Genomic DNA, 62,301 nt, shown 5'->3' with positions numbered 1-62,301 from the left:
AGGCACAGGTGGAAGACGTGACTGAACAGCAATCAACACGAGGAAGGAACCAAGGAGCCTCAGAATCTAACAAACCCACAAGACAAACATGACACAGATGAGGTTGCCATTAAAGAAAATTCTTGACAGTGTGGGAAAGAGGGAGTGACATGGAGCATATGGCGGCTCGAAAAGGCAGAACTTCTTAAGAAGGGTTGAGACAGAATGGGGTTACTTTAACTATCCACATCACTGTGACACAGTGAGGTTTGCTGTCAGCACTGAGGGTCAGTCTAACCACAGACTCACTCATTACGTCCAACTGAAGGAACATCATTTAGTCTGTCTGATTTATTCAGACAATATTAAACCTGGGAATTGTCAGCCGCACTCAATCCACTGCAGGTGCTTCTGGGAGGGCGGTGTAACGCTCACAGTCAAGTCTTTATCAGGACATTGACGGCTGATCGTTTCTGCTGCTGGAAGAAAACAAATCGTACAGCCACTTTTGAATAAAATTCAGTCGTCTTCTTTTTTTTTAGCCTTTTTTTCTGTTCCTTTCTAGTCACTGGGGCCTGAATGCTGGTTGATTATCATTAACGTAGGGTCTCTGGTAGATGACAGGCCTCTTCTCTCACCTCACTTCTTGGTTTGGGCATCCTTCACTTCCCTGTACAGAAGCCTCTCTGTAGCTAAAAAATATAGCCTTGCCACAGGAGCAACATTGCTCAGACGATAAGAAGGACAGCAACATAACCAGCAATCCATTTAAAACTAGAAGAGCGAAGAAGAGCCACGACTGATTTCGAGAAAAACAAATTGAAGCTTTTAAAGAGCCACTGCCACTCAAATAATTGAGCTTTTCAAAAAAAATAAATTGAGCTGATATTACACACACTGAGCACGTAAGACTCCCTAGAAATATGTCAGAACATCAAAGTGAAAAGTCTCCAGTCAAGAACAGAAAGACTCTTATTTGGCTGCAAAGTGTTTTCACGCAGCCAAGAAGAAACATCACCAAGAGCTAATTTAGGAGTGTGCCTGAAAGCCTGCTACAATTATTTAAGAAACAGCGCATAAAAGTTTATAACATAAGGTGATTTTTTTTGTCTCATGTCTCTTTGCTGTTGAGATATATTTATCCCATTTTTACCTCATTAATGTTCAAGCCTCCCCTGCATACTGCTGTATTTCACCCAAAAGCATGACATTCAACCTGATGGTGGTGTCAACATGCAGTGGCAGAGGACATCCATGCTTTGGGCTCTATGAAAATTCTCCCATATGTCACGAAAATTAATCTATTGGTTGTTGGGAAAAAAAATATCCTTGATTCTTCAAAGAAGTTGAGGGGATTACAAAAAAAATTCTTAAAATGTCTTTGATATTTATTCATGAAAGATTGTACAGTGGTGTAGAGTTTGGCGCTGTCGCCACACGGCAAGCAAAACCCTAGTTTGAGTTTCAGGAAAGTCCCATCATGCCCTGAGGTTAATTGGTGACTTGAACATTATTTGCAGGCGTGAATGTTGAGTGTGAGTGAGTTGAGTTCAAGTCGTTTTCATCTGAAACCGGCAAACTGAAATTTATGCAAATGCACAACAGTCGCAAGATATAAACACAATACGATGCAACCAGTACAGCCGGACTGGGAGTGCCAGGCCACCGAACGGCACACAGAGCAGAGAAACACAATCATCTGGCGAGACAAGTGCACCGGCAGGCTTGTTTCCTTACCCCGGCAGCCCAAGGGGATTGTGGGAGCGCTGGATTGATTGGGACTGGATTGTGACATAGTTGGAGGAAGAGAAGCAATAATGTCTTTGGGAGATTCCCAGCATTTCTGCCTTGAAGTTGATGCGTTGAGGAGGCAATAAGATGCTGCTGCCAAATCCCGCCCACTGGCCATAAACTCAATTCCACCCACCCAGACGCAATCCCACCTGCCACACGCAAACATGCAGCGAGAGCTTCATTTTTCTTATAAACAATAATGCTGGGCCAGCAGTGCGGCAGGCGGAGGTCATTGCCATACTGGATGGTAATAAGGCTGAGCCTCGTCCTATAACTCTTTTATGGATTTCATCACTTTCTTGCTCTTATCTCTGTTTTTCCTGCGACTCTCTCGCCTGATGGTGGATTGCTTTTCGAGACAAAATGATTGCAGAAAAATCACTGACTGTTGTTTCATTATTCACCTTTAAGTGTTTTAATTTGTATTCAAAGACATAAAACTAAGAATATATATATTTTACCTCAAAAGTCCTTTACTCCCCGTGATGCAGACGTCAGTTGGAAGCTGAGCTCAGCAGTTTGACCCTCTACAATCATCCAGTCTGCTCTCAGAAGATCCCGACAGGCACAGCTTGTGTTCATGTGTTCATGCTGATGGTGTGCAGGCATGTTTGTGTTTATGTGAAAGTGGACATCCAAAAATGAATGCCATGAAACAACAATAACGAGACTCATTCACATGTTTTCATGCCAGAGTCTTCTTCACGTGAAGGACTGCCTGACTTTCTCTCACACTTCAGTGTTGGCAGCAGATGATCTGATCATGCTCGCTGGGGGTTTGCTGAGAAAACCAGCCGGTGTTGATTAGATTGGGGTACAAGCATCTGCTCTAATAGGATGATCAAATGACTAAACATGGTTTTCCAACAGGATTTTACTCTTTGTCACCACATCTGCCTTTTCTAATAAATCAATTGCAATTAGAACCACAAAAAAAAAAAAAAAATAGACACAGTCTGTTACCTTTATGTGATTGTTGTTCTTTAGTTACTGAGCCACAATCTTCCCTCTGCTGCTGTGCTGAGGTCCCGGCTGAAATTCTTACCTCTCAGTGGACGATATGAACAAACGGATTTCTAATTAAAATGCAAGACGTGGCGAGGGACTTCTGCGCAACCCCCAAATCCCTGAATAATTACGAGGGTTACACTGATTTGGAAGATCACTGTTTTCTAAAAACACAATTACCACTGTGTTCCGTTTTCTACAGTCACACAGAAATCAGAGTTTTGATTGGAATTGTCAGAATCTGTCAGACAGGTTGGGCTCAGAAACATGGCAGCAGAGAGGCAGTACATGCGGTCAGAACACCAACTGTGGCAAACACAGCGGAAGACACAGTAGAGCTCGACAGAATGGGATGACAACATTTGGTCAAACACAGAAGAACAAGAAACTCGAATGTCTGACACGTGCACAAGATGATCAGTTCATAATGCACAATGGATGCTTTAAATGCAGATGGCAGAAACCACAATTTCTTTCACTCTTTTTTTCTACAATCATGCATAACGTGATAATATATTAAAACATGAATTGTTCTTAAAAATTGCCTCACATGTTTGTTATTCCCTTAAAACTTAATTGAAATTCATCCATCATCTACAGCTTATCCAGATACTGGGTGGCGAGAGCAGCAGTCACACCCACACACACACACACACACACACACACACACACACACACACACACATACACACTATATACCTCTGGGGCGTGGTGAAGGTTAACAGAACCAAACACTGGAGAACTTGTCTCGAAGATTAACTTTATGTGTAATATCTTGAGAGCCTTCAGGAAAAACGCATAAAGCACATTCACAGATCATCAACATATGGTATCTTAGAGCTTCTGAACGTATGGCATATTACAGCTTCTGCTTTATCATGACCCATAATAACCTATACCATTTCCAGGAGTAACTGATACTTAAAGCAGGAATCCCCTCTTTATCCTCAGTTACGTAATATTATTTGTGTGGCCCACTGACTGGCCGGCACTCTGAAGTGTAATCTGTCCCTGAATTTCTTCCCTTTTAAGCACACCATTTCAATCCCAAAGAAGAAATATCCAAAGTAGAAATATTTTATTTGCAGTCATTCAAATTAAATGGAAGTGAATCGTGAAATTGCATTCGGTGCTGGGTAACTCCTTTGGTCCTCCGACTTGCCATTTTTAAATGTTTTCTATGTTCAGTCTTTTTATTAGTCACATATCCTCTTTTTCACTGCACTTTTTAAGATCGCACACAGATGCATAATTTGACATGTCTTCATTGAAATTTGGTATTATGTAACCTGGTGAGCTTTACAAGTAGGGCAGACACTGTCGAGCAGATACCTCAGTGAGCACAGATCAAAGAAACGGCGCTCATGGGTCATGAAATCACAGAAGGTTTAATACTTTCTCGTTATTGCACTTCTAAATTCAGTGCACCATCCCAGCTTAACCGTGCAATTGTATTAGGCTACAGTTGCACACCTACTGCAGCCGCTTTACAGCGTGATAACTAATGTCTGATGATAAAGAGTAAAGAGTGGTTGGATTCAAAACTTTCATTTGGCTCATGCATTTTTTTTTAAGCCTGTTCAAAGTGCCGTGCAGGGGACTGCAGTGCTTTCATCTGCTTCTGTCATGGACCTTTTCACTTGTTTTTATTCCCATGCCCCCTTAATAAATGATTAGAATACCGCCATGGTTCAGGAGGCATAGCTCAGTACTCCAGTGTCACACAGGCGCTGTAGTGTGTGTGTGCACTGAGTCGAGTTTTTCAAACTCCAGAGAGCAAGCGTAGCGCTGTAACTGAACACAGTCACATTACTGCAAGATCCTAAAACATAACAGGGTGAGGACTCCCTGGAGTTTCGATATGATGACGAAAACCTCATGAATAAAACTCAGCAACAGCTGTTAACAACTACACCTTACAGTATAAATCACTGTGTTTCCCAGAAACATTTCAAATTTATCAAGTCCCATCAGCTTTTGCCACTGTTTTTTTGGTGTATTTGCTTTTAAGATATTTTCTTTTCTCTTATAATGCTGAGGTTTTACAGTCAAAATACATCGGAGATGTGAAGAGTTCAGGAAAAAGAACATCAGTGATGTTGAAAGACAGAATGCTGTTTTTGGCTTAAAAACTTGAATATTTTTTAACAGCCCAAAAGCCGGCATACTTTACTCTACCAGAACTTTATCTTTTAAGGAAAAACAATAGTGGCAGCCATTGTGTCTGAAATCTGGGACCAGTTTTACTGATTGGAATTCATCCACAAAACATCAAAGAACTGCAGTGGAGAAGACGTCTTTGTTGGCCTCACAAGAAAAGAAATCAGAGCATATTTTCTAAATCACTGAAGAAAAACATGACCCACATTCCTGCAATCTTGGTGAGGTTTTTTTTTTTTGTTTTTTTAGCTATGACTTTTGTTTTATTTCCTCTTCAGTTTCTTTTCTTTGTTTTCTCCTCTTCAACTGTAAACTGAAGACTTTTTTTTTCACACTAACCCCAGAGCTCGGAAAAAGGAAGAGACACATTTTCGTACAAACTGGAGGATGTTTGTACTTGTCTGGTCCAAACGAGATTCTCCCATTGCTCCCATCGTTAGCTTACCACCCTATATTCAGTTTTATTCAAATGTGGATCACTGAGCGTTGCGGCAGAAGACACATCACGCTCAGTCCATCTCGATCTCCCACAGACACACACACACATTCATTAAAGGGCCATTTAAAGTCACCAATTAACCTCATAAACATGTCTTTGGATTTGGGGGAAATCTGAAGGACCTTCAGAAAAGCAATCCCTCCACACAGTATTTATCACATATAATATGATTGTATGTAAGAGTAAGTAAAAGTTATGTCAAAAGCAAAATGCAATTTCTAGACCAATGCTGCTGATGATGAGCAGGGACGGACGGAGACACTGTGTCTTGATGCACTGAAATGCCATTGTTCTGCCCACATTAATGAGGCAAAGGCATTTAAATGTCTTATTTCTTATTATCCGTTGTTAATAGAATGGTTGCATTTTGCGCAGAAGGCATCTGGCTGGTCTGTTTGGCAGCTTTCAGTAAAGCTGAATGCACGCTGATCCAATTGGTAAATTGATTTTAATCAACTTAAAAGTATTAATGGGTGTTTAGTGAGCTACATAAAGATCTGGCACATTGCTCAAATGTTGCTATTGCACTGAAAGGTGTTTTGAGCTATTGTTCAGTTAGAATAATACAAAAAAAAAACTGGACACCATAACCTTCCCAGTACTACAAGTAATCTTCCACCCACATAAGTATTGTCTTTGTGCTCTCACTTTATCTCCAGTGGTTTAGTGTGGGTCTGGAGCCAGCATAGCTGAAACAGGGCAAAAGGCAACTGAAACCTTGAACAGCTTTCGCTTTAACTTGTTCTCCATGTTAGACACGCTGCTCTCCTCCTTTATGATTACTTTATAATATCACATTTTCCAGATGACCTGGGTTTGAACTGAACTAAAGCAAACCTCTTTGTCCTTCCACATTTTATCACCACAGATTTATGCAGAGCCTGTCATACAGAGAATAAATAGGCTTTTATTAACACAGAGAGGCAACAACTCACACTTAGACTGATGGCGATAAAGAGACCAATGACTCCAGCTACAACAAAAATGTGAGTGCAGGGAGGTGGAAGTGAAGTAAACATATTTACAAGTTTCAGTGAGTTGACTGACTCCACAAAACCTAGACTGACAGTAGAAGGGCTTTTTGTGGAGCACAGCATATCGTCACAGTGATATTATGGAAAAAGGGGGTTTACAAAGAAGTTTTCTCTCATCAGATCCAATAAAGCTCCTTTGTCCTTTGCTTTATCCTTAAATCTATAGTGCATGTCAGTTGGTTTAAAGAGTTACAGCACACTTCAATGCACATTTTCTGCATTAAAAGCTGCCATGCAACTTAGGTTGCTTGGCAGCCTAATGAAAATAAAATGAAATGGAAAAATGTGCCTAAAATGAAAATAAAAAAGATCCAGAAAAGGAATCTGAAGGACCCTTAAAGTGTTATATGAACAAATGTATGCCCCACAGGTGTATCAAAGCAATGCTTTCTCGATCCGAGTGAAGGCAAAAAGAAGTAGATTCACAGTGAAACATCTCATTTTAGTAACTATTCTAACATCACTAGGATGACACATCATCTGAGACAGTTTGTGATTTCCATTTTAAGAGTTCAAAAGGTAAACAGTTTGGTGTGTGATCTCAGACATTGTGTTTGTACAGATGTGGACTTGAACATACAGGACTGTTTTCAAATGAACAGATAAAACTATGATATATATATACATGTTTTCTGGGTGGAGACATTTAGCTGTACTGACATCTTCCCCATTACTGATGCCTTATTGTAAAAAATATTTATAGTGTTCTTTGCTACTTTCCAGCTGCTTCCAGTGTCTTTGTTATCTTGAAAACGTCAAACGTCCTGAAAACGAAGTGCTAAATTAAATTCGGGGGCCTCTCTATCATTTGGAAGGTGCTGATGTTACATCGTTGTCATAATTGTCAACTGTCTTGTTCAATATTTTCTTCTTTTAAACTATCACAGGAGGTTTCTTTTTTTCCTTAACAATTGATTTTTCTTGTGAAGCAGTGTCAGCTCCATGTTGTATGGGAATAGTCGCCCAGTTCGCTGGTTGAGAACGATACAGTGTTTCTTCCACCACTCCACTTTCTCTCATGGTCTCTCCGCACTTCGCCACCTCCGCTTTGTCTCGCTGTAGCCAGTTATGTGAAGTCCTTGGAAACAGCCTCTATGAAGTTGGGTGCCGACATGAGGATGGTGAAGGTGCAAATGATGGAGAAGAGCGAGAAGGCCACCAGGCACAGCCGATCCACCACCGCCGCTGCGAACTTCCACTCGCTGCAGATGGCTTCAGCTTCGTCCTGGTCCCGAAACCTCTGGGCGATATACGACACCTCCTCCAGGATTCGCTGGATCTCCGGTGGAGGGATGCTCACAATCCCAGGTCCTACTCCCATCCCCAGACCTCCGGCTCCGCTGCTCACCCCTCCTGGCGGCTCGGCTTCGTCGCTGGGGGAGCCGTGCGCACGTCCGCCCAGGGCTACCCCCGAGTCGCTGGACGGCGGGCAGTGCGGGCTTTCGATGGGATGGTAGTTTCCAAAGTAGAGACTCATGGAGCCGTTGGAGGTGCCTGTGGGGCACGGCGGGCAGGACGCCTGTGACAGGGGGGCCGTGAGGCTCGGGACCGTTCCCATCTCGATGGAGCTGGTGCTGGAGTGATGCTGGGTGGCGTGACGATACTTGTAGCCACGCCGCTTGCGCTCATCGCCAGGCTGTTTCATACGGAGAAACCAGGCGCACCAGTTCAACAGAACCACCCGAACCTGGAGTGATGTGAAGAGAAAGAAACACACATGGGTTATTCATGGTTTGAAAATCCTAGTGTTTCACTTTATTAGAACTTCTTCTCTGAGGAAATAGGGAGTCTGGACATCTTTAATCTTATATTTGTGCGCGTCTTTGCTGGTTTTGGTTATACAGACTTTGGTTTTTGATTAAATCTTGTAATTATGGTCTATATCTTAGCTGTGCCTCCTGCGACTGTGACATACAAACAAAAAATTTGTACCAATGACGATGACCCTAAAATAAGCTTTTTCGTCACTCACCCATTTGGGCATCTTGCCTCCGTGAGGGTCATGATGATGGAACTGCAGCACGATCACTGTCACCACCACAGACATCCCCACAATCATCATGGTGCTGGCGAAGTACTGAGCTGTTAACGGAACAAAAACAAGAACGTGATCAGAGTTACAACTAAGGTCAGACATTTCATTGCTTGACTTGCTTTTTGGCTTTTTTTTTTTTTTTTGGGCTTTTAACAACCTCAAGGTCACGTATTACGAGTATGTACTTCCAGGTGAAGTTCAGATTTTGAGCTATTACTGAAAAGTGGGTTGATTTCACACTTTTAGCATGAAAGGAAAAGCCAGCCTGCTCAAATTGCAATAAGTTACATCGCCACAGGCAAAAGATGCACACTTGAGCTCAAAGATGGTGAATAAAAGCAGTAAAATTTGAAAGAAAAAGAGAAACGGAGAGGGTGCAAGACATACATATGACCTGGTTGAGAAGGGATGTTTTCATTATTGAAGGAACTTTAATAGTATTGTAGGAAACGAGCAGAGAGACCAGACATGAGGAGAAGAACAAAAATAAACCTTTAGGTCAATTAAAGCAAAACTAAGAAATGAAAAGAGAAGAATGAAACATTTCAGAATTTTATCTCATCGTTGATATTTTCTTTATGGAAGCAAGTCAGGAAGAGATCATGGAAATACATGATACATCACCTTTTAATTTAAAAATCATAATAACCAGACCTTCAGTCTGCAGCTGTGTTAAAGTGCAGGCCCCTTCAATTACAACCACACACTCATACACATGCACACACACACACGCACCCACTCACACAAGTTTTTTGTGTCCTGAGGAACACTGAGGGATGACAGCTGAGTGAGGAGCGTTAACTCTCAAAAACATGATCAGATGCACAAATATGTGGACATTTTTTTTTAATCAATTTTTAACCGTATTTTATATTGCTCGTGAGGAATCTTTGTCTCCATTTGCCATCTGTTCAAATGCATTTTAGGCTCAAAAAGTAATAAACGAAAATCAGTGAAAATGCTATTAAACCATTTTATGGCTGTTCCTGTTGGGCATAGATACAGGCTGACATGGCCGGTCAAACAAACCCAGCTACAAGTTTCCAAGAATATGAATAAAAAGACCCAGAATGACCCCGAGACCCCCTTCATATCTTTACACTGAAGATAATTACTGGAGATGAAAGCCAAGCTTGTTTGTCATTTTCATGCTTGGACTGTCTTTTTTCGCCTTAAGACTTCACTGAACTGTCAGTAGCAAATATTAGCATCACATTCTGGGTCAACATTTCATCATATTTTTTAGGTTTGATGCCATGAAACATATCTATATTCACAAACTCAGCATGAAGTGTTGAGGTGCGTGACAATCGTCAAGATCAAATTTCCAGGGATGCAAGAGCGGCAGGAGCACTGGGAGATGTGTATCACTGCAAAAACTAACTTGTTCAAAGGAGGTGGAGGTAAAATTAACATTGCTTATTCACTAGTCATAACTTAATGCCTATATGAATTCCATTACTGTGCTTATTAGTTGTCACAGTGCACTCAGCAGGTGAGATTTTGCCAGTTTTGACTGCAGAAGTGGAGTACAAATCTGCTATCTCTGCCATATGTTTGAAAAAAAAAATTCATAAGCTGTAAAAACTTATTCTTGGCTCCCTCTGACATTGACTTTACACTACTACAAGCACACAGACACAGAAATATAACCCACCAATGAGAGGAACAGAGTCGGATGTGGCAGGCATGATCTCTGCCACCAGGAGCATGAAGACAGTTAGCGACAGCAGCACGGTGATGCCTTGAGACAGAGATTGAGAGAGACACAGGGAGAGATCATGAGCATATAAATAATGACGTGATCAAGGTCACTGATGTATAAAATTATTCCTGTAATTACTTATGTATGTAATCAGTTACGTTCTCATGACTACTGCTATTTGTCAGCGAGCGGCTCTTCTGACATCACCAAGGCAGGTTTAAGCGCCACGGTCTGGAAACACACTCTGACTTTGTTTCTCGTGGCTGCTCGTAGACAGACGGCTATCCATCAAGCGACAGAAAGGCTTCAGCGGCAGCTCTCTTATTTCCAAATTCGTTTTACTCGCTGTGATTCATGATGCATGTTTTCATGGCTAGGTGTGTGATTTTTATGCATGTTTTTAAAGAAACACATGCATGCTCAAACATGGAAGCACACATTGTGTATGTGTTCATGCATATTTATGAGATAATTTACATAAACCTTGACATCTTCAACCTTTTAAAAGTTTAAGGCTTATAAATGCTTCCAATAAAAGTACTTTGGAATGACACAAATATAAACAATGCATACATTTTTGTAAAAAAAAAAAAACACAAAACACGATATGTATGTTCAGCACGTCTCTCTCACCTAAAGAGATTTTCTCTCCAGAGTCTGCTGGTAAAAGGAAGACCAGCAGAGCCAAGCCTGAGATCAGCACACAGGGAATGAGGAGATTTAATCCATAATAGAGAGTCCTGCGGCGCATAGTGACCGTAAACGTCACATCAGGGTAGGGCTCCTTACAGCACTCGTAATACAGCTCATTACGCTTGGCTGGCACGCCTAAGGAAGAAGCACACACAGACACAACACAGCATTTATCACCTGATCAATGCCAAGATTTAGATTCCTATAAGTGCTGCATATCTATATAAATGGATGAGTAGAATGAAGAATCATTTTTGCTTTCTTTTTTTTTCATTTTGAATGTTGAAAATGTCTTTAAAAGTTGTCCATTTGTTTAATTCCTGGCAGAAACTTTCTCACCTTCAGCTCCTGCTCTGGGGATGTGGTTTGCTGTACTCACATATGGCCTGGCTACACGCCTGCTAGAGTGTCTAACATTCCTATTGCATGCCATCTGGCCCTGTCTGACACCCACTTCCAGCTAACCGTCACCCCGGGGCCTCCGGCACTGCCTTCCTTTTCTCCTCCGTCCCAGCTGGAAACACCCTGCTTGGTAGGTCTTCCAGAAAATCTCCCCTGTTCCAGTTCATCCAGCTATACCTATCCAAATATGGTGGTACAATAACAATAACTACAAAAACCCAAAACGTTTATAAATAACAGCATTTAATTTTACCGCACTTGATGCTCAGGGCAGTGACAAAGCTTTGTCACCCAGAAGGGCAGTTTATGTGATCATGAATATTTCACACTGCCACCTGTAAGGCATCTTCTTGATCAGTATATTGTTACCTATTTACATTAATTTGAACTCATTGAAATTAGTGCAATACCTCCCTCTTCAGGAGTAAAGTAAACCAAGCAGTGACATTCTAATTCTTTATAGCCCAATGACAGAAAAACGTCTCCCTGAGAGACAGTTATCGAGGTATTCCTTCTGTATGATTTATTAAAGTCACATTAGTGATGGGTTAAGATTATTATCATAAAATCTGTAGAGAAAACTGTATAACTGAAAGAAAGAAAGAAAGAAAGAAAGAAAGAAAGAAAGAAAGAAAGAAAGAAAGAAAATACTGCAATGTGTCACACAGCTACACATGGCTTCCAAGGCTTATATGGACAAATTGCAAAGACATTATGGCTTTGACATGAATGACAAAGTGACACCTATGGAATAATATGTCCTGATAATTATGCCTGTAATAAAAATCACACACACACACACACACACACACACACACACACACACAGATGCTCTCTTACCCACAAGGTCCCACTCCCCATTAGGTATGTAAGTGGAGGTGTCCACATCAAGCATCTGCAGGTCCAGAAGCCAGCCGTTGTGGGTCCACGAGCCGAACTTCAGGTCACACTTCTGCACGTCGAAGGGGAACCAGCGCACGTCGATGTAACAGGTGCTCTTCAAGATGCCCGGGGGGATGTACTGGCAGTAACCCGACGCGTTCACCAGCACGTTAGTGTGGAAGGTGGCATCGAACCGTTCGTCCGCACTGGGGAGAGGAGAGGAGCGTGAGTGCCTCTTCAGATTTAGAATGTGAGCAGAAGCTCTTTCTTGCTGACTTCATTGTATTGACTTTTTAACTGTATTTGAAATTATGTCCAAATTCTACAGGCCGGCTATTATGAAAAAAATTGGCTTTCTGAACTAGTACAGAAACAGGCTCATAAAAAAAAAAGTAAATGGGCAAATGCCAGAATTAATTTTCAACAGTTGCTCGCTTACTTTAATTAAAGCAGTTTGGTTTTAACAATGAGATGAAAAGAAATGTTATTAATTCAATTAATAATGTGTCTATGTGCTTGTGACCATAGAATTGGACTGTTGTAAATCCCTCTAATGTAATTTTGGCATTTATCTTTGCCGTACTGTCAGAAACGACAAAAATGGAAGTGGCTCTGGCACTTTGGCATTGGCAAAAAGGGAGATAATACAAACAAATGAAACCAAGAGGCTGAGACATTATTTCAATTTAAAACAAACAGAACAAGTATCAAACAGATACGTGAACACGAAGCTGAAGACTGTAGGCTCTAATTTGACGGCGCAACTTGGCGATGATCAGCGGCGGAGGCAGCGCATTCCTATTTTCGACAGGCGCAGAAGAGGGTTTCTGACCGGTCTGCTGCACTTGCGCCGAGATGGGCGTGGCGGCGCACCAGGGGGAGGGCTCGACAGAATCAGCTGGCGCAGTGAGAGTTTATTGCGGAAGGTGTGAGCAGGCTGGGGAGGAGGATCTGATGATAATTTGTCTGAGAAAACCTCAGAGGCAGGGTTTCAGCTTGTCAGTGTCATGAAAGATACACAAAATCACTCATGAACCACATAATTGTTTTTATTATCTTCTTTAGCACTAGAACATCCAAGACGATCTGACAGACCATTTGGGTTTTTAGAATTCAAATAAATCTGTTAAAAATAATTCCCCTGTCCTCTAGTTCTTTGACTTTTCCTAAATATGTGTCTTGTATGTTTTTCTGAAGCAAATAAGGTCCTAACAATAACACAGATAATATTACAAAGCATTTATACCTCCAAAGGCCAACAGTGGTCTGTGAGACTTATTATTTATTTATTTATTTATTTATTATTGTTATTATTATTATTATTATTATTATTATTATTATTATTATTATTATTATTATTAGACTGATTAAAAAGATGCACTTCACGGGGCTTTTTTTTTTCTTCTGTGATTGATTTGTTTTGGTTCATGCGCATCTGAACAGGGGGCTAGCTCTGACAGCAGACAATCAGACAGATGGCCAAAAATATCAAGCAAATCCCAAAAGAAAGATTGTAAAAACAGGCATAAATAAGAGATATAAGGTGGAAGAAGCTTTAGCAATGATACAGGAGGTCAGTGAGGGGGAATCGGATGGCGGAGACGTGTCGGACATCAGCGATCTTGACTGGAGTGAAGAGGAGGAATGTTCTGAATCAGAGTCAGAACAGTCGCGCGCCAAACAGCGAAACAAATATAATGCTGCTGCCCCAAAAATACCCGACCGACCTCCAGCTGCTGTACAGTCCAGCGTAGAACCTGCAGTGGCGCATGAAGCGCTCACGCGTCACCTCCAGGTAGAGAATTACTGTAGGCTGCTGTCAGTTTACAACTAAATAATAATAACATAAAATGGTGTAAAATTATTATTATTATTATTATTATTATTATTATTATTATTATTATTTAAACTAATGTAATAAATCTGAGCACAACAGTGAACACGGTACTGACAGCAGGGGCACTGCAGCGTCTCCAGATGTGCCAGTTACAGATTCAGGTAAAATATTATATCCTCCATTAAAGTACAGCAAACCATGTATTTTTCGTTTCCAAAAATTAATTTTAGAACGAACATATTTTCTGAATAAATACCTTTGTCCTGTTGAGCCTGCAGTCCCAGAATAAAATGAGCAGGGTGAGGACGGGTCGGTGTGGGAAGGTGTCCGTCCTGGTGCGCAACCGGGGAGACTTATTTTACTAATTTTAATATGTTCTTGATTATTATTGACAGTTAATAATACAACTATTTTGTGTGTGTTGGCGTGTGTATCAGGGAAACGAGTGCGCGGAGTGTGAGTGAGAGGTACGCTGCGCAAATGCGCACTGTAAAAAGTTCAATACATTTTAAAACCTGATTTGAGGCATTAATAAAGCAGATATGAGGCAGAAGTTTTGCTGATCCACTTGATTTAATATTTTGTTTCTTTACCTTAATTTCTAATGCATTAGATTACAGAAAAGCAACCTGTTGGTGTGCTCCTGCGCAAAAACACTGCATATGTATGACAGTCTGGCTGACCATAGCGGCCTTTGGAGGGGGGTAAGAATGCTGGCAACACGTGAAGCAGAGCGGAGGACGGAGCAGATAGCAGATGTCGCCACCATTCTCTCATAAATGATTATCCTTCGTCTGGGATGGCCGGAATGCCATGTGTGGAATAGGAATTACAGGGAATCATTTCAGAGGACATCGATCTGATGACAACTGAACCAGCAGTCCTAAGTAGACTCACCCAGCTCCGCTGTGCAGCTGCGCTGAGTGATTGGCACCTGTAATTCTTTGTGCTTTCCCAAATGTATCTTTAAGAGTTATGATGCACACAAATAAAAACAGATTTTCCCTTTCCCTACAAAGTCTGTATGTAGCCGCTAAATGCAGGGTGTCTGCATTTTAATTTCATTTGTCTGGCTCCCCAAGCTCTACAAGAGATTATTTATTTCAAAATGCAGTCATATACATTGTTGCTTCACTATGGTTTAGTATTGAGGCCAGGAAATAAAATGTATTTCATCATGTTAATGTAGCAGTGTCCTTCTTTGAAAAAAAGGAGAGGTGTTCATTTGATTGGTCAAATTGCGCTCAGCTGGGTTAAACCCACTTTCTCTCCTCTCTCTTGCGCCACCTGCGCCGGTGGGCGGGATGGAGGCGTGACTGCGCCTGGTTCACGAAATTAGGACAATTTTCTGGACACGCCCCGTTGACTTTATCCGCCGACGGCGCACTTTGCGCTCCGCTGACAGCCGGCGGATTCGGCGTAGTCTACCAAGTTAGGGCCCTGAGTGTGCGTGCACGCTTGCGCACACACACACACACACACACACACACACACACACACACACACACACACACACACACACACACACACACACACACACACACTACTTCTTTTTGTCGAGTAGAAACGAAAAATTAATGACATGTACTGTAAATACCCTTCCAGCTACCATATTCAAACAAAGAATTTGTCATGTTTAAAAGCCCCGAAGCACCAAGTGAACGCTTGAGAACGGACGCAGTTAGGAAACATAACCTTCGAGCCACTTCAGAATGTACTGGCACTGAATTTAAACTCTGATTAAGTATTAAAGAGGAGTGGAAACTCCTTAATAATGTGCCGGAGGGGAAGAGTGAACTTTCTCTGAATTTGTAGTATCTGGGCAAAGTTACAAAGCAAACTGCTTGAAGACTGTAGTGAACACATGTAAAACAGTACATTCTATCTTCGCAAAACAAGTCCGGATTACATTTCTTTACAATTACAAAATCACTTTATCAATCAGGAGTGAATCTCCATGTATTGATTTTCTTGTGTCGCTGGCATTATTGCAAACTCTTTATCAGGCAAGTGACAGTATTTGTGATTTTGCTTCACTTCATGTTCCTTCTAATCTTACTATGACAAATTACACAAGATACACTACAAGAAAAAACTATTCTTGCAACAGATGTTATTTTGTATTTCCTATAATAGCATAACCACAGTGTTTGGACACATTATGTATTTTCTATACACACTCTATAAGCCTGATAACTCACATTTAGTTGATTTTCTCTGTAAATAATACAGCGTATAGTATGAGAGTACTGAGAGTCTGACAGTTTTCATATATTTTCATACAGTTTACATTCTATATGAGAAAAAATTAAATCAACAGCCTGTCACACACACAACAAACTCTCCGTCAACACACACACATGATGTAGCCACACAAACATTGTAACTGCCCCTTACCCCTTACACACACACGCGCACACAGACAAATCAACACCCACACAATCCTGTCCCGACCGAGCAGAGATACCATCAGTGTGTCAGAAACAACCTGGAGCCTCATTCAGCCCTGATAAAAGAACACAGGCTGCGTCTTCGCTGAGTGATTTACCTTTTACTGGAGGGCTGAGTGCTGTAATTCATTTCTCCACTGTGTGCTGCTATCAGCCGAGGCTCCAGGTACTGGGGGAGGGATGTATGGGTTGGCTGAGGAGGAGTCATGCAATGAATTATTCAAGCTTTTGCCTGACTTTATCTGAATGTGCGCCCGTTCCTGCAATTACTGTGTATGTGTGTGTGTCTCAGAAAGCACACATTGTTCCTTTACAGTGTATTGGCAATATATTATCTGAGTTCCTTAGCTGCCTCTTTGGCTGGTCCGAGGTTAAAGACGTGGTATTGATTAGATTATTTGAAGTGGGGCTGTGTTCGGGTTTTATATATATATATATATATATATATATTCAGCACACGGCCTGCAGTAGATAGGTGGTGGGTCTCAACACATTGTCGGTTATAGAAGCAGACTAACCCTGTTGTTAGGAACAACTTGTATTCCCATCACGTAAAAGAAAGGCCAATTTAAGAAAAATCAATATTAGTCTAAAGTTGCAGTATTTTGGTCCATTTTCACTGCTCTACCCGGTCATTAGTCTGCGATTTCGAATTGGGAACGGCCTTGTTATCAAAAAAACAATACTTTCACCTGGCAGGATAGAGTTGTTGGTTTACCACTGCCACAATCTGTTACTGTGTTTAACTGTTTGAGTTTCGTCGTCACCTCAACAGTGTCGCCAAGGTCACAAAACAACACAAACGAGAGTTACGTACGTAACAAACTGTGGTGGAACTAGTACTTATTATATTCTTTCAGCTGTCTCATTTAATATGAAATGTTCAGGTACATGTTGAGGAAAACATCGGAGAAGTTTTCTGCGGCGTGTGCCCGCCACAACTGGACAGGGGATATCCCTGAGAAAACGGGAACGAGTCCGAACGACACATTCTCATGCACAGAGGCAGAGAGAGCACCGCAGACGTTTCAGCGGGAGGAGAGAGAGAAGCGGAGACAATGATGGCACTCAGTGGCCGGAGCGCCAGGGGACATGAGTCACCCAGCTGTCCTCTCACTCACTCAACACCTGCTGCTTCACACACTCACACACACACACACACACACACAAATACCTGTGACAAAACTGATTTCATTAATCAGATCCAGACCAGAGGCAGAAGGTGTCATAATCCACTAAACTCTCAGTGTATTTATTGAACAAAACAAGTGGCTTTAATCACTAACTCGCAATATTTGGCAACATGCATATTTCTTTCAAGTTATTAAAGGTACACTAAATTAAAATGCTGCGTTTATTTTTCGCTGGTGTTTCTGGAATTTTCAATTCTACAACAATCCGCTGTCTCTTCTGCTTTACATTTTTTCTAATAGCAGTAAGAAGAATGTGTTTTGGCGTGTGGCCTGTGCCAAGTCAGTGCGCCTGATTGATGCGCTTAAGTTGGAAATGTTAAAACAATGCATGAAAAATTATACTTGAATCAACGCAGTGTGCACATAAAACTGGTGTACTTGACAGAATGCACCAAGTAAGTCATATTAAGGGTAGTTTCTTTTGACAGCAGTAGTCATTAGCATAGAAGCAGTCAGTTATGGAAATCTTGTGGAATATCTGCAAATATGTGGAAAATATTCTCATGTACTCATACTATTGGAGTATGAGTGATTATACCGAGTTGATTCTTAACTATTTTTCACAAGGGAAGGAAGGACAGGAAGGACAAGTGCATTGAGATGAGACAGATGAGTATCATAATAAAGCAGGCAGTTAAGAAACAAGTAAGACACATAAAGATCGCAATATGAGTCATTTACCTGCAAAATCTATCTTATTATACAAAAGTGAGGCAGGAAATTTCAGGGTGACGCCACATTTCACTGTGAATATAAGTGTTTTAATAATAACACAACAGGACGGACTGATGTTGCTCTAACTGTCACCTTCTCACAAAGTAAAGTAAAACTTCCCTACACTTTAGAAGCAGCACATCAGTCAAAATGTCTGTGAAAGCTTTCTTTTTTTTTTTTTTTGTCAAAAGGTTTCTTCCACTAAAAGATCACAGCAAAGTCATCAAAATCCCACTTCTGTCCTTTTACTCTAAACTTCAGATCTATATCCTTTTATTTAATTCTTGCTCCCTTCAGGTCAGGTTAGTCACAGTGGTCAGTGTGTGTGTTGTTCGTGCAGCTTCTCGTGCCGTTGGGATTGGGATTCAGCCTGTGCTGAGGTGGACGTCCTTTATGTGTCTCATCGATCGGCAGTCAAGTGAGACCATTGACTTTTCCTTCTAATGGGTCGAGAGGTCACCAGCTTATACAGCTGTTTCAGAGCAATGTGCCTTATATACCGGGATTGACACAAACACACACACACACACACACACACACACACACACACACACACACACACACACACACACACACACACACACACACACACACACACACACACACACAAAAACCCAGCCATGTGAACATGCAAACACACACTCAGTCAGATTAGCGATCATGAGGCTGGAGCCAAATTAAAGTTTACAGCAGACTGTCGCTGATGAGGGAAGAGCCTTCAGACTCAGTTCGGCTAAACTGTCCTCCGATGATGATCGTTCTTAATCCTTCCTCTAATTGAGGAAATGTTTTGGCTTTTCTCAGCACATTAAGCAGAGGTTTTAGTTATTAGTCGGAGTCAAGCTGATAGCCTTTAGTCACATGGTAATCAACCTGAAGATGTAATTTGTTAATCAAAGAAAATTTTTGCAAGAACGGCAAGTAACAAAATGTTTTCCCGCGGCATCGTATCACAAACTCGATTCCAGATATGATCCATGACTCACAGTATGGATTATTCATGCATGAAAGTGCACTGGGAGATAGAGTGAGTCAGTGTGCACAGTGACCTGAAAATATGAAACATTTCACACTGTGATAATAAGAGTTACAACCCTTTTTTTTAACACGCAACTTCCATTAAAAAAATTAGTTCCATATTTAAGATGCCATCTGACCTCATAAATATCATTAACCTCGTATTAATTTAACAGATTTCAGTTTGACTCTGAGCAGCATGAAAACAAGTGAAAACATCTGTTATTCAACAGAAGAAGAGCAGCGTGTTATTGGTTGCGCCCTGATGGATCCTGTGTAATGGTGCATGCGCTGTAATTACCGGCTGTAATGATGGGAAGGCTTGAATAATTCTGCTTTTATTCTTCAGTCTGCAACCTGTGTGCATGTTTATGTTGAGAGAGATATTTACAGTGAAGAGAGCTTGCAAATTTTTCTTATGATTTAGGTATGTTTCCGGAGAGAATAGATGATATTATTGAAAACTGTCAATTTTCATGGAGAAATAAACCTTTTGGCCTCAGTTGTAAGCTGGGGTTGTATTCAGCTGACTTTTAACACGACTATTCAGTTGCCTTCAAATAGTAAATGCAACACTGTTTACTTTTATGTGGAGGAAAACTGTTTCCGAAAACTGATTTAAATTCTCTAATTTTGAGTCCATCCGGTCAAATCCACGTTTAATTTCATGTTCATCAAGCCAGTGACCTATTTCCTCACTTCTCTGCTTCTTCCTGCATATTTTCCATCCTGATTGCACACTGATGATAATCATAAATTACAAGATTAAACTGTGATGCAAAGCACTGAGATAGCTGTTGCTGCTGATATATTCAACTATGATAGATCAGTTCACCTCATTTATAGATTGAAAATATCATAAACCGTGAAAAAAATGTGCATGAGTAAAGCATTATACATGTAAAACAAGTGTGTTTTCAAAGATAGGCACACTGCTTATTGCTGTATTATGCAGTGGGACAAACGCATCCAGTCTTTTATAAAATGTTTTCTAGCATCCAATGGCACATATATTTATTCAAATGGACTGAAATTTGGAAATATCCCCAGATCAGACTGGTCAATGAATGTCATTTAAAGGTTAAATATTTGTGCTTCTGAAGCCCAAAACATTTAGTTAATATTTGAACATTGCTAAAACCACCTATAATGTACTAATGTAATACATTTTTCTTTAAATGGCTTTGTACTTGAAACGTGCTGCATATGTGACCCTGTCTTTGGTGAGTCACGCCACCATGTTTGTCCATATTGAAAATGTCAACACCTACAAAATGCATTGATACTAAATTTATTGCAGTCATGCACAGTCACTAATTCTTTACTGACCAATGACTTTCTTCAGCTTATGCTCACGCTCAGTAAAACAACACCTGCTGAATATCAGCGTTTTAACATCAGCACTGGAAGCCTTTCTGCATCATCTTTCACCAGGTGCTGCTGCATCCTCCTGCGAACCTTCTAAAGCATAACTGCAGCTCTTTACCAATAACAAAACAAAGCAACAGCCTAAACTAGAGGCACAAAAATTATTTTAGTTTTTATTTCAGAATACTAAAAATAAACCAACCAAACAGGAAGTATTCAAAAGATCAGTTTTTTTGAGGTATAATAATAGAGTAATTAGTTTTTTAAGAACATTCAGAAACTGAGATGTCTTTTTCATTTCCAAAGGCCTCTCACAGTCTGGAATGGACCCTGGTGGGTCAGTTCTGACCCAAGGTCACATGCTTGGATGTGTGAGTTTGTTGATTCAGTGCGATGCACTGCACAGGGGGAAGTCAGTCTAAAAGATGGGCAGACAGTGAGAGTAACACGCTGACACTTTGACAGACAGAGACCGGCAGATTTATAAAGAGGAGTCAGTGAGAGCTGGGACTGATAAAATATGGAGGGAAGAGTGATTGAATAGAGAGAATTATAGTGAGACAGTGAGTTATGAAAGAGGTGGCAGCAGACCCAAATAGAACGAGATAAAAAGAGAGAGTAAAGCGGTGAGAGGAGAGGGAAAAGAGAGAGGGGTGAACGCGCAGATTAGAATGGGTAATCCTGGCAGGTCTGAAAGCTGAGCTTTTAAAATTTAGGTTAATACTAGCAAACCTTTGTTTTGTCCTCATGTCCCCTGCGATATGTCTGTGTTGTCCTTTCTCTGCTGTTTGTTCTCCGGCAGAAGTGAAGAGAAAAAGCCGAGGCTTCTCTCCACAAAACCAACTTTCTTTGACTTCCCAATGCTCTCCTTCCGAGTTCACATTTATATGTTTACGACTCTGGTTTTTGCACTTTTTTTGCATTCATTGATTCATTTGATAGTTTTTTTTCCCCCCCTCAGTCTCAGACATTGACTCAAGCATGCAAACGCAGTGCAATTAGTGGTTTTCCAGAAAAATATCTGGCCTACATCTTTAATTGACTTGAGACAGTCTCCCAAGAAAAACATAAAAAAAAAAGTTGATGCACAAACAGCACCAACCTGACCTAAATAAAAACGCTCACTCATGCGCACAAAAAAGGAGGATGATGGCCACGGATCTCACTGTATGTTTAGCACACTTTTATGAACAATAAATATTTAAAATGTGATGTAAAATTCATCAAATTTTAGCGACTTGTTTCCCCAAATGAACCACCACAAACACTTCAAGCAGCGTACAGGTCGTTCAGTGGTGCAGTGGTTAGTACTCTCTCCTCACAGCAAGAAAATCCCCAGTTTGAACCCAGGTTTAGGGGCTTTTCTGTGTGTAGGTTTGCGTGTTCTTACTGCGTCTGTCTACGTTTTCTACAGTTGACTCACACAGGGTGTGTGTGTGTGTGTGTGTGTGTGTGTGTGTGTGTGTGTGTGTGTGTGTGTGTGTGTGTGTGTGTGTGTGTGTGTGTGTGTGTGTGTGTGTGTGTGTGTGTGTGTGAGAGATTGTCCCGTCCAGTGAAATAAGAGTTTTGCTTGACAAAGTTTATCTTTTATGAGAAAACTCACCTGAATTCAACACCACTCAATGATTCCTTTTTCAGTCACTATGACAATTTTTAGTGATCTCTAAACTGAAGGGAATTAATCCTGCGTGTGAATATTATCGGTGTGTTTTCCACTTTGGCTCAGAGAAACCCTGATATCTCATTGGTTATGGGGATTAAAAGGAGAGTTTAGTAAAAAATAGTGGCATACATCACAGATTATCCTAATATTTCATTCTAAATCCTGCCAGGAAAGGTGTTTCTGGCGTGTGTGTTTATGTACGACTAATCAAAAAAGAAACAAAAGATTTCAGCATAAATCTGAAGGGAACATAACCATTTCATAATCTTTAACAGAAGAAAGCCGCTCTGACCTGTTGTAAAGGAGGATGTCAGGCGTCCACACCTGATCCGAAGGGAATCGGAGGTTCTGGACACCGGGGTAGTGGTCAGGATTCCAGCTCAGATAGATGTCTGTCCAATACTGAAACAGAATGAAAATAATTCCGTTTTTTGTTTACTAATACTTCAAAACTTTTAGAAATAACGTAAGTCAAAAACAACAGAAGCTTCAGCATCTGTCATTTTCACTGACTAAGCTGCATAGAAGGTAAAATAACTGCTGCGTATTCTTTGTGCTTATATCTAAAGCCAGGACAGTAAAGCCCTCAACTGGCACGTCAGCTCCACAGGTGTCTTCTTTAAAGCCTTTCTGTTTATTTAGAGATATCTTAAAATCCTAATGCTTCAAATGAGAACAAAAACTGTTAAGAGGCTACACCTGATACATAGAGTAATTAAAATCGAGACAATACATCACAATGTTTCACCTTTTAGTCAAATAGACCATGGAAAATCAAGTCAACATTTGCTTAAGTGTGTTCCACTTTTACTGCTTCTTTCCCCTCCTGTCCTCGTCTCACTCTCTGCTTGACAATCTGCCAACAGGGATGCAATCTTCAGTACGCTGATGCCAGCACAGAATCATACACTCTCTTTCTTGTTTTCTGGCATTTTGCCTTTTTGAGTAGTTGCAGTAGAGAGATGGAAAACGTGGGGAGGAGAACAGAGCTCGCGTCCAGCCAGGAATTAACCCCGTGACGTTTTTGTTGGTGGTATGCATCGTGGCGGCCAGCTGCTCATTTCTCATTTCCACACATTTTTATTCACTTACAGCTGAGTTCCAGTACTGATGACACGGCTCTAACTTTCCTGGATCGTCTGGATGTATTACATGCTTGTATTAAGCATAAAAAAATTGGGATACAATAATGGATGTAAAATAATTATATCAAATATCATTTGATCATGTTCCTCTAAATGTGCGCAGTTAAAATCCTCAATTACTACATTCATTTCATAATGAGGAACTAGCAATAAAGAAAAACATAGTTAAGTCCTTAGACGATAATTGCAAGTCTGATTAAATGGGATTAACTTGGTGATAATGTTCTTCTCAGACTCACCAGCTGCAGCCAGGCGTTGGTCATCAGCACTTGGTTCTTCTCGTCCTGAGGAGGAAAGAGTTCAGTCACGAGACGTTCAAGTCCGTTCATATATAGTAAAGTGGAAAAGGAATTAATCGTCAGCAAATCAGTGTTTTTTTGTCTAAAGTTCTAAAAGAGATCAAATCAAATGAAGCAATGAGTAAAAGGTGGCTGGAAGTACAGCTCTGTTTTATAAACCGTCACGCTGGGACCTCTTAACATAAGCAGTCCTTCTGAAGTAACACTGTGGTCCCCAGTCGGTTATATAACAGAAGTGCTTCTCCTGTGCTTCATCCGGAGTTACAGTCCCTCTCTCGAGTAAAGCCATGACCTTGAGGATGAACAGCCTGAGATCAGAAAAAACATCCTCCAAGTCCCGAGTCTACAGGACCAAGTTGAAGTCTGTCAAAAGGGAGAACAGAATAATGACAAAAAAAGGCTGACTAGATACTTGATCTGCTTTACACCTGATTTCCATTGTAGTCTGCTCCTCACGTTGACTAGAACTTCCCCTGATGGTGCCAGCTGTTTCTCTTTTCATTCTAATTATGTATGTATCCAAAAGCTTCTCCACACTGTGATTAAAGATATCACCAGGATTTGATGCCAAAGTCTCACAGCGTATAGATCCACCTTTAGTCTGAGCCTGCACATGTAGGTCTCATTGAATTTGTGTCTGTACACATGTCATAGTATAACTCTTAGCTTATTGATTTCTGGGACATACTTCACCAACATGTATGCAAACATGCTGTATTGGCGTGTTTGGATTACAAAGCACTTCTAGAAACACAGTTTATCATGTTTCTTTGACTACACAATACACTGTTTGGTACTGCAACTAGTATTTTACTGCAGTGTACTGAATGTAATCCCTGAGACTTCTGTGTTTTCCTTTTCTCCCTGATTTGCTTGATTATAGAAACACGCACTAATTTGTGAAATTTGTACAATATAAATGTATGATAATATATAAACTAATTAAACCAAATGTACCATCTGTGTCCATCACAGGCCTGCTTTGAGTGTACTCTTTGATTTTCTTTAAAAGATGCTACATTTCAGAAATGTTTGCAAAATGTTCACGGAGCTTTGGGGAAATTGTCAGAATCATTTTTTCTAGCTGCAGGGGAAAATTTGCATTTCTGCAAGAACCAGATTTTTGTTCTCCCAGCAGAAAGAAAGAAGTCAGGAGAAGTCAGTGAGAAATCATAAAATAGCAGAGGAGGGTTGAAATGGATCAAAGTAATGTCTGTAAATCAACAAAGTGCAACTGTCTCTCCATTTTCCTGTGTTTTTCAACTTTCTCTTTATCATTTTTGGGAAATAAACCATTTCATAACATCTCTCTGAAAGAAAATGACCCAGATGATCTTGCAAATATCACAGCTGAAAGTGAGGATTGCAAATGATGCATGTCTCTTCAGAGATTTCAAAGTCCCGTGTGTGTGTGTGTGTGTGTGTGTGTGTGTGTGTGTGTGTGTGTGTGTGTGTGTGTGTGTGTGTGTGTGTGTGTGTGTGTGTGTGTGTGAGAGAGAGAGAGAGAGCAATTCAATGAAAAGATAAAAATAGAGCTGTAGGCCATAATAAATGTTTATAAAGAAAGTCTGAACTTGGCTCACCGGTTCACGGTCAGAATGCCTGCAGCATTTTGTGCCACGGGGGCTTTATGCACAATGTATTAACTTCACTTTTCCAAATCCAACTCAAATACAATATTTAATAGCCAGTCACTCCTCCAATATCTTGGGACTCCTACAGTTTGGGAAATATATTTATTCAGATTTTACTATTAATTTTAGAATTCATGGAAGCATTTGCATCATTGGTGTCCTTCTGGAAAAAAGGGAGGTTGAGCTGGAGCTTAGAAACCCAGAAGAGGATGTTTATCTCTGTGGAGTAAGTCGAACCAAACTGGTTAATGAGGATTCAAGTTCACCAAGATACTGTAGGTTGCTTAGATGTTCAGCACACAGGGTGTTTGTTTTTCAAAATCGTTTAGATACTGCCAAGATGTCCAACCGTCAGCAGAGCAGCACTGGAAGGACTGAGACTCGCGCATCAAGACTGGACTTTAATGAGACTTTGGGTTAAGTGTTCAGGTCATGCAGGCAACTGCAGAGGCTGCTGCAAACATAAAGTCCAGATGACGCAGGTAGGTGAGGGAAGGCAGCACTCAAGTGTGATGACATTGTCGGGTTTATGCAGCATGAACAAGGGGTCATGGCACCAGTTCAACTCCTGAAAGAAGTTTGAGATCAGTCTGAGCAAATAGACACAGGATATGTCAGCGACTTGGATTTTAAACAGTAAATATTTTGTCTAGTCTAATTATGAACAATGTAAATGATTGTTCTTACTGATTTTCTTTGATATCAGTGCACTGTCTTTGGAGACACTGGACAGGTTTTTGCGAATAAATATTTCTTTATGCATGTAGGTTTGTTTGTTCTCTCTAATTCCAATGCACAAGTGAGCTCAAGGAACTTTGGAGTATGAATCAGCAAAGATAAACAGTAAAACCACAGTGAACAAACTTACATACAGCATTTAAAGTTCACCGACACAAAGTATTGTAACAGAAATATATTTTAATTCTTTTTTCATTTGATTTAAAATCTAATCTTTATTTTTAAAATCAAATATTTCTTTCAAGCAAGATTTCAGGCAAGATACTACAGCAATTTGTTGAGAAATGAGTGCAAAGTTATTTCACCTGACTTAAAAGATGCACTTTTGAGTGAAACTGAGTCCTTCTGGCAAGGTTAAATGAGCATCTTGCTGCGCTCCACAAACATCCCCCCCAAATCTCCATTTTACCTTATGTAAGCATCTAAACTGCTGCCTTGACTGAATCTGTAAACACGCTTGAGTGCATTTCTCAAAGTGCCAACAAAAACTGCAAAATGAATTAATTTTACTCCTCAAAGTATTTTTTAAACACTGGGAGGGTACACAAATGCCCCCTCTGCCCCGTCTCCTTGACACAGTGCAAAGAGCACATGAACGGTTTTCAAATGATGCTACTTGTCAAAATGGATCTGTTAGAAGCTCCTGATAATCTGAGCGAAACACGCACTGGCCCTCTGCTCTGAGACAGATGAGACCACAACAACTATCAGGACGCAGACAGACAGCCCAGAAATTACCCCTGAGCGAGAAGCAAAAAAGCCCCGTGGGAAGAACACACTCCCACACACACACACACACAAACACACACACTCTGCTCTATCTGTCTGTCCTGTCAAATGAGAGCAGACATCTGGCTGGTATCAGCACATTTAACACAAAAGCACCTTCGTGAAGTGACTCGTCTGGACAGATGCGCTGCTAAACATATATAAGGCTCGTCACATGTCTCCGGTTTAGATGCTTGTGTCTGGAGCTTAATGAGTCTGGGGTTAATTAGGAACCCCGCTGCTATGCGAGGAACATTTACATTTTGAAAAGACGTCAGAGATAGCTGACCTGAATTGATTTCTGGGTCATGGTGCGGAGGACACAGGAAGTTGTCCTTAGGAATCTGCTGAAGGTTAACCCTTCATCCAACAAGTGATCATACTTGTTAACATGTTGCTGGTTTGGTTAGTTCTAAACAAACTAACAATGACAAGCTAAAACGAAGGCTGGAGAAACAACAGGAGAGCTTGTGCTAAGTGCAATTTTTTTGCAGCATTGCTTGAAAAACTCTGAACACCAGGGAATTTAACCCTTTTACGTATATTATGGAATATTTCATGTACAGAATATTTCATGTCAAACTGCCTCAGCGGAGCAGCACAAAGACACGGGTCCATTATAATCTGAATTAATGTCAAAACAATGCTGCTCCAGAGAGCAGGGAATCAGGACCTTCAAGTTGTCAGTTACAGAAGGTCGCCGACAAAGGTACAAAGACGGCTCAGTGTATTAACTTAAAATCCTCAAATTAACTTAAAATCCTCAGTATGTGTGGGAGTGATAAAGCAAGTGTGACAGGATGAACTGCAGTATGTCTCCCAGTTCAGTATTACTTTATGATAATGGGCGTTTAATAGGAGGAGCGGATTACGTCTGCTATGATAACACAAAAAAAAAAAAAAACTGGCTGTCACTATTTCCTGTCCTTCCAAAGCTTCATTTAGGCTCCTCACGTCAATTATCAAACCATAGAATACTGAAGAGGCTAACTGCTGTAAAACAAGCACCCTACATTACCACATAGTGCAACATTTTTTCAGTTTTCTCCAATGAAAAACATGCAGAAATAACCTCAAACTGAAACTAAGAAATATATTCAGAGTACTCTTGTGCTTCTCGTCCAAATTATTTTCAGATTTGAGTTTTATTTCTTTTCGATGACAACGAGTGGCAGCTTCTGACAATGGCTGACATAATTTACAACCTGCGACAACTGAAGGTCATTTATTGCACTTACAACTTGCAAATGTTCTTCATGGAACAGGTTGAATATCTTTGCTGTACTTATTTGTTAAATGATTGTTCAGTGAGAAGATTATGGCGTGAGAATTTGAGCTACTTGAAGTTGAGTGACTTTACTTAGCTGTTATTTCAGATATTTCTTTTTTACTGTTCCCTTTATATTTATAGTTTACGATACATATTCATAGTAATATCAGCAGCTGTGCTGTGACAGCTGTTGTTTATTGCTACCGATTTTGGCCATAAAAAAACACTGTTAACGTCAGAGAAAGTTTCCAAGTAAAGTTAGCAAATAAATATTTTACATGGTGACTTATTTCATTTTTATTTTCTTATTTAATGTCACTTTGTCGATTTCATAGACGTTTTTACATGCTAAAAAATAAACACTGTGCCACACACAGAGAAATGAAGGCTGTTAGCTCACCACGTCTATGATCTGCAGCAGTGTGAGGCCCAACTCCACCAGGATGGCAGCGGAGTCGTTGACCACCGGTCGCTCTAATCGGTTGTAGTTTGCCAGCAGCTCCTTATACAGCCTCCGCTGGTATTCACCCTGCAAAGATCCTGGAGGACAGAAGAGGAAACACTGTGTGATAATCATCCAAAATGTTGCATTACAAAGCATCAATGTTATATAATGCAATAAACAGGTTTGTGCATCAGTTTATATCTCCACAGGTAGAGAAAACTTTAAAAGCATCAACAGTCAGCACATACGTTTTGAATAAATGTCTAGCCTTCTAGTCTAGACTTCTTCTGAAGGTCAATTCTTGATTTAAGTCTCTGTGCGCAGCGTTATGTATTTTTACTACTTCACAAGCACTGAATACAGATGAGAAAGACTTTTTTTTCCATCAGTATTTTTGGCTTCATTGATCCCTTTTCTTGTGTAGTGAGGCTGAATTTTAATCCAGAGAGTAGCTCTAATGGTCTTCCTAACCTTTCGTCCTTCCTCTGTTGGCACCAGCATGCAGTCAGATTATAATTTACCTCGTAGAGGTTTAAACACGCTGCTTCAGACAGTCTCTTCTCACTGTGTTGTTACTCTGCCAAAAGGCGTGTGGTTCCTACGACGAGCTTTGGTCTACACGAGATATAAAAATGTGTGTATGTGTTTAAATAATGTACACACACACACACACACACACACACACACACACACACGGTAGCAGTGCTGACAGGTGGTGAAGTCTTAAAATCTGAGGTGATTAGAATGATGCGCCCGTTGGCCTGACTCTCATCCCCATTATTGATCCTCTCCACCTCACTTTCCATGCACACTTAACACTGTCCCAAAATAGAGACACACACACACACACACACACACACACACACACACACACAACCCACACCTCCATGCTCAGCTAACAATGACCTCGACGTTATCTATGAATTAACTATCTATGAATTGGTTTGTGTCTGTCAGGTGAGTAATTAATACATTTTGATTTGTCAGCCCTTTAAGTTTCAAAAGAGTCGACTGATTCTCATAATCTGCTGAGACTCTACTATCATTTATTGGACTTTGCTGGAGAGCAACAGGATGCAAATACAGAGGCTTGCAAAAGTATTGATAAACCTTTACTGTGATACCCTGAAATCCAATCCAGTGCAACAAGCCACGTTGGGGCCAAAGCAAACATGTGGGGGAATGAGCTCTGAGTCTGATCAAATGAGACCAAAGCTAATCATTTTGGATGAAATAATAAGCAATATGTGTGGCAGAGAGCTAACGCTGGACATGACCCTGAGGGTGTCGTCCTGACAATACGGTGGTGGCAGCATCATGGAATGAGGATGCTTTTATTCAGGAGGGACAGGAAGGCCGGGCAGGGCTGGTGGATGGAGCCATATGCAGGGTGATAGAGTCTGCAGAAGACTGATACTGGGGTGAACGTTCAACTTTCAGCAAGCCAGCGAAATATCCAGTACAGCCTGAGCTACCATAAGGGTTTCGACTTGTGATTGTCAAACTGTGGTATGTGGACCACCAGTGGTACATGAGTTCACCCTAGTGGTACGTGGAAGCAAGTCATGAATATAGTTTTAATACAATTTTAATAGATTTGGGTTTTTCAGAATACAAAATCATAAAAATGTTGAATTAATTGTGAATAGTCCAAAGCTAATGTGGCAACCTCATGTTCGGGTCAGTTGTTCACACTGTGAAAAGTTTAAGAACCACTGGTTTCAATCTAAACATATTCATGTTAGAATAACCACATCAAAGGCCAGACTTTAAAGACTTTAATTGAGTTGAAAATTTCTGACATGACCTGGAAACTGGCTGTTCACAGATGCTCTCCATCCAGTATGACTGACCTGGGACTTCATCTAAAGATGGCTCTACAAAGGATTGGCTCAGAGGGGCCGAATACTTTTCAACAGCACATTTCTCAGTTATTCATGTGGAAAAAAAAAAAGAAAAACATTTATCATTTTCCTTCCACTTCGCAATCATGCAGCACACTGTGTTGGTGTTGGTCTATCCCATCAGATACAGACTATGCAGTTTGTAACATTGCAACCTCAGACGCATTTTCCTAGGATTTTGAGTACACATCCTAATCGCACATATGTCATTAGTTCTTTGCATAACATTTATACAACACTGTAATGCATTAATGTATGTAAACATTATCATTAAGATGCATTTATTAGGAAAACTAGGATGCGCACACTGCCAATGATGAGCAGATACAACGTGTTCAACAGGTACCCTCCTGCACGGTAAGTAAGAAAGTAAGAAACTATTTGCAGGTATCATCGCATGAGATGGGTTTAAAATAGGGCAAAACAAAAAATCAGACATCCACACAACGTGCATGTGAAATACGACAAGAGCCCGTTGATTACATGCAAGGGAGAGGAGCACAGCTTTTGCTGACATGGTGTTGATTGGCCCATTAGAGCTGTAATGAGGAGAGTTGTGGTAGGATTCAGCCTGAGGTCAGACACAAAGAAGCAACAAGAAGCCGCTCCGCACAGAGAAATCCTTTTCATGGCCTCAACGGAGACGTGCAAACTTGGCTTAATGCATCAGATATTTTTCCCCTCCATGTATCCCAGCCACCCTCATCAACAAACTTCTGTGTAAGTTGGATTGATCCACAGCAGAGGCAAAGTCACAGTCACAGCAAAAAAGCCGTCGACACGGTTTTGAGCCATGCTATTATCTTTTGTTCTCTCCGTAAACATGTTTTGACAGGACCACAAGGCAAACGCTCTAAAGGTTGTTTTTCCCACAAAAATACAGCCTCAATAAATCAACAAGCAGAACTACAAAGTGTCTTCTCATATACACACAATGCAATTTGCATAGACGTGTGCACACAAATTCGAATGCAGCTGCATCCAGACACACACAGGCCCACAGCCGCGATCCCTCCTGAGCATTCCTGTTTTATTACAGTGAAATGTGAAGTGAGGGCTAAGCAAACATAACTAAACTAATAAAGTCAGGGGAGAAGAATTGAAAACACAGTCTCAGTTGCTGCGTGATTGTCTAATAAAACCCTGTTGAGACAGAATTAAATAATCAAACAAAACAAACCATTGTGCCAACTTTAATTCGTGAGGAAACATACACACAGGGGGATGATGGAATAGATCATCTCACTCCTGAAGCTGATATGAGATGCTGGAATGAAGACATCCGTTTCCAAACACAGTATCATCATCATCATCATCATCATCAAAACTCTCCAGCAGAGGGAATGAGAGATGGAGAAAACAGGAGCAGCGCCGATCGTTCAGCACTTCCTCTCTTTAACTCCAAGCTTTGTGAACCCATCCTCAACAATTGGCCAGATAATTAAATTTATGAAATGAATTCACTGTAAGTGTAGTCATAACATCGCTGAACAGCGTAACATTTATTAAAGAACCAGCAGTCTAACAATAATGCCAGCTGCAGACTACACAGTGCATAAAGGCCATCAAGATATTTGCAAATGTTCTTGATTGCCTATTATGACTCTGGATAAAACAAAAAACAGTAGGTCTAGCATTCAGACAAAAATGTCAAGTCCAAGTGTGTCTGGTTGTGTGTTCAAAGTTGTTGTTCTTTGTCGTACTAATATCTCCTTTGTTTCCACATTCAGTCTATGAAAAAGTTCATTGTTTGGGGATTTCTCCAAGTTAGTGATTTTCCTGACAGTACAACAGTCCGCGTGAATCAATCATTGTTGTGTTAAGGTCAGAACTCTTAAAAGCACTGCGTTATCTCTGGACACAGAGAAGGTCAAGAAATAATCGCTTGAGTCTGAGGAACAAGCCAGTTCAAAACTGAAAGTGCCACTGACAGTTGATGAATTAATAACAGCGACAATAAAGACGCCATACGATGGTCAAAGACACAGAACTGAAATGAGCATTCATATTGAATAAAAACAAAACCTCCACTCAGTGAGGCACAAACACATCAATGAGGATGTTAATAAGAAGCAAACTCCATCTTTCATAAATATATCTAACATAAATTGTTTGTAGTATAACATATTTTTACCCCTGGAGGGCATGGAAGTGGTAATGGCTGCTTTCAGAAATAAAGAGACGAGTCTAGTATTCATGGCTTCAAGTTGTTCACCTGCATGAACATGATCAAACATGATTTGTGAGCCTCTGAGGGAGGGAACTGGTCACTGAGGCAGAAATCAGACAGATGCCCATCATGTGATGCAATGAAAGCTTTAGAGTACTACTAAGATTAATGGTCTCTGCTGTTAATAGCTGATCATTTTTTTCAGCAATAATGGCTGCATACAAAAAATGAATACTGTTTCATATCAGTGCTGCACACAGAAAAAACATAAACAACCAGGTTAATATCCGTTTTCTTCAACGGTGTCTTTGACTTTGAATGAGAGACGAGTTGCAATTGCAGCTGATTTATTGGTGATGTGTCCATGGCAGACATCTGCTGGATGATGATTTAATCATTCTGAAGGCCATTTGAGTGCAGCGTCTTGTCGAGACTAAGAAACAAGTTTGAGAGGATTCAAGCTTAATGACAAGATCAAACAGAGTTTGAATAATAATCAAGACTATGGGATAAAAATGTGCATTAAAAAATCTTGATCTAAAACTTTTTGCCCTGCTTTACTCTTCCTGTTACACAATGACAGGAGTGACCCTTGCTGCTGGTGCAAATCTACGTATCGGTTCAGTGTGTGTTACAATCAGGCATAGTGTAATGAACCTTTTGGTTCTTGAAATAAAATGTATTTTAGTTACTTCCTCATTTTGAAGATCTGTTTGAACCTCAGCAGATCATCTTCACCATGCCTGTGACAGGAAACTGAGTCGCTGCCATGTGACTGGGTGTTAAAAACAGTGTGATTAACATGCTCCCTGAGGTCAAAATAAATTTTACACAATTCATCGCGATTTACGTTGATTCAAAACCAAACGCGGCGGCTTCCTCCACACTGTGATCAGCTGGCTGAGACAAGTGTTTATGTTGCCACACAACCACCCAATAAGACTCATTTCAACCAAATCTGCAGCTGTTCCATAAATTATGACATGACCAAGGTGATACTGTTCAACTTAGCTTGAAACTTCCAAAGACAGTTTAACTGTGCTTGTTTAATATCAAGTTTCAAGGTGGCAGCAACATTAAAATGGACTTCAGTAAAGATACAAAACTTCATTTTGAAAATTGGCCACAATGAACCAATTAGAGTTTAGAAAGACCTTTCCACATCCACGCGAGTTCAACACCATAAACCACCGATATCTCAACACTGAAAATCAAGTGTTTATCACCTTTCTAACTAAGTCAACAAGAAGTAAGCCAGTAACTGTGTTATTTATAGAAACAGAAAGTTTCACAGCAAAGCAGTTTGATATATTCAATGACGATGCGACCAGAGGGAAAGTTTTTTTTTTCCTCTTCCCCTGACAAGCCTTTAAAAATGGAGAATAAATAAAGCAACCAAGATGGATCGCGGTGTTTTGGTAAATCCAACTGTCAAGTAGGCAGCAACTCACTGAGGATGTCCGTTTTATATTTTTGCCACCAAACTTCTATTACATTCTTCCCATGAGTCCGAGCACCTGTTCAGCTGTACGTGTCCGTGCCTTTATCACCATTTAAACACTGAGGCGCCCAGCAGGGGACGGCTGCTGATTCACCGTATAAGAATAAGGATGTGGTAGATGAATGCAAGAAACTAGAAAGCCCCTAAAAAATATTAAAGCTTCTGATTTTTACCTCCATCCAGAAACACTGAGGTGCAAAGGAAGCTTGTCTCTATATTGTTTCTTCACAACTATTATAACTTAATAGCATTTATAAAAGTGCCACTTTCAACTTAATAACACATTTTTTCGAGCATTAATGTATGTGTAGTTTTTTGGAGAAAAAAAAACATTTTGTGTCAACTCGCATTGAGGGATTTTTTTCAAAACACCAAAATATTAAAAATGTTAATAATATGTCACAAAATTTCTCAACTTTGCTGTTTCTATCAAATAGCAAACATTGCTCTGCTGACAGCTGCCACAAACATCCATCAGAAGTTCCTTCAACACAGACCATTACCAATTTTACCGCCACAATGATAGTTTCCTGTTAAATTCATGGGATTGAACCTCCTCTGCTGTCAATCTCGAGTTGCAGGCAGACCGCATAATATCAGTTTGACTTTAAAGAAATGCAGAAAGAGGCTGATGTCCCGGCACCTCAGCGTCTCCAAAGTCACGACCGCACTAGGGGACAAAAATAAATACATTTCACATATTCACGATGTGTCCCTTTGTGACCAAACCAATTTAAACGCTCAATTCCTTGACAGCAACATTTATTCCAAGGAAATTGGCTGTGAATGCGATCTCACTGATTGCTGTGAACGGAAAATGAAAAATGGAAAAACTGTGTAAATATATATTTTTACCTTTTACTCTGACGTGATGAGACAAACTGTCCACCACTGTGTCACCGGGACCTTAAATCAGTCTGAACTGGGAAAGAAATCAAGCTGACAAAGCTGTTAAAATATGCAGCTGTTTGATAAAGAAACGTTGGCCTGGGTGTGGTGGGATGGGACTCACTCTGTAATGAATCTGTTAAAAACTGTTCGAGAGTGGAACAACTGTCAGAAAGTGAGCCATTAAACTGAATAAGGAGATTTAAAGGATCGTTTTTATTACAATTTGTTAAAAAAGAAGCATCAAAATTATGATCAAGGGACAAAAGCAATTAAGCTTTAAATCAGTGATTGAGCTTTGTCCTTGAGATTTGCTCAGTGAAGTAAACTTTCACTGAGTTGAGTGAGGTATAGTTAAAAAGTCCTGCAAAGTATCAAAGTTTACTTTGGTTTCCCAGAATATGAAAAAAAGCACAGCAGAAGAGGAGCTGACAATGTGCTTGGAGTGATTTCTCAACCCATGACCCTCATTGTACTCAAATGCCAACTGACAAGAGGGTTCAGAACCTAAAAATATCACATACGCAGTGAAATATTCATAAACCTTCTCTCATTGTCCAGTACATTTCTTGTTGAAAATACAGAAAAAAAGCCCTTTTTTTAATGCACAAAAAGCAGATAATGACTGTCATTAGAAGCTGTTTTTGATGTCACGTACAAATATAAGTGCATACTAGAGGTGATTACGTCAAAAAAAAAACAAGAATCATCCCTAAAAAGCACTGAGCTAATCAGTAATGTCACCATCGGGCCAGTCAGCATCTTTAATGGAGTCATTTCAGGCAGAGGGCAGACGGGGCTGAGCAGACAGGTAGAAGGTGACCAGTGTAAACTGATCTGTTCCAACCGTCGATCCACAAACATGTTTGTTGGGGATGGCATCAAAGCAGCACATTGTTGTTCTCTCTCTTTGTCACACATTATCATATACCGAGAAACCAAGCTGCGCAATATTGGCCCATTTAATATATTTTTGCTGGTTCAATGCATTCAGATGAGGCTTCCGAGCACATTCATCAGACAGTCTATCCACACACACACAGCCAGAGGGACACTCTCTCTCCCTCTCTCGCTCTCTCGCTCTCTCTCTCTCTCTCTCTCTCTCTCTCAAAAAATGTGAAGGTTATTTTAGGCAGGGCACAAAATGATCACAATTACATCAGGGTGTTTTAGTGCCTCTAAAGCACCCAAACTAAACCCATCCAGGCTCAGAAACTCCCCAAAGCACAAAAATGCACCCGATTGTGTGGCTGTTGTTCTTCAGTCTCTTTCTGCCAAGGTAATCTCCTGGATTAGGTAATCTACTGTGATATTAAACAGGATTTTAGTACTCTTAGGCTTTGGAGAGGAACGAAAAACAGTGATGACATCTGATTTCTAAAACTGACAAAGACCTTACTAACATGGCAAAAAATATGAAATAATGCAGTTTTTAATGTTCAGTACCTAAAGATATACAGAAGAGACAAAGTGGTTCCATATATTTTTTAAGCTCTTCTTTGACAAAAAGTTGTTAGCTGGATTTATGACCCACAAGGTTTCAGCTGTCTGACATATTCAAATTAAAGACTCTTAGGGGAGGAATCCCCTCGACTGCTGTCCAGACAGGAACAATCATGACTCTTTTATCCTGTGGTTGGGATTCAGGGGGATCTGCACTCTTCTGGCTGGAAGGCAGGTTTCACCCTGCTCAGGATGCTACTCGCTGCTAAGGCTGAGACAATTTGAAGTGAAATAGCTCAAATTTACATCAACAAATCACCAAGTAACGCAATAGAAAGATAGATAGACACTGGATGTAGGTACAAGAAATCCCAGACTGACTGATAACAGCCTACAACTCAGATATAGCTGCCATGTCCAGGGGATTTATTTGTGTGTTTTCACGTGGCGGACAGCTGTCATAGCCCATCACTGCTAGCACAGTTGCTCCTTGGTAAAGATTTTAAACATTTAAAAGTCTGAGAGACATAACCGCTGCTGCAGCCGTGTTTCTCTGCAGCTGAAGTGTAACTGCCATCGCCGACCGTAGTTTACATGAGTGATCTTGCTGCCAGACAGACCGGGGTTAACACAGGGCCTCCAGTGAGGCCGGGGCCCCTGAGCTTCAAAGTGATGTAACATGAGTCCTGATGAATAAACAGTAAGGACACTGCAACGTTCTGGTGGCAGATCAAGGGGACGAGAACAGATTTAGAAAGCTTTAAAAAAAAAAAAGGCACTCACTTATTTTCACATTAATTTAGTTGAATAGCAATTTAAGCCTTGCCAGGAAGTTCTTTTTTATGGAGAATTGTCCCTTAAAAAAAGGACATAAAACAAAAACATAAAATCACACAACGCTGCAGAAAGGGAGACTTATCAGTACTTTATCAGGACAAACTATTTCCCGTACATCATACTCGCTCAAGAACTTGACACAAAAGGACAAATTTAGTATTCGGTTATAAAAGAGAGGCATAAAGAGACTGTGATCCTAGAATGCTTTGAGAAAGAGGGGCCAGACTTCTGAACCTGGGAAGGAGGAGGGGGGCAGTGCCGCACAAAGAGCCTGCTGACAGACCACCACTCCCTGAGCGCTCGGAGAGGTGAAACCATGATAAATGCTACATATCTGGACCGTTTTGTGTGCATCTGTGCACACATGAGAAGGAGAGACAGACAAAACGGTATTCATGTTATCAATTAAATGGTGATCCAGACAGACACCAAGTGGCTGTTTGAAACCCAGTAAACTCTGTCTGTCTGACAGAATATCATATTTCTTTAGCAGCATAGCACCTCCATCAAAGCCATGACAGAATACACTACATAATGTATTCTAAATGAAAATAGTGTTACATTTTTTGTCAAAGTAATTGTAGTAAGCACTGTAAATCTGGTTTAAAAGACGACACACAACAAAAAGTGGGCAAGTAACAAACAGTGAGGCAGAATTTGGATCATAATGTGCTTTTTGGCACTGGCAGCCTTGAAGTTGGAGAAGTGAACAGGACATTCAAACCCCCTGTTGACAGGTGTGTGTCCCTGAATACTATAAATTACAACTCTATTTAGAGCAATACTATTACGAAAGTCCTCCTGGGATTAATTAAATATTTCTATTGAATTCTATTCCATGACATTTTGACATTGAGGAAGATCCACTCCACATATGATATATAAGTCTTTACAATACGACAACTGCCATTTGCAGACATCAAGCATGCCGCTGCAGCCTTGGCTTTAGAAAGGCGGACGCCCTCAGATCAGCATTCCAACAAGTCCCTGCCATCTTTAAATACACCACTCATCTCTCCTTTAGACTATTCGCTTATTAATTCTGATACTTTAGTAATGTGCGCCTAGCTGTGTTTGTCTAGCGTTGCTGTGCCACATTAGCTGAGCTGTCAGCTCTGTTTGGGTCACTTTAATGGCTGATTCACTTATTAAGTCCAGCTGAACTTACGTCACTTTTAGTTGGAGGTCAAATAGTGGTGGACGCATTTTATTTTGGTCTGTTTGAGCTAATCAGTCACTGGAGGGTGAAAAATGATCAACTGCATCCCTGCACCCCTCCTGCAAGATCTACAACATGTCATGATGTAGATCTTTGTATAATATTAATCAGTGAATAGATTACAGTAACACTGATCTTCAGTACGCAATAGTCTTATACTGAATTTGTATTCTTTTTGCCCACATCATGTGAGCTGACTTAATTAAGGCCATTTCTAAACAGGCAGTTGTCCGGCACCTCATTATTTCATCATCAATCTTTTGGCAGGGGAATGAACCAGCCGAGGGAGGTCAGGAGTGAAACATCCAGATGTTCACAGGCTTTAAACCTACATCTTGACCCGGGTGGCCGGCCTGTTACCCAACCTGTCTGAGAAGTGCAGACGTGAGAGAGGGTGGTAATAAGAGACAGACTGCAGACGGACGCCAGCCAGAGAAATAAGTCCATTTCAGTTGAACTTAGGTGGAGAACAAGGTACATTTAGGTAATGAACAGAAGAGAAATCGAGATCCACTTAAAAACAGTGAAAAAAAATGAATTAAAAAAATATCAAAGATGAGAGATTATTTAAAGCCAGTCAGTTTGGGGCATGTGTGTTTTCCCCATTATATCTGCAATCTGTTACTTAGCATACATTTATCCTGCGTATCACTAGAACTAAACTCTCTGGATTGGCCCACCCTAAAATAGATCAGAAAGCATGTTTGTAGCTCAACGTAAAGGATTGGGATCCGGGATCCGGGATCCCGGATTGGATACACTTGAACAAGGAGCAGCTGAGCAGCAAATGAGGCTTTGGGAATAAAAGAAACAAATGGTTTTACTCAGAAAGGTTTCAACTCTATTTTTACTGCAGCATTCTAATGTTTGTCTCTTTTTTTGTCTTTTGGTGTGTTTCTTTGAAACTAAATGGTTTTACAACATGAATACACACATTCTATTCAGAAGAGGCCCGGATTCATCCATTAACACATTACTCCCAGCATCATCTGACTGGCTACAGTGGTAAGCAGGGATCAGAATATATGGTGTTGTGAGTTGATGGAGTTTTGGATGGATGAATTCATATAGGAGAGGTTTATAATCTATGGTTGAGAGCTCAGTGTCCTAAGACCCATGGATGTTTAATCCTAATCCAGGGGGCTAAGACCTATGGTGTGGCGCAATACTGAGTGCTTGGCTAATACATCTCACTCCTGTTGACCAAAGCCTCCTGTTTTTGAGGCTAAAACAGGTCATTTTGTCAAGAAATGTCATGTAAAATGTGTGTCCATAACTTGTCTTTGTAATGCTGGCCACATAACCTGTTAACCACTATAGAAGTGAATGAGCTGCAGACGTTGCACCACAAAAACGAAAGTTGAAGTTTAATGACATACAAACTTCATGATTAAAGAGTGGCGAGTGTTGCTGACTGAGGACACACTGTTTAAGCATCTTTTTCTCACGCTGTCTTGCACAGAGTAAAAGCAGAAGCTGAGTGAGATGAGGCATAGCTGCATTGAAATCAGCCACATATTATTATAGTCTCGGTTTGGCAATGTCCCTCCCATGAGTCTGCCATTATTATACAGAGCGTGAGACAAAATACTGAAGTTTGAATGGGTACATTTAACATAGTTATAACAGTTTCCATAGTTTTTTCCTCACTGTGTTGTGATTCATTCCAATCATACCTCCACGGATAGATTCGATATGATCAGATTAGATCACTCTACTGTATGTCCATTCTGTGTGATCAACAAACACAGGTTGATGAAAACTCATCCTTCAGCTGCAAAGAAACTGACGCGCCCTTCATCTTCTGTTTGGAATACTGTCTAGTGTTTCCCTTGACAGACTAAAGCTGCTTATCAATCCACAGTGAATGTGCAGACTCTGGGCTTACAAGCGGCTAGCAGGCTCTTTAATCTCCACACTCAAAGCCACACGAGCTTCTATTCAGCCACCAATGGTCAAATGTGACACATCATGACACTCAAATATGAGACGATGCTTAGATATCATTGTGAAGGCATCTGTGATAATTCTATAATTTGAAGTCGGTGAGTCCAAAATTAAGCCCTATTGCTCATAAAACCATTATTTTTACTACTTTGATTTTATCCATCCATCTTCCATATTGCTTTATTCAACTTCTGGAGTCAATCCTATGCTCATTCTAGCTACTTCATTTTCAGGATTATTACATTTTAACATTTAGATTAAAGTTGAAAAACTAAAGTATTAAAATGATGGTTGATAAGTCTTTAACCTTTGTACATTTTGCCACTTCATCATAATTTGCAATGACTTCTGCAGTTGTATGTGTCTTTTGGACAGTCTTCAGAGAATTCACAAGATGACTGCTGAATATGAATATTCTCTTATCATTAAACAATAATAAAGCTCATGAAAAAGGAACTGGCTTCCAATCATGGCTTGTTATGTTGTTCATCCCCTTTCACTCCTTTTAAGTCACTAATGGCCTTCCTCCTCTCCACAAGGTGACAACCGACTGGATCAGCACAGATGAAGTGAGGGGCAGTGGAAGGTGGCCAATTGAAATGTACACACACACACACACACACACACTCACAGTCACACAGACGTAGACGTCGGGGGTCTGAAAGTATAGCTTCAACAAAGCCGCCCTGTCAGGAACTGTTAAGTATGCACCCCAGATGTTCCAGATGATGCTGATGTTGATGATGGGATGCGGCTTAGAAGAGAATTATAGAGTCATGCATGCATCTCAGTGCACACGAATGAGCAAACATTAAGGCACACACACTCAACATGCTTTCAAAAAGACATAAACAGTTACAGTCTTAAAAAAAAAAAAAAAACTCTTCAGGCAATATCCAGCAGAGGAAAGTACACAGGTGTGCAGATACAGACTGCGCAGAAAAAATAATATTTTAACTAATTCACAATTGCATTTTGGGTTTAATATCCTGTCCAATGGCACTGGCAAGCATATCAATAACTTTCATTTAGTATGTCTTTGTGATAAGTGTGATATAAAAATTATCATTTTCACTGCTTTTTTTTATTATTAAAATCGTGATAAAACATAAAACGTTCGCATTTATGTGATTAGTTGTCTTCACCTTCTGAAAATATCACACTGGAGCTCATTAACCTCACGTCTCATTTACATTTCTGTCAAAAACATCAGCTCTTTCACTTTCCGCACCATGAATTCTTTCCACACTCTGGAGGGGGTAAAAAGTGATAAGCAGTGTTTCCTCGAGCTTACCTTTGAAGAGAACGGCCGTCCACACATAGAACCCAACCGCACATGGTCCCCAAAACTTGTGGCACCGCATGCTGGCAGCGCTCCGCCCGGCACGGGGCTCCCTGGGTCGGCTGCACGCGGCTCTGCGCTCCGGTGAGGCGCTGGAGCGAGCAGGAGGCTGGATGGAGACGGAGATGCGGAGGAGAGAGGAGCAGCAGCGGCAGGAGGAGGAGGAGGAGGAGGAGGAGGAGGAGGGGAGGGGACGGTGTGTTGGGTTTGAAAAAAATCCTGTCAGTGCGGAGTTCAGATTGGCGCGTGGAGACGCTGCGACGCCGCCAAAGAGAAAAAAAAAATAGTTGATGCGACTTTCTCAGTGAAATGAGCCAGTGAGGGCTTTTCTTTCACATTATTTATGACATCGGTCCAAAATAAACTTATCATACGATTCGAATGTTTGGTGCCGTTTTTTAAAGTTCAGTTTTGCGCATTCGACTGGAAAGTGGTGAAGAATCCCGGGTTGGCTTCATGGCTGAAGCAGCGCTCACGACACGTGCTTCCTCCAGCTCCAGGTCGTGATTGGCTGCAGTAGATTTGAGGTGACACTGGGTTAAAGGTGAGGTACATCCTGGACAGGCCGCCAGTCCACCACAGGGCAAGTACTTCAGATCAGTTTGCAGACATCAATACACCTACTTAATGGTTGGACTGTGAGAAGAGAGAACATGCAAACTCCAGGCTATTTCATCAAACCTCGGATTTTCTTGCTGTGAGACAATCATGCTACCCACTGAAACATCACGCCACTGTTAGGACTTAAACCCCAGTCTATTTACAGACGTTACAACCATGAAACTGCCATTCCAGGCGGACAGTGTTTCCCTGAATAAGGCCAATTTCCTGAACATCAGAGTCCAGAGTAATCAGTCACTTTATGCTGAACAGAATTTCTCTGAGGTCCTGAGGTCATATATCAGGATTAAGCTGTTTTGAGCATCTGTTTTCCATCAGTTCTGTTGTCTGTTGATCATACAGGTTAAAATAAAAAACTTACATTGAACCACTGTGGCCAGCATTCCTCACAACTGAGAGTGAAACTTTCTTAGCAACATTCCAGAGCAACAACAAAGAATGATGAGATTTTTTTTTTTTTTTTTTGCTTTGTAAAGGACCTGTAAAATATGTAGGGGTTAATTGTTGACATGCTTCTAATGCTGTTCTGAAGTGTGTTGGGTATATTTTTTTGTCATGTGTTTCAAGAGGACCTGATAAAACAGGGACGTCATGAGTTTAATGGGAATCAAACCTGTGATTTAAACGGACACCTTCTGAACAATGTGTGGTCTCAGTCACTTCTCCCAGTTGCCATAGCCATTGTATTTTGAAGCACCTTTCAGCTTTTATTAAAGTGTGTTTAAGCTGAAAAGTGACACCATGATTTGTATCAAAAACAGAAAAATATCTGACAGTGAAGAGAAGTATAACCACATCCTGATGGATTATGATCAAAGTCATTGTTTGATTAATGCTTGTGACTTGTCTGTTGGTGTCTGTTAATAATTCCACAAAAATGATAAAATGAACAAGAAAACAAATTGTATCAGAACAATGTTGTAAGTTATAACGTCCACACAGTGATGGAATAATGAGTCAGACAATGAGAATAGAGGTGGAACTGAACAGCTCGGTGGACAATCAGCTCAGTGTGTTAGGGGACAGCCATTCAGAGACAGAGCAAAATCAGGGGGAAAAAAAGGCTGAAAATGGAAAATCCACAATGCAGTATTGAGGGTATAGAGCTCGTGGCAGAATGGGTTTTCTCTGCTGGACAAGATTGACTACTGCGTTTCATAAGAAAGGTGCAGATCAGCTTAGTCAACCTTCCTTTTCCCACAGCAGTAAATTATCATTCATGAGTCTGCTCTTCGTCACACAGCAATTTTCTAAACCCTGGTGTTACAAAGAGGTTCATCAACTGAATTTTTGTAACATTTGTCTCCTTTTTGTGCCAGCCTGGCTCCTAATCAAATGACCTATTTATTCCAGTCCATAAATAATTTCAGTCGGAAATAGGATTCGACAGGCAATGAGGGGGAACACTGCATACTTTCCAAATGTTCCCTCCTCTCAGTGGAGCAGAGCTGTATTATCTGAGCGCCAGTTTCCTGCCAGTAGTATCAGACCACTTCTTGCTATTACACACCAACGCGTGTGTCTCATTGAGCTGCTTCAGAGGAGATTCACGCTGATAGATCTGATTTGGGACAGCGTCACGTATCAGTCTGCGCTTTAAGCTGGGCTGACAGCCACAGTGGGCTTCTTCAAACCTCCAGCCTCCACTCTCCTTCAAGTTCTCACTTGGCAAACTTCAGAATAACATATGAAATGTTGCTGCCAAATGCTAAAAGTTTTGTTTGAGCCACCACCAACTACGCAGGAGACAGCAGCCCTTCACACTGAGCAACTCCTTTTACTAGGAGATCTTAAAAAATATTAAACAAAAAAAGGCTTATCTCCTGCTAAAGTGCACCAAGTACAACCAGTCATATTGACGTGACTAATCTGCAAAAGAGCTGACACATGAGTAACGCAGTCATCGTTAAAGAAAACACACAACCATCTGTTGTTATTCAGAGGAATTCATAACTTGATGAATCAGGAAAACTCATCAATCCGTTTCATATTTATCTATTTTAAACTGGAGACAAGAAGTCATTTAGAGTCCCCAATTAAGCTCAACTACAAGCTGTGTATGTGTGCGAAAACCCACACGTGCATGAAGAACATGCAAACCCCACAGAGAAAGCTCCTCACGCCACCAACTGAACTAGAAATGGAAAATTTAAATATTTAAAGAGCAATAAACATCCCTTCAGAATCAAGCAGGATGATCAGCATTTAAGTTTTCTGCTAAACTGAGTCTTTTGTTTTCAAAGAGACATTAATGCACAAACTGGCTCCTATTTCCTCAAAGAGATGAAGAAGAAAAAAAACAACATCTTTCTCATGGGCAATTTCCAAATTCATAGTAAACCTCTGCTTGTCTTGAACCTGTCATGTTTATGTATTGATTTTGAAGCGTAAACTAACATATCAATAAATATAGCACAAGCTGAATGTGCATGAAAGGCATGTAATCTTATTTCAAAATTTGAATTTCAAATGCGGTCTTTTGTGTATGAATCTGAATATTTTTGAAGGGTTTGTCTCCAGGTTGTGTGCTTGCTTCACACAACAGTGTTTTAATCTTTTCTGCTGATAACCATTAAATCACAGTACACATTACTCAATTGATCAATTTTGCACTCATACCTCCACACACTTCTGATGTGTGTAACTCTGGGTGGTGAACTGTTGGAATTATTAATGATCGAATGCTGACTGCAGGTTGCGCAGGACTTTCATTTCACTCTGGAGGAGTAAATACAAACTGTCTTCTCATACATCACTTCCTGTACCGAGAGCTTCACTTTGAAAAACTGAATCTAGGTTTTTCCTAAGCAGAAACTCTGGATGGACAGTGAAGAGCAACATCTGATGAAAAACCACAACGCTGCCTTCAAAACAGGAGACAAAGCAACGACAGGGGCAGCAACATCCCCTCAGCATTTGATCCCTATTAGTTTGCCTGCAGGACAAACCGATCCTCTGAGGGTGAAACCACGCTCACCTTCCAGCCGACGTTGAGCCATCTGGAAAAACCTGGAACCGATGTCGGCCTCCTGTTCATTGATTTCAGTTCAGCCGTCAACACAATCATCACAGACAGACTGCTGGGCCTGCATGAACCCTCTCCTGTGTGCCCCGCACACACAGCACAGCCCAGCAGGTCATCGGCTGCATTCTACCCTCTCTGGAGGATGTTACGGCTCCAGATGCCAAAGAGGGACCACTGGCATCCTCAAAGACCCCTCCCACCACCACCACCACCACCGGCAGCTCATCACCTGTTTAAACTGATACCTTCTGGCAGGTGCTGCAGGTCGATGAAGGCTGCACATCCAGACTTTTAAACAGATTCATCCCAGGGCCATCAGAGCTTTAAATCACTGCTGTGCTGGACAGTAGTGTTTTAACTGCCACACATTTTCATGATTATTCTATAAATTGTCCACCTGCTCAAGTGCTTACCTTTTTACACTTTGGCACTTTATATTTATATTATATTTTGTCTCTTGTCTGCCTTTTTTTTTCCAATTTGTATTGAAGCACAAAGAGAACAGCACCTAACTATTAGTGTGCCTCTGTTTGTCCATCTGTCTCTGTCTACACAACTGACTCATCGATAGGAATGGACAACTGTATTAAGAGTTTTGATTGGGAATTCTTTAAACCTATGTTTTATGTGAAACCGATGTCATGAAAACAAGTGCAAGTAAATATAAATTAATTAACAGAGCTTAAGCAATATGTGCAAGTAAGTTTAAATTGGGAAATCTCACACAGTTCATCTCCTGATATCTTAGTGATATCTTACTTCAGGGTTGTTCAAACAGATCACCACACTTGAAACTTTAACTGAAACCAAATAGTGTGTTCTTGTTGTGTTACCACCTGAATGATGCATTAAACCCCTGGTGTCTGCAGATCTGACTCTGAATGTGTTTTTCCCTTCAAACACAGTTCAGTCATTTGTTAGGCTTTGATCTGATTTGTTTTCACCCATTAAATGTGGCTGCATGCACGACACCCAGCTTGTTCTTTGTCAGCCGTGATCAGATTTGTTTGGCGTTTGTGACAAAATGAGACGTATGACAAAATAAACCACGTCAAATCTACTTCAAAAGTGAAAAAAAACACTTTGAAAAAAAGTCTGACAGCAAGATGTATTAAGGGTTCCCGGCATCGTCTCACGGTGAATTTCAGAGTTGCTCCATTAAATTGTAATTTCCCTCTGGTGTTTATGAGTATTCCAACAGTACCAGACAGCTTTGTGTGCGTCTGTATATTTACACCATCGATCTGTTTTTCCCACTTGTAACATGCTGTACATAATTTTGTCCCCTGGGAGAAAGATTTACAAGCACTTGAGAGCACATGTTGTCACACACCGCAACTGTGTAGAGATATTAACAACAGAAACACATTTTCCTTCTTTAACACCATTCATCTTGAACTTTCTGTCTTGAGCATGTTGATTTCTACATTCAAAATTCCGCAACCCAAGAAAATAACTGCTAACATTTTGGATTCTTTCTACTCATGAGAACAGACTCAAACCTTCTCTTTAAAGCACTTCTGACAGCCAAAGAAAGAAGCAAACACACATTATCCTGAAACTATTGAGATTTAACATCTCAGACATTGATCTCAAACGTCTCGACTCAAAGGTCAGCGAGAAAGTGCAATACGTGCTTCTGCAGTTTCAGCACATTTTGAAACTTCTGGCACTAAGCTTTTGTGTCTTTGTATTTTTTTTCTGAAGTCATACGGTAAAATATTTCTTGTTGTCTGAATTTGTAAATAGAGAAATCCACTGAAAGCTAATAATAAAGAAGAAAAGTTAAGAACAGAAAAGACCGGAAAACCAGAGAGAGCCGTTAATTCTCTATCATTTATGCATGAGAAGTGTTCCGGTAATGGGTTTAATGTTGTGGCGTTACCTCTGTCTATGTCCTTCTTCTCAATGTCTTTTTTTATCTCCACATACTGGCTGTTATTTTCCTACTACTTAAACCAAGCCGAGCATGCATAATTTCCCACAGCAGAATCAGAGCTGCGTTATTCCGCCTATGTGAGGATGTATGTGAGCACCAGGGTAGAACGAGAAAGACGATGAGGTTGGTAATATTAATAGAGGATGTGTTGCTATCTCAGCTGACACCTTTTCAAACATGACGCAGCATGTATGAAAGACCTCACATTTTTCGCTCAACACTTGTTTCACCTCTTTTTCCTGTTTCTAAATTAAATATTTCAAATGCTCTTCTGTCCCAGAAGGTTGTGTCTGTGTGCATGTGTGTGATAGAATGGGGTCAGATGAGTTTTAGTTTGTTTTTTTTTTTTTCTTTTCTTTTTTTTTTTCTGATCTGCTACCTTTGATGTGTGAGAGACATGGAGGTGTGTGTGTGTTTGTGTGTGTTTTTTTGGGAATCTGCATATGTGTGTGTTTGAGTGTTTGAATTTAGTCCATTTTTACCTAGGTACGTGCATACACCCACGGATATTTATGCACATTTCCATATGTTTTAATCTGTGAACAGCAGTGAATGTGCTTTATTTTTCTTTTTTGCAGTTAGATGATACATGAAATTTGCACATATTTGTTATTATTAAGTCCAGATTCCAAAATTCAGCTTCGTATTCTTGAAACAGTTCTTCCTGCACTGTGTTGAAGCCTGCTTGCTTTTTTTTAATGTCTGTTATACTGTACAGGTGGGACTCGGTTTAGTCAGGGACGCCACAAAAAGGTTAGAGCTCTCACACACACTTAGGAGTTTACTGTAGAAAAGGTCATGATAGAGACAGATAGTGTGTGCATTGTGTGAGTGAACAAACAGATGTTGTAAGAACAAAGAAAAGTTTCAAATCCTCAGAGACATACTCACATGCACAGAGACACTGTCCAACATAAATATACACATGCTTAGAAATATTCATGAATGCCTTAAATTATTGATGTTTTTAGTTCTGTTGTTCCTGTCAGTTAACACTTACCCTCATTTCCTCCTTCATGTGATCATTTTCATGTGGCTGTATATCAGCAGGACTGTAAATATTACATCACACAAAGAAACTCCCAGAAACATTCCCCCTTATAATTTCAAAGACGAGAGGGTTAATGAAGCACCTCAACAAGTGCACCTCAAAATGAACACCCCCGGGACGTGCTTTGAAATATCTGACGTCTTAGTGAGCTTTGAATCGCCCTCATTAGGGTAAGTGGGAGTGAGATGTGTGTGTGAATGTTTTGACTGCAGCTTTCACTATACCAATATGTCATTTTCCCACCTCTATTCCTGGTTTCATTCATAATCTACTGATTCTTGATGTTAATCTTGGTCGTAGTAAATATGTTTAGGAACATGTCAGTTGTGTTTTAATGGGTGAATCACGAGACACGGATTCTGTTCTTATAAGAGCTGAAATGGAAAGTTCATTTGAGTTACACATTGAGGAAAAATGAAGAAACTGAATATCCTCCAGCTTTACTTTAGCCAGTGTGGATACAGCGCCACCAAGTGAAAGACATTCAGAGGTGCATAAATACTGCTTGAAAGTAGAACAGAGTAAAACAGATTGAGTTAAAGAAATGTGATGCAATATGATCAACAGTCTGCACGACAAACAACACAACAGTGTCTGTATTATATTGAAGCATATCTTTTTAAAATTACTTATGCACTTTTGCTGTAGGACACACACACACACACACACACACACACACACACACACACACACACACACACACACACACACACACACACACACACACACACACACACACACACACACACACACACACACACACACACACACACACAAATCTGGTGAAACTGCAACACTATTATTTTCTTTTTCATAAAGTCAAAAAACAGACAATGAGGAAGATATGAACGTTAGGTTTCACAGAAAGCATACTGGGTCCCAGGTTGTGCTCCGGTCGGGATGTTTGCACAGCAGCTGTTGACTGTTCGTCCACACAGCACCATTCCTATGCTAAATGTCACATCCAGGCTTGTTCCCAGTGGAACGCTCCACACTGTGCATGCCTGTGTGTGGACGGCCTGTTGGAGTTTTGGCAGTTGGATCGGTGGTTTACTTTGGGCGACCTGTCCAGCCTGATGCTTGAGCCCTTTCATTCCTCCCTGGCTCCTCGTGGAAACTGTGTGAAAGAAACTCTTGTTTGGTTCAATGTTTGGATGAGAGATTCTGAGCCCTGAGAACTCTCACACACTCAGCTCACCGCTCACACTGCAGGCAAGTCTGACGCTCCATGGTTTCTTAAATATCTTTGTTGTGTTACTATGTGTATTTAATCATTGATATTTTCATCAATACATAGGTTGTGTTTGGGTGTCTCCTGTTTCCTGGTCTACAGACATGAAGTGTGTGATCCTCTTGGCCATTTTGACTGGTAAGTCATTCTTTTTATGTAACTAAACTTTATTTTATCAACTTCACATCTCCTTTTGCTTTTCCTCCATCAAACCTGTACAGTCAGTGATCATCTACAATCATGTCGTCACAAGATATGTGAATGTTTTCATTGTAATTCATCATCAAGAGAGCATTTGTTCGACTGCTGTTTTCTGTCAGGAGTTTTCGCTGCTCCTTTTGTGAAGGAGGATCAAGCAAAACGTTTCATTCGACTGAGGAGACAGGTGGGCTACTGGGACCCGAACCACTCTCAGAACCAGTGGGGCTACACCATCCAGGAGCAGGTAACTCCTCACTGTGTCACTAAGATATCCAAGTATGAAAAAAAGAACAGTTTTGTTTGTTTATTCTGTCTTTTCTTTCCCAGGCTAATGAGTACTGGACCGCCCTCCGAACAGATGCTCAGTATTACATGGACATGGGCAACATGATGTTTGACCAGTCTGTGGCCAAGTGAGTTCTCCTGAATTTGCTCTGCATGATGCTTTATCAGTCAGGTTTCAGCACTGTATTTTTAAAGATGTATCCCACTGCATCTCTGTCAGATTCATAATTTAGTACCTTTAAAATGTTTCTTTAAATATTCTTATTGCAGCATGAATTGCTATTTTGAAAGTTTCTATTATGCCACTTGCAAAACTGCACATCAGTGCCTTTCATGCAGTATAGTCATAGATAACGCACTACAAAAATAGATGCTCTGATATGTTTTGTCTTCTGTTGCATTTGCTTTGTTGCAGTGAAAACAACAGGCTCTATATGGAAATGTTACGCAACGCACGAGCTCACCTGGACAGCCAGACCGGGCGTCACAGATAGGAAATGAATAAGGCTGCAGTGACATGAAAACGTGGACGAAAACAACTTCAAAATAAAACTCAGATATTTACGCAAATGTGATGTAAACTATGGAGTAACCAGCAATACATAAACTATATTACATTAAAATAATATGCTGAGCTTCAACTATGGAATGTTTTATTCTCTTAGTGATGATTTCAAAGAAAAAAAAAGAGCTTTGCTGAATGTGTCACGCATGGAAATATTACATTTTATTAAAATAATTTGCATAAATTGAATGAATCTAATTTTCATTATTGCAAAAACACTTTTGAAAATAATTTAAGATGCTTCATTTTATGGGAGAAATATCCTGTTCATTCTGTGGTGAAACACGGTGTTTTAGTGGTGACTACTTTCGCCTCACAGGGAGGATGTGAGAATCATTTCGAGTCTGACCTCTGAGAACCTCTGTGTGTGGAATTCACATGTTGTCCTTGTGTGTGCAGGGTTGTCTCCAGTTGCCTCTCCTCTGAAAGGTGGGTTTGAGAGACTCTAAAATTGGCCCTCGGTGTGAATGTCACAAAAACAAGCCCAAACTTAATTTAGACAACTTTTGGTGGAATAAATCTGAGGGAACTGATTTGTTTTTATTAGATAAGAAGGCAGAGTCAAAGAAAACTGGGAAAATAGAAACATAACAAATACATTACAAGAGTGCTGTTTCTTAAAAAAAACTTTTTGCCACTTGATGGTGCCCTTGAATCGAGAGCATGGTATTCACCTTAGCACCAGTAGCTCCCCTCCTGTCCAGGTTTACCCTGATCCCACCCACAGTAAAGTGGGTTTGACTGCAGCAACCTGCGACCCTGGATGGACGGAGGGTAACTCTCCAATATTTTAAATCAAGAACAGTTTTTTCAAACAAAAAATTATTAAAGCCTCAATAAATAAAAACACGTTCAGTACAGTAGAGTAAATCTGAACAATATAAATGCAATATTGCCGTTCAAGAGTGTGTCAGCAGTTTTTATTGACTCTGTACATCTTAAATTCATTTATTTCCTCTGAAACAACAAAAAATTAACAAAAGTTCTTGTTTGAGGACAATAAAACAGCAAAGGAAAGACAATTTATCAAAAAACAAAACTGTCCTGATTAAATATCTGTAATCTGAGCATTTATCAGTCACCTCATAGCTTTATTTCTCTAACGTACACAACATCTGCAGTGATTCTGCAGACATGAACAAACATTTGGTGGCAGCTCTGCTGAGTGCATAAGGTAGTTGAAATGTTGCTGGTGGCTGGTAACTGGCTTTAATACAATGCACCCATAAAAAGTAGCTCCAGGTAATTGAATTCTGTGCTTCAATTTAGTGCCAACTGTTGTCGATATCAGTCTTCACTGCATCGGGGTGATTTTGAATTAAAATGAAGGTGATGTGCATGAAAAATGGAAGTAATAATGGATCGGTCAAGTACTTACATAACTACAACAAAAATGACTTTGAGATGTAATTAATAGTCTAATTGTATATTAAATACGGATTGTTGGATTAATCAAGTCATTTTTACACTAAATTTCATATTAGGCAAAATGATTTTTTTGAAAACTTCAAACAACCTGGTCCACAGAGATCTGGACAGCATCTTTAAATGTCTCCTTTTCTTCCTTTGGCAACTAACAGACAAAAAAGCAACACAGGTGGCATCAACAATGTCAGATTGTCTAATCAACTTAACAAAATTTTACCATCATGATGATTTGAAACCTGACCTATACATAAATATGCATATAGCAAAGTGGCTGGATGATTTAAATGACACAAAGATTCTATCGAAAAGAAATGAGTGATCCAGTGTTGAACACTTTGTGGTAGTTTCTTCTTACTGGCAACATGTTTCAGGAGTTGCTACAGGCAGGTCGTCTGTTGTCTTTGTTATTACAAGTGTGAAGGTGGATCCTCAGTTGGAGTTGGAGGAGGGATTTTCATAAACATCTGCAGAGCTGGTGTGAAGATTAAGATGGTTCCCAGAACTGAAACAGTGAGGAAGGCCCACAGAAAGATCCGGTCTAATACCTGGGCGACAAACTTCCAGTCTTGTACCACCTGTGAAAGAACAGAAGTTTACACACAAATCCAGTTTTTCATGCATTGCAGTTATTTCCATGGAATTCTTTCTGAGTTAATGCCACACGCACCTCCCGGATGAAATGCTCCTTGCGAATATGTCTGCTGATGTAGCGCACTGAGTAGATGGCTTTCTCCAGCATGGTGGCCCACACCTCGTCTTCCTTCCCATCGGACGTCGTCTGTCCGTGGGTTCCGCTGCTTGTCCTCTGGACACCTCTCCGGCCGCCGGAGCGAGGCTTCAGCTCGGGGCTCTCGGGGGCCAGCTCCGGGTAGTGGTAGCGGTCGGTGTGTCCTCGCATGCAGAGCAGCCTGGGAAGCTTCTGCAGGAAGAGGTTTCGAACCCACGGCGACATGGGGTGGTAGGTGGCCGAGGAGCGGTGGTGCACGTTGATGACAAAAACGGTGACAATGATGGAGAGGGTGACGAAGATCATGATGAAGAGCAGGTACTCTCCGATGAGGGGGATGACTTTGGAAGAGGAGGGTATGATTTCTTCGATGACCAGGAGGAACACAGTGAGCGACACGAGGACAGAGGTGGACAGCGACAACTTCTCTCCTTCATCTGACGGCAGGTAAAACACCAGGACGGTCAGAAAAGACAAACCCAAACACGGGATGATGAGGAAGAGCGTGTAAAACAGCGGCAGCCTCTTCAGGATGAAGGAATATGTGATGAAGGGGTAGGAATACAAGCCATCCTTCCTGTTCCCTTTGGCACCAGTGGCACTGAGAATCTCCCACTCCCCGTTATCGAAGAAGTCTTTCCGATCGACCTGGTGGTCCATCAGAACCAGATCCACCATGTGGCCGTCGTAGGTCCAGGAGCCGAACTTCATGGAGCAGTTTTGGCGGTCGAACGGAAAAAAGGTAACGTCCATGGTGCAGGCGGATTTGTAACTGGCAGGCGGCGTCCAGGTGATGGCACCATTGTACTTCACGATGGCTTTGGTCATCAGGGAGCCCTCAAATCTCCCATCAGCACTGAGGAGACACACAAGCAACAGTAAAAAAAAATCACTGTTATTTGCATTAATTTTATAGTAAACAATTCCAATTAATCACGACTTATCTTGTTCTGAAGTTTTCTTTCATTGCAGCTTCAGCACTTTGTTGTAATATAAAATATTTAATAGAAGTAACGCATCGTTCTGGGGATATGTTTGTACTTTAATATCAGGACAATAAGTAAAGGCTGTTAAACTGTGTGAAGGTACAAACATTTAATCACCACAGTGTTTCATAATCTTTATATTATAAAAGAGCAATAAGCTTCAGGTGTGTATTTAAAATTCAAGTATAAACAATGATTCATAATTTATGAACGATATTTGCTTTGTGTTGGTTCACTCCTCACACAAAGTATCTTGCATTTCACATGAAGTCGCTGAATGACAAAAATTAACCTACTTTTCATACAGGACGATGTCTGGAAGCCAGATGTTTTCTGAGGGAACTCTGATGGATGTGATTCCACCGTATTTGTCTGGGTTCCACCGCAGTTTATAATCGATCCACTCCTAAGCAAAAGAAACACAAAATACAAGACGCTATGTAATCATTTGCTTTGCATATCATTTGTATTTAGCAAAGATTAAAAAAAATATATATAATGTATAAATGAAATATACATTGTAACTATCAAAGCTCTTACAGCATTATTCATACTGGCACAGACCTATCTTTTTCTAACATTAAAATAGGTAATTGTAAAATTGTCATAATAATTCATATTTAGGTCATAGAAGGAAATACATAGAAGGAACAGAGAGAGAGAGAGAGAGAGAGAGAGAGAGAGACTATGTAACTGTAAAATAGGAGCAGTGCAGATAACACACAGTCATACAGTAAATGGGGAAGACCAGAAACCATTGGAAAATACACTTTGTCAGAAAGAAAAGCTAGTTGTTACATATAACTACATAAAATACATTATATGCAACTTGTATGCAATGTCCAGCTCATTCTTATGTCTTACCTGACAGAGCCAGACATTAGTGGTCATAAGCTGGTTCTTCTCATCCTACACAGAGGAACAAACAAAAATGGACACATCATTATTGAAGCAGAAGAAAGAAACCAAAGAGATGTCCTTTAGGATTCCATTCATTTATCACAAAAATCCAACTTTTTTGGGTACATTGATAAAACAATCCCAAACAAGACCCCAGTAGCACGATCTTTAGATGTTTGCTTAAGTGTAAAAACTTTCTGAATGTTTCAACCAATTTATGTCATTTAAATATAATCTGAATAGAGCAGAAGCACAGTCAAAAACAGATATGAGAAGAGCTGGCTGTTTGCTTTTTGTTGTTCTGTTTACTCTTTTCTTCACAGATATGTATTAACAGTGGAGTTCTTGACCAGGTCACCCTTGTAAAAGAGACCTCAATCTCAAAGGTTTTTTAAATTACTTTCTGGTTAAATAAAGGTGATAATAACAACAGCTATTGAATATCAAAGCAAAGTATGCAAATGTATGATGCAAAGACAAATTAATTTATGTCAATGATCAATATCAGCTCTTTCACACAGATGATTCTCACCTTACATGGTGTTGTTTGTGCAATCTATCATGTAAATAGATAGAATCAGTAGACTACAGGAGGAGGTTGGCTGAAGCTAAGCCTAATAATCCAGTGGTGTCAGAAACATTTGTTCGTAACGGTCTCTGCCATTTCCTTCGCTTAAAAAAAAAGAAATATAGGATGGTGGGTGCGGTGGACCAAGCTGAAGCAATATAAATACATCAGGATGTAAATAGAAGAAGACAAGAATAGAGAGATGGAAGGCAGTTAACTTATTTCCACATCACTAGAGGCATGTTTGAGATGGAGAAGGAGGACTGAGGAGAAAATGTCCTATGGCAATAAATGCTGAAAAAGTGAAAACGATACATTCAAAGCTGTTTAATGTATCCAGCCCAGGCCTCAGCTGTCGGAGCCAGTTGGATGTTTTGATGATCACATAGACCAGAGGTGAACCATAATCTAATACAGAGCCATGCAGCAGCCCAGAGAGACTCGGGGGACGTGCACAGCAAAGCCAAGCTGCCGTGTTATGGTTACATCTCTCACCCTTTCTTCTTTTCCAGAATCCAACAGCTCAACCTCCCTGCTGGGCACCAACATAAAGGGGTGTTGTTTAATTCATTCTTGGTTGTGTTTGGTGGAAGGAAGAAGGATGAAAAGGTAAATCTAAACTGGATGAAATTAATATTTTAAGCCAAGAAAAGTGGTTCCCTCCATTAGCATTCTCAGTTTTCCCCTCTTGAACACCCAAACCATCTAAACCTATCACAGCCAACCTCTGCAATATTAAAGGGACACTCCAGAGAGTTTGTGTAGTTGTAGATATGAAGAGAGTGTTCCAGATCTATTTCAGGACAATGGAAAGCTCCTCACAGTGTTGCTGCCTGCCTGTGGCCTGTTTGGTTTCAGCACCACGGACAGCGACACTGCTGAAACAAAGACATAAACCTGTTAACTTTGGTTTTGAGTTGAAATGAAACCTACTCTGTTGTTTTTGTCTTTCAGCACATCTTTAGTTTTCTTTTGAGCAGCTATTGCTTCATCTCTCCGATGGCTACTTGGGCTCACTGGTCCAATTTATGAATGATGATAAAGATGTAAACATCAGCAAAGGAGTTAATAATCTGATGCATACAAAGACCAAAATTAACCGTGACTTTCTTGCCATGTGTTCTCTACAGGGAAAGTTCAAAAAACATCAAGGTGGTGTAGTGGTTAGTACTTTAGCCTCACAACAATAATGTAACACGTTCCAAGTCTGTGGCATTTCTGTATTCAGTTTTGATGTTGTACAGATTACTCTAATTTCTGTCCACTGTCAAAAAGATGCCATTGAGGTGACAGATGACTCTAAAACCAGCTAAATTGGAAACAAAAAGTGGTACGGTAGATAGGTGAGTGGATCCCAGATTAACAGATTTTCACATTTAAAAAAAAGAATATATATATATTTTTAAGAGGTTAGTTATTTATAAGCGACAAAAGTAGCAAAATAGCTCTTAAACAAAACATAACAAAAGTGAGAAGTAAATGTCCTTTTTAATAAAAGAGGAAGTAAAACTCTTAAGTGCTTTGACTTTATGTTGGAGGATTTGGCCAAAAAATTTAATTTTATGTGTGAAATAGTAGCAATAATGTTTTCATATCTGTCACACATTTATGTACAAATCTGTAATAAATAATATCTTCTATATGTCTAGAAAACATGCTTTGAGTAACACTTGTTGAAAAATATTCTCTGAAAGTTCAACAGAAGGCTAAAGCTGAATCGTGGATAAGTGTAAGTAATGTGTTTTAGCTTGAGGTGTAAACTAACCACATCAACCAGCTGGGAGATCTTGAGTCCAAAGCGCACTCTAACAGTGTCGTTGGCGCGCTGGATGGGCCTGACCCACCGCTGGTAACCTTGAAAGAGGTTCTTGAGCAAGGCGTCCTCCATTTCGGCCAAAGACACAAACTCGTTTGGAGCTGGAACAAAAGTGGAAAAAGTAGATTAACAACCGCCATCGTGCTGCAATACGGCCGTCCCTGTCAAAAACACACCCATGATGTTCTAATGATGAGGGTAATAATGCAGGGGGTGTTTTCACAACCGGATCAGTAATGCCTCACTTATATATCATGTTATCAGTACAGTTCAAAAGGTCATGCAGTCACATAAAAGTTCAATGTAGCATATAGATAACGCACATTAAGGGATCCGATACTGTATATCTTTCCCATGATGAACCAGCAGTAACAATCCACAGAGACAGATGGTGTTGGTTCATCACACTAAAGGACAGAATAAGAAGTGAGTGACTGCTTCAGGCATCAACTGGAGAGTGGAATTGTGGACAATCCAGCTGTGCTGAATGGATGGGCAGCCAGAAGATGTATGTATTCTCTGAAGGGACAGAAGCTGTAATATTAATAAGAGTCAGCTATAATATCAGGCACAGGGGACATCAGGTGGTAGACCTCATGTGTTTGATGATGGAGAGAGAGCAAGAGTGACCACATTTAACTTGCAGCAGGTTTCTCTTCTGGCTTCACGTCTGTCTCACATCATCTGGATAAATAAATGTAAAGATTCCCCTGAGCAAACACACAAACCCACACTGCTGAGCCACTTTCGCTCCGTGAGCTGCTGACTGTACCTTCAAGGACAGACGTATAGAGCTGGACTGATATCTGACTCCTGTGTTCCTGTTTGTTTGATGACCAATCAACTTTAACAGAAAAATGAGCTGTGGACTGGTGCTTAAAAACTTGTCTGGCTGATGCTTGAGTGGAGTGAAATATCCATAAATAAAATGTTTATTTTAGTAAGCACAATAAAAATAGCCATTTATTTTTGATGCTGTTTTCAAACACTCACATGAAGCTGAATATCATAAACTCTTAGAGCTTGACTCCCATGAAACAGGGAAATGGTAACAAACGAAAAGTGCTGCTCATCAACAAAGTGGAGCGACCACATCAAGCAACAGAGCTCGCAGTGAACAGAAACCATCGGATGTTCTGTCGAAGCGTTAATCTGGTAGATTCACTTCCCAAACAGACACAATACGGAGGAAATAATCTTGATACTCGCGAGAGAAATGGAGGGGAAAAACATCTGGTTTTCTCACCGGCGGCGATGCTGGGCAGCAGCAGCGGGCAGGACAGCCACGGGAGGAGGAAGGGGAGGACGGACAACTTCATGGTGTCGTCCCGGTTCGTCCGGAGGCGCGTTTCCAGCCTCCTGACACCGGGAGCGCGTTCAGCTCAGGCGGGAGCGGATTTACTTCACCGGAGTGAGAGAAGCCGAGGCTCCCATCTGCGGGGACGCTTGTGCGTAAAATCACTCCTCTGCAGCTGTTCCCCAGCGGGCGCGGGCGCGATGCGCGGGCGCATGTGACCGGTGCGCGTATGTTTTGGGTCGGAGCGTCAACGGGAAGCGGCGGTCAGCGGGGAGGCTCTCCGGAGGAGGAGGAGGAGGAGGAGGAGGAAGAGGAGGAGGAGGAGGAGGAGGGCAGAGAAACGCGTTGTTAACGACGCTCCGAGACACTAAGGGCGCTTTTCTGTACTTTTCTTCGTGAAGTTGATCAGGATCAGTAATATTTGTTACAGAATGGTGCGTGTGGAAAAAGTTGTTTCAGGGTGTCTTTTATGATCACAGCGCGATAGGAGGCGCTCAAACAAAGAGGCAATGAGTAGAGAGCTGAACTTGATTTCAATGCAGCAAAAAGTTCGAAAACTTCACGTTTCAGTAACCCCCCAAAAAATGTATGAATTTATTGATGCAATGTTGGCAAAATCAAATCTTAGACCATAATAAATATAATGCAATGTGCCAGTAGCACAGATATAACCTATGACCTATAATTCACTGTTAATGATAGTGAGAGCAAATTTGGTTCATTATATGGAATGGGTTAGTTTAACTCACTTCAGTTCTCTTAAGTCAGTGCTGTTGAGGATCTAATGCCGCAGTGAGCATATCACAAGTATAGCTTTATCAATACAGGGCAGTGTAATGATAATGACAGCACAAGAATGTAACAACAATAACAAAAATCAACCTCATCAACTGAATCATCAGTGATTCCTGTCTTGCTGTGAGCCCACTCACTCCTTCTGTGTAGCAGCAGCCCCCCAGAGGATTTATGGTGTCCAGGTGAATGGAAATGTAGGACTTCTAATTTCTCATCTGATTCTAATTCATTCATGCGAGTTAATCCAATCAGACCTGTTTAGCCTGAGGATGAGATTAAAGTTAACCATCAGTGAGTGAAAAATGACAGTTGGGCTTCAATTATTACATTTATTTTATGTTTTTTGTACACACCGCCCCTTGGCTGTAATTTAGGCTGTGAAACTGTATGTCATAATAGCATTTGAATGCTAAATGACTTGGAGAAATTCTCTGATTTGCTACAGTTATAGTGGGGTATGTTTGAGTATATTCCCTGTATGCACCAAAGTGCCTCCAGCAACAGGATAATAAGCCACTTTGTGTGTTCGTGTTTAAAGATTCTCTAAATGAGATATTAAGCCTGATTTACTGAAATCCTGTATGAACACTGTTAGATTGCACGTACGCTCACACAAATGGATCATTCTTTTGGTTTGCATGGCTTTTGCAGGCAACAAAAGAATATTAATGTGAACAACATCACATTCCAGTAGGCATATTATTGAAATTAGGGCTGTGCGTGCATGAGGCCCTGTATACACGAGGATCACCTGGAAACAGTACTGTTTCAATTTTTTGTTTGCTGGAGTGGAGAGGAGCCGGAGTGTATGAGTGAAGCGTTGAGCCCCTACAAGGCCAGAACATGGTTGGTGGAGGAAGTTATCAAAAGCTTTGAAGCATCTCAGAATGCTATGTCAAATGAGTCCGAGTTTGATTTATGTTAATTCCAGAATATTTTACATTTGTGTTTTGCCTCCAAGTGTTTCAGTAATTACCAAGACCTTCAATCTCAGGACCGCTTTAAATTAAGCAACATTTATTCTCTTCAAAGGAGAACACAGTCTAAATTAAATGCAAACAGCAGGGTTAATGCAGGATTACAAGACCGAGAAACATGGGAGACAAGAGCAGAACCACACAGACGAACCAACAAAGACAAAGTGACAGACTGAAGCCTTAAATACACTGAGAGGCAGAGCTGACGAGACACACCAGACAATGATCAAGAGTAATGAGGGAGGAGAAGGCGCACAAAGGAGTCAAACACAAGAAGCATGAAATACATACATGAAAACTGGGCCTGACCGAAAAAAAAAAAAAAAAAAAAAAACCTCAAGTAAAGTGAAGATAGAGGATGAAGGTCCTGCAGCCTTCCTGTGTCAAACTACTTCAAACACATCAATGTACACTTATTTTGACATTTACAGGGAATCTCATAGAAAAAGAAATAATGGTGCCATTAAAAATTCTCAAAATGACATTTACTATTCCCTCAGCGAGCAATCAAAAATCTACAATGCAAATGCAGTTGAACATCAGTGGTTCTATCAGAGAACACAAGCTGTTTGTTTCCTCACCATAAAATTTAGAGGATGTCCTCTGCAAGCTTCCAGGTGCATGCCTGGTAGGAATATACCTCACTCACAGTCTAACTGCACATTCAACATCTGGAGAAAAAAGAAAAGAAATGTCTCTTTTGTTGTTTTTTTTTGTTTTTTTTAATGCAAAGTTAAATTGGAACTGGACCCTGATGTATCATTATTTAGTGATTATTGATATTACACAAACAAGAATTAATTTCTGTGCCTTTTTAAATCACAGTTTCATTTTGAACAAAACTTTAATCTTACTGAAATTGCAAAGTTCCAACCTCCCTCATTAAAATGCGTTATCAGAAAAGTGTAAAGCCTATTTTGAAATAATGACTCAATATTAGCTTAAGTAAACATTGTAGGAAAGTTAAAAGTCTTTCTCCAATTTACTTCTGCTTTCCAGACGCCGCTGCAACAGGAAAACCCTCCTGAAGCTCAACAAGATGTGCAAAACATCTCTTTAACATTGCTGTGAAAGAAATCAGAATCAGAATAATTTTTATTGGCCAAGTACAGTTGCCCATACAAGGAATTTGATCACCAACGCAGCCATCTGCGGTACCTTGTTCTGAAAAGGTAAACAAGAGTTAGGAGGGGGGAGATAGTCAAAAAAAAAAGTGCATCAATAAGTGACAGAAGAGGCCGGATTGGGAATGAATTCAGTTCAATGCAACTACAAACAATAAATCAGAAGTTTTAATCCACAGTTTAGAGTGGACTTTCATCTATTTCCCTCGAGCAAATTGTTTTATGCTTTCTTCCTCATTAAAATAAAAAAAAGTGTCAGTATGTACAAGCTGTACAAGTACAAAAATTTAAAAGTCAAAATCACACACACTTTTGTACTCCACAAGGTCAAAGTTGGATCACAGCTTCAAGATTGAAATAAAAAAGTGTTTTTTTCTTTGTACAACTCCACCCCCACACAGACGTGACGCACCGACGCGCCATGTTTGTGTGGGTGTTGCATGTTGTGAGGTCTCTCCTCGCGGCCACTCCGCTTGGTTTGCAAACAGTCACGGAGCCTCAGTCAGTGTCCTCGGTATCAGGTGTCACTGACAGATGTTCACAGTAACCGACGCCCGGTCAGCCAGAAGGGGCTTTGTCTCGCCCATGTAGTGTTTGTTTGTTGGTGTTGTACATTTCCAGACAGGACAAAGGCAGTGACGGCGAGCAGCAGATTCCCAGAACATCCCTATTGTGCAAACCAGCAGCTGTTTACACTGTTTTCTTTGTCAATGATATTCATCCATTCATATTTGCAATAATTCTTTTTACTCTTTGTATTTCACTTAAATAATTTTATTGTA

The 62,301-nt window shown here is 40.5% G+C and overlaps 3 protein-coding genes across 3 annotated transcripts; 1 reads left to right on the top strand and 2 right to left on the bottom strand.

Annotated features, from left to right (window-relative positions):
• Positions 1 to 7,481: 7,481 nt before the first annotated feature.
• LOC115398330 (neuronal acetylcholine receptor subunit alpha-7-like) lies at positions 7,482 to 45,576 on the bottom strand. Its single transcript, XM_030105039.1, has 10 exons — positions 45,573 to 45,576; positions 41,936 to 42,015; positions 28,688 to 28,827; positions 23,818 to 23,862; positions 22,726 to 22,835; positions 12,150 to 12,397; positions 10,848 to 11,042; positions 10,167 to 10,253; positions 8,447 to 8,556; positions 7,482 to 8,161 (listed from the first exon to the last, which is right to left on the bottom strand). The coding sequence occupies exons 2-10, from the start codon at positions 42,003 to 42,005 to the stop codon at positions 7,541 to 7,543; spliced, it is 1,626 nt and encodes a 541-aa protein (XP_029960899.1). The 5' UTR covers positions 42,006 to 42,015; positions 45,573 to 45,576; the 3' UTR covers positions 7,482 to 7,540.
• Positions 45,577 to 49,874: 4,298 nt separating this feature from the next.
• On the top strand, positions 49,875 to 51,074 carry LOC115398346 (uncharacterized protein C3orf85). The gene is made up of 4 exons (XM_030105063.1): positions 49,875 to 49,988; positions 50,171 to 50,295; positions 50,379 to 50,464; positions 50,752 to 51,074. Exons 1-4 carry the CDS (start codon positions 49,955 to 49,957, stop codon positions 50,828 to 50,830), a joined length of 324 nt encoding a protein of 107 aa, XP_029960923.1. The 5' UTR covers positions 49,875 to 49,954; the 3' UTR covers positions 50,831 to 51,074.
• A 1,634-nt stretch (positions 51,075 to 52,708) lies between these two features.
• LOC115398339 (neuronal acetylcholine receptor subunit non-alpha-2-like) lies at positions 52,709 to 58,668 on the bottom strand. Its single transcript, XM_030105052.1, has 6 exons — positions 58,573 to 58,668; positions 57,276 to 57,427; positions 54,907 to 54,951; positions 54,339 to 54,448; positions 52,997 to 53,912; positions 52,709 to 52,904 (listed from the first exon to the last, which is right to left on the bottom strand). The coding sequence occupies exons 1-6, from the start codon at positions 58,643 to 58,645 to the stop codon at positions 52,737 to 52,739; spliced, it is 1,464 nt and encodes a 487-aa protein (XP_029960912.1). The 5' UTR covers positions 58,646 to 58,668; the 3' UTR covers positions 52,709 to 52,736.
• Between the last annotated feature and the right edge of the window lie 3,633 nt (positions 58,669 to 62,301).

The sequence above is a fragment of the Salarias fasciatus genome, chromosome 2, assembly GCF_902148845.1.
Source record: "Salarias fasciatus chromosome 2, fSalaFa1.1, whole genome shotgun sequence".
NCBI classification, from domain to species: Eukaryota; Metazoa; Chordata; class Actinopteri; order Blenniiformes; family Blenniidae; genus Salarias; species Salarias fasciatus.
Note: the sequence above shows the minus strand (reverse complement) of the source record. Positions and strands in the feature narration are given on the sequence as shown.

What these genes read in the sequence shown, in the direction of transcription:
- LOC115398330 (XM_030105039.1), bottom strand. Translation starts at nt 42,005, where the DNA reads ATGCGGTGCCACAAGTTTTGGGGACCATGTGCGGTTGGGTTCTATGTG. An exon ending in TGCTGCAGATCATAGACGTG is followed by an intron (nt 23,863 to 28,687) that starts GTGAGCTAACAG and finishes TTTCCTCCTCAG; the next exon opens with GACGAGAAGAACCAAGTGCT. An exon ending in GAGGCAAGATGCCCAAATGG is followed by an intron (nt 8,162 to 8,446) that starts GTGAGTGACGAA and finishes ACATCACTCCAG; the next exon opens with GTTCGGGTGGTTCTGTTGAA.
- LOC115398346 (XM_030105063.1), top strand. Translation starts at nt 49,955, where the DNA reads ATGAAGTGTGTGATCCTCTTGGCCATTTTGACTG. An exon ending in CCTCTTGGCCATTTTGACTG is followed by an intron (nt 49,989 to 50,170) that starts GTAAGTCATTCT and finishes GTTTTCTGTCAG; the next exon opens with GAGTTTTCGCTGCTCCTTTT. An exon ending in TTTGACCAGTCTGTGGCCAA is followed by an intron (nt 50,465 to 50,751) that starts GTGAGTTCTCCT and finishes GCTTTGTTGCAG; the next exon opens with TGAAAACAACAGGCTCTATA.
- LOC115398339 (XM_030105052.1), bottom strand. Translation starts at nt 58,645, where the DNA reads ATGAAGTTGTCCGTCCTCCCCTTCCTCCTCCCGTGGCTGTCCTGCCCG. An exon ending in CTAATGTCTGGCTCTGTCAG is followed by an intron (nt 54,449 to 54,906) that starts GTAAGACATAAG and finishes TCTTTTGCTTAG; the next exon opens with GAGTGGATCGATTATAAACT. An exon ending in AGGAGCATTTCATCCGGGAG is followed by an intron (nt 52,905 to 52,996) that starts GTGCGTGTGGCA and finishes GTTCTTTCACAG; the next exon opens with GTGGTACAAGACTGGAAGTT.